At 41.0% G+C, this 72089-nt stretch overlaps 1 long non-coding RNA gene across 2 annotated transcripts; it reads right to left on the bottom strand.

Moving 5' to 3' along the window:
- Positions 1–39701: 39701 nt before the first annotated feature.
- LOC127022658 (uncharacterized) lies at positions 39702–64148 on the bottom strand. 2 transcript variants are annotated; one of them, XR_007767365.1, is made up of 4 exons: positions 64072–64148; positions 42388–42446; positions 41613–41761; positions 39702–41336 (listed from the first exon to the last, which is right to left on the bottom strand). It is a non-coding gene; the product is annotated as an uncharacterized LOC127022658 (long non-coding RNA). The 2 variants fall into 2 exon arrangements; XR_007767366.1 differs by lacking the exon at positions 64072–64148 and adding an exon at positions 52329–52392.
- Positions 64149–72089: the final 7941 nt, after the last annotated feature.

Below are 72089 nucleotides of genomic sequence, written 5' to 3'. Positions count from 1 at the left end.
CCCACAGACTATTGCCACCAGTTGAGAGTACGTGCCAATATTTTTATGAACCATCATTACAAAACATAACTGAAGCAGGCTGGAAGAAAATAGCAACCTAGAAGTGGTGTTTAAGAAAGTCCTGGGAAAGGAAAAGAACAGAAAAGGAGAGCTGCTGAGCTGAATCAGCATGTGGGCTGTAGCTGGAACAAAAGGATTCTTCAGTTCATGCCAAAAATACTCATCAGTGCTGCTGCTTTTTTAAGCTTAACATTCATAGGTGACTTTTCTTGTTTCTGAACAGTCTTGTGGGAAGCCGCATGGGCTCAAGTATGGGTGGCTGTCATAGCCCTCACTTTCTGCTCACTTCAAGGGTTTACTTAGGAAAGGAGCTTGCTCCTTGGTGAGCAGGGCGAGGTGGTGCCCTCTGAGGCTCTGTCCTGCCTCAGGACCACCCTGGGGCTCTTCTCCCAGGGACTCCTTGCTTCTAAATACAGTCCAGCCCTTTTTCTTCCTCTCTCATCTCCCTTCTCAGTGCTGGCAAGTCCTCAAAGACAGCTCAGCAAGAATAGCATCTGCTAAAGATGCCAGCTGCAGAGGTGTCTTCCATCTAGGTGGGGTATGACCACAGTCTTGTGTTTTAGGTCACTCATTATGCAACATTAAATATGACTAAAATGACAAAAAAAATCACAAGTGACCAAAAGAATATTTTTCTTGTCACCTAATTAGGCTGTAGGACTCTATCACAGTGAATCACCGAGCCCAGAAATTTAACAAGCTTCAGAAAGGACTGGGCGTATGTGTCACTAAAAAGGGAAAACTAAAATCATCAGACTGAAGGAATGCAAAGAATGTTCTCAAGTTTCAGGTTTAAATGAACATTTAAGAATTAGGGACTAGAAAGAGGTTTGCCATGGAGGCAAACATGACACCTACCTACCCCAGAAACCTCGGCAGGATGGTTGACTGCAGAGCTGAAGAAATGGGTCTGCTATCCAAACTGTGCTGCTGCCCTTTGCGAGCTTTATGTTTCATCTAGTAGAGAAGTTCCTGGTATCAGTAAACCAAGGAAAAAAAGAACAAAATCCTGGAGTTCTACATGTAAGGCTAATTATTTTCATGGTGTGGATAGGAAAGTGTGCATGGCTAAGTTCTCATAGAAGGAGGATTGCATCCACATTTCCTATGGCCTTGGCTGGTCATTTAGAGAGGAAGCAGCCCCTGCTAATCCTCTTCTCCTGCCACTGTGTGGTAACGACCAGGACAATATTTTTGCGGTTGTCAATGTAATGCACAGTCAAATTTCTTTGTGCCTTCAGTAGGCATCAAGTCATTGACATACATCAAATTCCCAAGCAGAACTAGCTGCTGTCTGTCGGCACTGCTCACTGATTGTAAATGACAGTAGGTTTCCTTGAGAAAATCACTCAGGAGAAATGATCCTCTTCTTAAATACTGTATAGGTGACTCCATGTCACGTTTGTTTGTGTTTTTCTTAGCTGTGGTAAGCAGACCTTAGTTATAAAGCTGAAGCTAAGCACACTTTTTTTTCAGCACTTCAAAGAACATCACCAATAACAATCTTTTAGAACCTGAACATGTTTGATATCTCGCTAATCCTAAAGCAAATAGATCTAAGGAACCAGCAAGCTGAATCATGCAAAAAATACAATATATACACTTGCAAAAATCAAGGTGTCCTTTTATTCTTCAGCTAGAAAACCAGTTTTTGCAGCTGAGCAAAGTAATAATAATAAAACAACAATTTTGGCCTCAAAATGTATTTGCTTTTAAAAAATGAAACCAGCTTTTTAGTTAAGGAACACTGTTCCCTGGGAACAGGTGCAATCTTTGGTGTTAAAATGACATTTACATGAAATGTTTCCTCATTTAGGGACATTTAATTACCTCAGGAGTATGAAATATAAAAATTAATATACCCATACAGAAAAGTGGAGAGAAAATAATGTCCTTTACTCCATGGCTTTGCTGATTATGGATCAGTAGCAAATTAGATTGGGCTCTAATTCTTCCCCAATGTGAAAAGGATTCAATCAGTTACACCATGAGATGATATTATTAATGCAATCATGACTTAAAAGAAACCAGCCCTAAAGGGAGATGCCAAAATGAATTCTTCATGTAGTAACAAAGGAAGCTAGAAGAGTCCTTTACGAGTCATGTCTGCACTAAATACAAGCCTGACATTTCATAAGCTTCTAAATAAATATGCTGTAAATATTACACTTTCTATTTGTATATCTCACACTTGCTAAAGGCTCCAAAGGCATTCAGAGCATCACGAAAGGAATGTATTAGATTTGGTATGACACCAAGTTACAAATATAAACTGGGAAAGTATAAAACAGTAAATTATTCCATAATATATCCACCACTAAGGCATTTAGGTACTTTTCCATCTTAATTAAAAGGCAAAAAATTGTAAAAGGCTTCAAGGAAACATTTAAGTTTTCCTAATCAAAGCATAAAATTAATCTATGGAACACATTACTGCATGGTAAACTAGGGATCTTTTCAGAAGTAAACACTGAAAGTTACTGAAAAAAAATTTTAGGTTTTCTGTCCCTCCCTCTCCCCTCGAAAATGTGGTTTTTTTGAACTCAGTCCCGCTTCCAAAGGTGAAAGAGGGTAGCACATCCCCCAGCAACACCAGCTCTCAGACTGGTACAAATCCTGCCAGAGTCCCCTTTTTCCACTGCGGCACTTTCCAAATCTAATCAATTCACAAAGGCTGTAATGAAGCGATTACAGAAATAATAGGCAGCTGTGGAAAAGAGGCCTGCGAGGGCCATGGAGAGGACGATTGTCCATCCTCCTGTCCCCAGGCAGACCTGGGCTCCCTGGACCCCAGGGAGCCTTGGAAATGACAGGGACACGTGCTTGCATTAGCCCGTGTGAACAATAGTGTATCAGGTTTGGAAACTGCAAGAACATGATTTATAGGTAAGGTGGTTTAGGTCATAGTAGAGGTTTCTGAACTGTATTTGTAGTCATTTATTTTCCTCCTCCTGCTCAGTTCTGTTGAGCTGGACTCAAAGCACAAATGGAGCAGGATTTTTGTCATCAAAAGATATGAAAATTCATACCAATAGAACTGTCTGATCCACATTTACTCTTTAAATATAAGAGGAATAATGCATTATTGCATAATAATAAAGCAATAACAATCATGATGGTGTATAAGCATTTTCCAGGCATTCATTTAGGGTGCTATGCACGAACTATCAGCAGCTGCCTGATAATGTTGTGTTACATGATCTCACGAGCCTAGGAGTCCGGGGCCTCCTGCTCCAAGTCGGTATTTCAGAACAAGGAAGGTATTTACTGGGTATCCATATTTTTATTATGAAATTGCTTATGACTAGATTACAAAAATAATGAATTGGTTATAATCCTGGTCATGGAGCCTTTGAAACCAATGGCAAGGCTTCTGCTGACTTTAAATGACAAAACTCCAGGTTTTGAGACACAGTTATGTGATCTGCAGAGCACAGGCTAAAAATATGTACGAAAGGATTACAAAGTATTTGTGTTTAATTTTAAAATGTGTGGAAAATCACCTTAATGCTAAGAGTCAGCAAAATGTATATGTACCACCTGACTGTTCAAAAATCAAGGTTAACTTACATTTAGAAGATTTTTATAAGCTAAGGCTCCATACAGGCACCAATTTGTCCACTGTGCAAAGGTTATGGTTCCTTTGTCGGTTCCTTTTCTTGTTTATTCAGGATTTAAAACAGATATCCAAGAGCATTTTTTCCCATTTGTGACTCAACTCTTGTTCATACACAAAATATACAGATATGATTTTTTAAAATTTATTTATTAGCTATATTTAATAAACACCAGCTGATCCACATATTTTTGAATGGAGTCTGACCTGTTGTCTCTGAAAGACATGGGAAGCTGTCCCCTTGGCTTCAGTCAATTCTGGACACCTATTATTTTGTGTTCAGTACTAATTCTTCTGTGATAGGATGGGTCCCCGTTTGGGGTAGCTAAATGTGATATATATTTGTTAAATACTTCTTTGAAATAAAATATTATTTCTTTTCCCTCTTAAATTTATAAAAATTTAAAATAGCAAAGTTTCTCTTGCTTTGCCTGCTGAACCACTGAAAGAGATTAGAGCATAAATATATACAACATCCACATTATTACCGAATACATTCATTAACAGCAATGTTATCACAGTGAATACCAAATGAATTAACAGTGACAGGGCAATAAATTGAAGTGTTTATACATTTCTTTCTCACAGCTTACAAACTCAAGATTTATTCCTGACCTTTGGTGTAAAACTTGATGATGACTGGTAAATCAAACATGATACTGTTAGTATTCAGTGCCACAGCTGAGACCTTTTCACCCTGGAGATGTAACAGATAATTTTCTGAGAATTTCTTCGTGGATTAACATTAATTATCATTCATACTTCATGAAGGATTAACGTCAGTAGGAAATAAGCTCATTCCATTCCGGACACTTCCCAGTTTATTCTTGCCTTCTCTGTGAAGATGCATTTACGTGATATAAGTTGTCTGTTTAGAAACTCACCAATTTCCCCTTGTTCTTGGGCAGTCCTAGCAAGGGTCTGCCACCAAACATCTCCTCTGGGCTCTTTGGGTTCTCAGGTGGGTTCCAATGGGCTGAAGACACCTGAAGGAGGGATTTAGAGGTGAAATAGGACCAGTTTCCAGCTTTTATACATTTTGTGTATTTAATCTTGTAGAGGAAAAGAAATTGTGTATACCAGTCAGGTTGCAGGCTTGGTCTTTTTCATTTTGTTAGTTGAACTTACTGTCTCGGTCTGGGTCAGTAAGGAATTATTTTTCCAAAGGAGCAGATCTCAGCCTTTTTCTGATAGAAAATCCTGAAACAGAGGTGCTAACCCCTATTTAACAGTTTTGATATTCTCAAAATAGGCTTGCTTCGCTTCATTAGCTGTCACGTACCTTGAAAGAAGTCCATAGACAGAGCAAAAAGCAGAGCTTTGGCTGATTAAGGTTTCCAATTTTTGGACAAAAACAACAAGCGACAAATCTTGGCTAATGATAACCATGAGACCAACAGTGAAATATGTAGGTGTGGGAGTCATTTCAGGTCAGATGTATGCTAATGAGAGGGGAGAAATCGGGCCATTTCTTCCATGTTGGGCCAATATAATGGTTCCATAACAAACACACAGGTGCAAAACCATCACGACACTGTGGCACTCATTCCTGTATAAGAACACAACCCATCTTCAGAATAATATCCAGCTGCCTAACTAGGAATGAAAAACTGATCCCGAATTATGTATACATGCCTTGCACTCCTATTTGCATATAAGCCTGACACTGCCACCACCTATGTGCAAAGTACTGCAAGAAGCATCAGCAACCCCAGCGGCAGCAGCAGCTGTGGGCTGCTCGAGCACAGGAACACTTGGGAGAGGGAGGACTCAGCTCACCCATCTTAGTCATTCAGCTGTTAGGTCTCTAGTATAAGGTGACTATTTAGGGGAATCACTATTTATTTTCCCCATCTTCTTGTCTTTGAGCTTGTTATGATCAGGCTAAATCATAAATCCTTCTCTCTAATCCCAAACAGCCTGCAAAAGCCCACGCTTCAGTGCACCTGGTCATGGAAGGAAAACCTGATGGTGGTCAGGGACGTTTCTGGTGACATTTATTCTTATATCTTTATTCTAGTATTGTTGAACAGTCACACCTCAAGTGAGTTGTTTCCAGGAGGGGGCACAGGGGAGGGAACGCACAGCAAACCCCAGGAGTTTACGCCTAGCCCACTGCAGAGGTGAGCTCTGCTGCTTGACAAGTGACCAGCCCAAAGACAAGGGCTTTCAGTGCTGCCCTTGAGGTTTGAGCCGAGCAACAAAACGAGGTCGCCCCAAAGCTCATCTCACATGCTGCTTCAAGCGGTGGCAGGCAGAGGGCCTGGGCAGCACGGCTGTGGGAGACCTTCCTCTGCTCTGCACTCCCATGCTTTTGTTCTCATGCCACCCCACCGTGCTGGAGGGGAATCAGACCTCAGCTGTGCCCAGGTAACTCAGTCAAGTGGCGAAACCCCACCGCAGTGTGCAGGCGGTGCATGGGACGGGTAATTTGCCTGCCTCTCCCCGTGCTCTTTTGTCCCTTGCCCCCTTGGCTGTTCAGGCATTTGAACTCTCTCTATAATAGCAGGACTTAAACATCACTGTGATCTGCGTGCCAACACCAGCTCAACGAACAGCTACGGCACACGGCAGCACTCGGAAAACAAACTGCTATTGCGCTGCCTGAAAACGGCAGCAGTCCCTGAGCCCTGTGGCTCAAGCCTCTGCCATTTGTAACTCCTACAAACTGGAGCGTGCACAAGTAGCATGGGGCACTGTGGAAAGGCAGCAAGGGTTTATAGCTACATAATGCCCAGTCCACTGGAGCCCCGGTTTCTCCATAAAAATGAGCTATGAAAGAACCCGTCTATTAAATATGTGAAAACCAGGAATTTTCCTGTTAGTTAGCTGATTTTTGTCTTTCTTTATATAAATGTTTATAACTGCATGGACCCTTCAGACTGTATGTGCTGGGCTGTGAGTCTCTGTGGTGCTACGGGTACATTTCTTGGTCACGACAATGTCCTGGGGAAGCTTCTGGGCAGGACAGCGTTGCCTTTTCAACACACTTTTGGGGTGGAGGGTAAGTACAGACAAAAGGACTTTTGAAGTGAGGACACCTCTCTCCTCAGAGGAGAGAATTTTTCAAGCTCTACAGGATCACTTTGGGTTCAGTTCAAGCTTTGTGTACAGTTTTGGTTCAGTTTTACCTTTTTCCCTAGCTAGCTGACTTGGCCCAAGGAATAAAATGATATGTGTTCAGTGACCTTGGTCATCCAGCCTGTGTTTTAATTCCTGCCCTAGGAGGACTGTAGATATAAGCAGCAGGTGATCTGCAGAAGTCTCCTGTAAATATTTAAAAGTATTTGCCAAGGCCAGCCCAAACTTCCTAGGGTGGTTTTGCTCTAATGCTTTTCTTTATCTCCCTTGGCTTCAGATAAAATGTCAGCTCATGAACTGTAATAATAGCCTTTCCCTTCAGATTTATTCTTTTCCCCCAGTTTTGATCTAAAAAATTCCAGCACTCAATAGGAAATTTCTCACAGGGAAACTTTCTATGATAGCTACAAATTCTTACAATATCTCTCCAGCACAGATGCGTAGCGAGGAACGGCTGCAGCCTTTCAGCAGTTCTTCCAGGACTTGCAGAGCGGCTGCGGTGTCTCTCCGTATTTTGCTTTGCTAAACTGAGCCTGACGATGGCAGAGTTGCTTAGATCCACGCCGGCTTACTGTAAGGCATCGTTTACAGAACTGCTTACAGATGAATTGATAACACTGATGCCATTTGAGCCCCTTCTCCTTTACAGCAGAGACTTTCTAATCCACAACAGTATTAAACACACTGAAAAAGTAGGGGGGGTAAAGAAAAAGGGGGAAAAAAAGGGAGAGAGAAAATTAAAAAGTCCTTCACTCCAATGTCATTTCAGTAGACCGAGGTCACGGTGGGGCCAGATGCTGGTTACAGCTCAGCTCAAGGGAGCAAAGGTCTCTGGAGGGCTGATTGCAACAGTTCAGGCTGCTCTAATCTCCATGGGCTGCTCACAAAAGGCAAAACCACTTCTGGGGACACATCCAGCATCGGGGCAGCCAAACTGCGATTCTTCCTCTGCAGCCTTTATGTTCTCAGCGCAGGGAGCTTACTCCTGCACCGGGTCTACCCCAGGCATTGGGGGAGGATGTTTTTAAAATATGAAAGTATTGAAATAACATAAAATGTAACTAGTAAACAGAAATGTGGGTACAAAAGATGCCACATTTTTGAAAGGGATATAACGGTAAGGAGCTGCAGAGGATCTTCCCTCTGATGGTAAGGGCCTTGATGGTTGGGTCCTGAAGCAGGGACACCGTAAACATCAGTCATTTATACACATTCTGCTCACCAGCACTGGATGTCTGTCTTTTGCTAGACCTCACTGCAATTTTGCCATTTTCTCCAAAAGTGGATTTTTTTGCATAGTTTTGAGTTTCATTGAATTTCCCTATTAAATGGCAACCTTCTGCAGAGCCTAGACAAAGAGGGTCACAGAATTTCTAGTAATGATTTCACAGACTTGCAACCATTTGAACAGAAGAGGCAGGTGTAGACACTGAAATAAATTCCACTGAACTGCCATTGCAGTCCTCAGTCTGCACCAGAGTCTGTTTAGCACTGTACAAGGAGTCTCCAAAAAGCTTTGTGTGGGAACCTCCCAGGAGTTTTTTTACAGCTAACAATCTTGCTTAGTGCTACTGAGAAAGCACGAGATTTGCTGATAACATCTCTCTCTTATCACGTCCATTTTCAAAATACCACAAGTAACTGATTTGGCAGAAACGATACCATAATAATAAGTGATAATCAGAAATTGTAAGAGGATAAGGAAAGTCTTAGAGAGTTCTTGTTATATATACAGACCCAAACAGTGTTCAGAAAAGAAAAAAAACAGAAAGCATAAAATAGAAAAGAACTAAAATACATGAGCAACACCTGCTAGCCACGATGCGTGACTACCCAAGGGGCACAAGTTACACAAGTCTTTTCTCCTGACTTATGAGGGAGCAGATGTGTTGGGGGTTATTTCACTGTGTCAGTGAGAAAGCTCCTGCAAATTTTTAACGTCTCCCCACTCCAGAAAGTGGAAAGGGCCTACTAGGCAAGTCAAAAATACTCTTGTGAGCTCCTGGTCCTGCCATGAGGGAGCACTGCCGGGACAACCCGGATGCAGGTAGCCACACACGTCAGCTGTGACCAGCTCACAGAGCAGAGGTAGCCCACTACCGCAGTCCCCATCCGCAGGCTGGGTTTGCCACGTGTGGCCTCTGTGTACTGCACAGCCCAGGCACGCCGGGTCCCCTCCGGTGCAGGTAGCTGCAAAGCCAGAGGAGGAGACGGAGAGGCTTTTCGAGCCGAGAAAGGAGTTGCTCTGCTTTGTCAGCTCTGCCCTTGACCCTAGTTCTAGTCAGGCAGCTCCCCGTTTAATCCTGTGGTTTCAAGCACTTTCTGGGTGAATCTACATGATGAGCAACGGGAGACAAGGTAGACATTAAAGCTGTTTTAGGAATGGAGATGCTAAGTCTGTCCATGTGGTATCTTAGATCCAGCTTAAGGTGCCTGTGAACAGTTCCCTGTACTTACGGTCCATACAGAAAGCCCTGGCTGTCCCCAGACAGTATGTGGAGCATGAACTGCATTGAAAACTTGCGGAAGCCACTGCTGGTTTCAGGTGACTTCAGGCATTGCCTGATGTCTAAAGAGAAGAGGATGAGGAAGGTGGAAGGACACTACTTTAAGATTAGTGCTGAGCTGCAGTATCATATCTTTGCTGGCAATGGAGCTCACTCTTCTCCCCAAGGCCTGTGCTATCACTCACCCGTTTGTGTGCTACAGCTTGCAGTCTGTTCCCTCCGAAGAGGTGTGCTAATTTTTCTTGAGCAAGAGGCATCTCCTGCAGCATTTGAAAGGTCTCAACTAGGAGCTTGATGCCAAAAGCAGGAAGTGGCTAGAGAAAACCCTGGTTTCTGTGGCTAGAATCGATTAGGATTTGGGGCAGTTAGCATTTCTGGGTCTGCATTGCAAAGCATCCCTTAAAGTCTGGGATCTCTATCCATTGAAAAGAAATAAATATCTAGAGCTGCCTGTGACCCTAGCTTCAATTCTGAGGGAAGCTACTGCCATAGCAATACACTGCTTGCTTGAAATGCAATTGAATCTGCACCCGTGCTCCCTTTACTAGGCCGTGTATTTGGCTTTTCAACTTTCACAGATACTAAAGAGAGTGAATGAGCAGATCTTCTTAAATCTCTCTTTAAACTGACCCCCCCCCCCCCCGCCCACACACACACACACACACACAGACTGGGCTTCAGATTGTGCTCCCAATTACTTATGTTTAGCTTCCAGGTTGGGAACTCTCATGGTATTCCTGACACTGGGTTGCAAATGCTGCAAATAAAATATTTTTTTTTTCTTTTAAAAGGCATTTAACTCCAACAATATACAGCTGCAGCCATGAATGACTGGAACTCATTTTATAGAATATGTTTTCTAGTCAGAAATGAAATTGGCAGTACAACCCCTTCACCCCCCAAAATTACTTGGCTAAAGTAGTAGCCAGCTGAACAAGCAAAAAAAGCAGAAGAGGATTAAACCAAATATGCAGCTCAAACAGAAGAGTCGTTGAACCCTTGAGCGTTTCAATGCACAGCTGATTCAGCAAAACAGATACACATTCAAATGAAGAATGTCACTGAAAGAGAAAACCAGGCAGCTTAATCGATAAAGTGTGCAGCCTGTCCTGGTACAGGAAAAGGAGCAGCTTAACAAGCCAAACAGAAAAATGAACTGGAAAGAAAAAGTCATAGCGAGGAAAAACAGTGAAATCAAAATATGTGGGCTTGAACAGCTTCATCCTGCAGAACCGCAATAGAAATGCTCAGAGACAGCACTGTAAAAATGGCCAATGCAAAATATTCCAGAGCAGCTGTTTCCCAAGGAAAAGCCCTACTGCTTTTGCCGGGACCTTGAAACCCCAGTGAGCTGCATCCAGGAAAGGTAACTCATGGAGATAGGCCACCGCCATGTACCTTCTTGGGACTAATCCTTGCAGTGGGGGACTAGAGGAGCTCAGAAAACAAAAGCATTTTTTTTCCTCAGTCACAGGAAGTGGGATATTATTTAATTCAAGATTGCAAGTTTATTATTTTCAACTAGAAACAAGTTGTTTTATTGTAATACACAGATTTATTATTCTCTGTGAACTATGCAGAAGTGGATTTGATTCACAAAAATATTTTTACTTCACTGAATGCTTTGAAAAATGGTATGCCAACACTGTGCAGCAGAGAAATTGTTGAAGAGATTCACATTCTCATACTCACATCCTCCTCACAAGAGATTCTGTACGCCTCAGCTGCCACAAAGGTTGAGCTGTCCCAGTCGCACAGTATTGTTCCTTGTGCTAGCCTGGATATCGGACACTTTGTAAGGAGAGGAGGGCTTGCTTGGGAGGTGCAATGTTTGTCAGTACCTGTGTCCTTGAGGTTTGAACACAGACAGAAGCTGCTACTCCATCACCTTCCTGCCAACAGAGAAATCTGCTCAGAGAAACCTTCTCACAAGAACAAACCTTCTTCACAGAAAAGTAAACAGGAAAGGCTGGGAGAGCAGCTGATTAAAGGACATGCCAGTGCACATTAAAATATTTGCTAATTGCAAATATATTGTCCCACTGTGCTGCCAGCTCCAGCTCTGACTCACATGAAATGTCAGTTGGCTCCAGATTGAATTTTGCAGTTAATAACCTCATCACTAGCCCACCAAATCTGCCCAGAAGAGAGGAGACTGCAGTAACGCCGAACACTGATTTCTGCTTTCTCATTCTTGTTTTTTCCCTTCTCCATTTCCACGTTACATTGGGGTACTTATGATCCGCATAAAGCAGGCTGTAATGCTGAATATGACCTGAAAACCTAAAGAGTGAACTAATATTTAGATGTCATTTGCAATGTCAGGGAAGAGCCTTGTTGAAGTTGGTTAGACAAAGATCATGTGCAAGATTTTGCCACTTGTTGCAAGTTTTCTAATCAGCTCAACATTGCTATGAATGAAGAGGCTGGACATTGCCCAGCAGCCTGTGAGCAATGGGCAGATAAATCTTTCCAAGCAAAGATAAAGCAAAGTTAATAACTTGAAGAAGAACTGCTTCTGTGAGAAGAATGTTCACTCACATGAGTTAAACGTTCAGGACTGGTTAAAAATCACAGTGTGAAAATAAACAGAATGAACGCTGGCTTCTGATGCTTGGTTTTGGGTTGCAGTGTTTATAAGGACAAAGGAACATAAATTCCCACCTGCTGATTGAAACTCTTTCCCCTACCGTTTTTGGATTACTCCTCATTCAAGTACTGGAGAGATGTTAAAAGAGAAATGTTTATAAAAAGGAGAGAGGAAAAAAATGTTGGAAGCAAACCAACAGAGAAACAAGGCTGCCTTTCCAATAACAAGGAACTTGCAATTATTGTTCAAATCAGGTTCATATTTGGAATTGTAGTTCTAATCCAATGAAGTGTGTAATTTCAGGCACATGAATAATCCCCATTTTCAAGGGGATTTAAATTTCACTGCTTTGATGGGCTGGTGATATTATAACACGAAAATGACTGCTATCATTTAGCAGTATGTATTTATTTGACTTCAGTGTTTAAAAGGCTGTGTTTTTCATAGTACTTATCTAACCTTATTTTTTCTTACACTTATTTTTTCTGTGTTTCTGAATCTAAAGAGGGTGCTTACCTTCAGCAGGACAGGAATGTGGTTTCAAAAGAGCTGATCAATATTAACATTGCACAGTACTACGTATTACCTCTATTTTGCATAAACTACATTGGAGAACCAGCTAATGTGTAATTTATGCTCAAGAACATATCTGCATCCTTTCTGAATATGGGTTTACAAATCTTCCTCTGTTTTTAATCTTCAAATTTTTAAAACTGTTCCTTAAATGTATTGTCTATATGCCTTTTTCAACAGAGTTTTGTCAGTGTGTGTGAATTATGCATAAAGCCCACAGTGAGACAGATGCATAAAACTGCAGTTTAGCTAGGTAGACATAAACATTTAGCTAACTTTGTTTAATTAGTCACTAAATCTGTCTTTATGCTTTTGTTGACTGACTGATGTTTTTAAAGTATTACTGACTCTTAAAATGTCTGCCCTTGTTATTTGTTGTTTTAACAAATATTTGATGCCATAGTCTGGTGCTTAGATATCCACTATTGTAATTCAGTGCTAATGGTAATGCTGAGATGACAGAACTATTAAACTGGATACAGAGTTGTCAAATTTTAAAACAGCAAAATACTCACCTGTGACGCATAGCATATGGCAGAAACCTGAGAAAATCATCAGCGGAGTTAATAATAAATAGAAGCTGTGTTCCCTAAAAAATATAATCTGACATGCAGACATGGATAATCTTGAGATATACTTGACAGTCTGTGATTTGAGTCAACAGATAAAATCAGAGGCATGCAGTACCGCATTTTCAAGTAACAAATTACAGCATAGCTCTTAATGCTGAACTTGGTGTGTAAACAAGCTGCTTTTTCTATATACTATGTAAAGAGTTCATTAAAATACTACAGCTAATTATGCTTCAAGCATTTACACAGTCACATGTATTTATCCAATTTTGATTTTTTGGTGCCCATCTCATACTTAAGCAATTTTGGTGTGCAGTGCTTAAAATGAGTGTTTATTAGACGCTTTACTGAAGTAGTACAGAAACAGTCGCTCTGCCTGTACAAATAAATCACCTGGAGCTGCAGCATATTTTCCAACCCGTGATGTATGCACCTTAGTTATCTACTCCAGTGATCTCTTGGGGTTAGAAAGGCTCCTTAAGGTAACAGGAAACAACTATGCATCTTAAACCATTTCATTCCCCTTATCTTGCATTCAGGTCAGGGATGGGGTCCCAGTACACCACATACAAAACATCAGTGTCATTGTCTGTTTGGCAAAGACCATTACTGTCATCTAACCTGGCTGCTCCTTAAGAAGATGAGGAGCTCTTTCAGCTCTTCATTCAGACACTTTTAAGAAGGCAGGATTTATAGTTTCCTTATCTGACATTTCATTTTACCATTAAATTTCAAGACTCATCATAGCAGTACACATTATCCAAGAGTTACGTAGTTTTATACACAGAATCAAAGCAAAGAAGGATTTGGGAGATTTTCAAAGAAATCTGATTATATAGCTTCTTGCCAAGAAGAAGCACAAGAACAACTTTGGAGCAGCAGCTTGTTCCACCTGAAACTCCCAGTGCTCCAGCGAGAGCCTCTTCCCTGCTCTGCCTTTACTTTCCACTAGCTCTGAGCAGACCCAGACACAGAGCAAATCCTGTTGGCCAACAGTTGACGGATGTCTTCATGTGATTAATGCAGCAAATCTGTTTTGGTACCTTGATTCTGTGCTTTAGATTCAGTCGAATCACATGATATCCCTCCTGCCTTGCAGTGAACGATGCAAGACGGATACAGACTTGCACAACACACCACTCCCGACTTGAGACGAGGGAAGACGTTTCACTATCGTTGGATCCAATACCAATTGGACCCATTCCAATATCAATTAATCTTTTAATTGGAGACTTTCCAGCATGAGAAGGAAATGTTCTGCCTCCCGCCATGCACTTCTTAGCATACACAGATTAGAAATGTGATCTACCTGAGTTAGCCTTCCCGGAGACAATTCTGCACCTCTCTACTTGTGCAAGACGGAAAGCAGTTGACCAAACTAAGCATCCCTCAAATAGCAATTCCCACAGGGGCCAACATCAAGACCGTCACTGGCAGATGGCGGCAAGAAGCTAAATTACTGATGCTTGACATCACGTCGAGCAGTGCCCAGCCTTTGGTACAGGTGTTTGGTCTAAGGCAGGAGGGGAGCAGTGGAGTCGGAAGTGATGCACCCGACGGCAGGGAGGGCTGCAGTGGGGCCAGGAGCCGCCGCGTCTTCCCACTTTCCTTACAACAGTTTGCGTCTGTTAACAGGGAAATCTATTCACACTTACACTAAAGCCTTTACCACTGTTCTGGGAGCACAACAGCATCTTAAAATGAGTGGATATCATTGTTCCACCAATTTAAAACCACTTTTGACTGTCAGAGTGGTATAAAGGAGTTTGAGTGTAAATAAGAGTGTTGCAGTGATCTGATCTTGTATCCGTAGGGGGGCTGATTCTCTTCTCATTTACATCAGTTTTATTTTCATATAACTCCATTAGTTTCAGGATTTATTTTTGCATGAGTGACAGCAGAATTATGCCCAGCATAATCACATATGAAGTGTAAAAATCCAACTTGACTAATTTCTAAGTATTAGCCACAAATGCTAGAAGCCAAAGCAGAATCTCAATGAAGTAGTCTCCCAGTCTGCTCTTATTCTTTTTTTCCACTCCATATCCAAGCTGGACGTGCCTCTGAGTTACAGAAGGAAGTATGAGGAGGGAGCCAAGTAAAAGTAGTTAAGACAACCTGGCTTCTTCTCAAATTTAGTGTTCAAATAAAACTAGATTTGAGGAGACCGCTTGGGAAATTGTATGTTCTCTACAGAGTTCTGCTTTGTTCAAAATGAGAAGGAATAACGTCAGCACAGTCTAAGAGCACCTTGGTAAGGCAGGGAGTTGGAGACAGTTGTTCAACCTTTCAAATGATTAAACACTCACAGGCAACATTTCACCCGTCTCTGGTTGTTATTGGTTGGGCTGAGTTTTTATAGCTCTGTACACAATGAAGAAAGCTAAGGAAAGGGCAAAGTTTTGGAGAACTCCCCTCCAAGCTCTGTTATCATCCATGACAGCAGGTGATGGAGCTAGTGGCTAGGAATAAGGGAGGCGGCCACAGCCACATTTTGGTACTGCTCCTGGGAATAAGAAGGGACCAGGAACCATGGTGTACCACCCAAGGTAGGGCTCTGACCTTCCTCCTCAGACCACAGCTTTGCAAGTGCCAGTCTCAGTCTAAACTAGCACAAGCAGCAATTTCTCATGAGCTATTTATTGACTGTCCCTTTTACCTAAAGTTTTAGGAAGCAGGTAAATCTGGATAAAGTTGACTTGTACCATAGAAATAACCTTGCACTACTGACTCAAGTAATGACATATTGTCTTTAATAAAGTTTTTTTGTTTCTTTCTCCCTTCAGTTTTTAAAGAACAAGCAGTGAGCCCCTCCTGCAGACTACAGTTACTGTGGGCCACAGAGCACAGACCCAGGGCAGAGTTTATGGGCGTTACACTTTCAACAACCTGCTTTTCTCTCTTTTACTTGTGAAATAGCTGTTCCGTCACCATAGTATTCCTGAGGTGGTTCATGTCTGAACTGTGCTGTCTGATGAGGTATCCAGCAGTCTTTATGTCTAACAGGGATCATTGCTTTCAAAAGCCTGCCCTGCTAAATAATAGATAAAAGATGAACCATAGTATGGTTTCAGTTTTGAGTGCTTGATACACTGGAGCATCAAGTGTTACGTTTTCAAGTGTGTCAGAAAGAAGCAGGGAATACAAAACAGGAATGGAGGAAAGCAGCAAGAAAAGGAAAAAAAGAAGACAGGCCTGCCATTCCAAGCAGAAGGCATGGAATGGAAACTTTGGAAAGTATTAAATTGCGTTGGTACACACTGGTGTCCTGCAAAGCAACAGGTATTTCTGTAACGAGTGCAGAATCCCAATGACTCACCTAATGGGAACAACTGAATCCTCATCCCCTCCACCTATCTCAGCACTTCTTTCCAGCTCCCATTTATATTCCTCGTAAGTGCAATCACTGGACATCCTTGAAGTGTTACAAATTACATGGCGCTTCTTAAATCAATCCATTAGGATATTAGCATTTTCCCTGCCAAGGCAGTAACAAGCAGCGCCTAGCTCTCTTGGTGAAATTTGCCTTATAACTGCCTTGTAGCACTTACTAACACAGCTATTTGACAATTTGTCATCATCTTTTTATAACAAAAAAACAGCTATTTCTTTAACATCAGGGTTTTAATTAAACATTAATTTTCTCAATAGCTCAGGTAGGGGGTTGAATGCAGAACATTCTGTTTCATTTTTCATCACTTTCATTTTACATTCACTTTTCCCATTTTAATCATAATAATCAGAACCTGGCAGGATTTCTAAAATCAAACATAATGAAAATTAATTACTAAAACCCATGTTTGATTACAAACTTGAAAAATTCCCATTGCTATGTTATGGATTTTTTTAATAATTCAGAGTGAATCTATTTTTTAAAAGTATGTAAATTGAAATTTAAATTAACAATTAAAGAAATTTTAATGACCTTTTTTCTCTTTCTCTTTCAGACTCACAATCTTTATACACATATATATATGAAGAGATATAGATGGTAGGAAATGTGTATTTATTTCAGAAAGATTAGAAAAGCACGTCTGTGTTTTGTGAATCCTTCAAAAGCCTTGGCTTTTCATTCTTTGCTTTGCTTCTTCTTTCCTGCCAATATCTGCTCTTTTGTTTTTGAGAATAGTAACAAAAATAGAATTACTCTTTAAAAACATCTAGCTATTTTTAATGTTTTATTAATATTTACCAACTCTAGTCCTGTCTTTCTGCCATCTGACGTGTCAAGATTGCTCTGCATGCCTCTGATGGCAGACATTCTTTTCTCCCATGCGCTATTGGGTTGAGTTACCAGCAGAGACAAGCCTTTATGATACCTGTGAAAGATTCAGAATGGTAGATTTCATCAGTCTTTGAAACCAAATATATGCAAAATGCAGCAATAGGCAGGAGAACAAAGACTCATTTCTTGTTCAGATAAGAGGTTTCAATTTTTTCTTTTAGAAAACATTGCATGAAGTAACTAGGTCAGAGCTATGCAAAACCCACACTTCGTTTATCCGATATGTGTGCTGCATAACAGTTCTGTTTAGTAGTTTAGATTTGTCCTGAATTAAATATGAAGCTCAAAAAATATGATAAAACAATAATAAGAGATCTGACTTACCACGGAGCCAAAGCTTCCACGCTAAATATATGACCATCTTCTCCTCGCTGTTCAATTCAACACAGCTCATGGTACTCATGTCCACAGGTGCTGCAGCCGCTGGAGTCCTTTCCTCAGCTGCAGAGACCTGCAGTTGGAAATGGCCGGCTGGGACAAACACGTCATGTTCGTGAACAGGAATAGTGTTTTCCCCTCTCTGGAGTTTCTGCACCATAAAATTTAAATCCAAAAGCATACTGAAAAGAAAGCATCAAGCCTCAATATTAGCTTTATTTCTGTAAAACTCACATCTCTTATTATCTCTTGCAATGCATGAGGAACGTTCATGCAAGGATCTTAATCCATGGGCTAAGAAGCCTGGCAGCAGCCATACAACAGCTAAGAGCTCAGGTGTGGTGATGGCATTGCCATTAGTGCCTCTTTGAAGTCACATATATAAAAAGGAACCACATGGAGACATGCCATCCTATTTGGAGAGCTGGAAGACACTTGGGTTAGCAAATGCAGGCACGTCTTGAGGATGGCCAGCATGCAAGGGGTGTCCAGCCCCCAGGTAGTCACCCATCCCCTCCACTGGGAAGGCGTCCCTGAACTCCATCATTATAATGAGCCATTGTCAGTGCAGTTACCCAGAGCCCGCTCTCCTGTTGAAGAAATAACTTAGACTTGTAATTTCCAAAGGAATCAAAGGGTGCTTGGTGAAGAATTATAGCCCTTTCTTTGGACCAAGATACAAACAGGGACTCACGTGACGTACACAGCTCTTACAGAAAATTCTTGAGGTAGATTCACACCAGAGGTGAAAAGTAAATTACAATTGAAAGTCTCCTAGTGTGGATCATTTCTGAATGTGTATTTGTAGTTACAATACCCAGAAAAGCTGCCAATTCTTTCCTTTCTGCAGTACTATGAGAGGCAGCCAACCCTGAGGCATCAGACAAAAAAAAAAAAACCAACGACAAATCCTTTTCTTTGGAGAGTGATTCGGAAATCTTTAACAGCAAGTGCAAAATGTTTTGCTATACATGGAAGTGGTCTGAAAAAATTGTGTGTAAATAGTTGATCACATTAATTATAATACCTTGTGTACTAGGACATTATATGTTTCCTAGGCTTAGTAGCTGCAATAAAACTTTTCTGTGTCTTGTAGATGGTTCATGGAAATGGTAGATGGTCCATGAACCATCTCCTTACAAGGTGGTTCCTTCCCAGCATCTCTCATTAACCTACTACTCCAGGTCCCAGACTGTAAAAAGCTCTGCAAATAAAACTCAACAGACCTTTTGTAATTAATACCTTTGTGCGAGAGGATAAATGGGGTGGCTTTCAGCTGTCAAACTGGACCTTCCATGCCACCAATTTTTTTTATTTCCTCTGCATTTTAAGGATATTTCAGAGATGTGTAAATCAAGAGTAGGGTGGACGCATGCACTGACTGCTTGCATTAACATATCTCTGCTGTGCAAAAGTAATAGGAGTGAGAGCAGCTTTGCCTGCTTACCAGAAGTGAATTAGCATTGAATAAAAGACCTATGCAAATGGCCTCCACTTTGTTCCAGCCAGGGCACATGAACGAAGTTGGGATTAGAGCCCGCCAGGCTCCTTATGTGCCACCGTTATTTGTCTGCTTGGCTACACTGCCCAAGAACCTTTTGCAAAGGCCTTCAATGAAAAGCAAGGAAATCTACTTGTCGGCAGGCAGGGTTTGCTTCTTCAGTGCACTAACCTTGAAGATCTGAGCACAGGCGCTGTGGACACAAATCTGCTTTATGTAAGAAGAAAACTGCAGCAGTGGCATTTTTACTTTTAATGCATCATCTCCAAAATGAGGAAATAAGTCAAGTAGCTAATGTCCTTTTAAATGATATATGCTTATGTGTTATATAATGCATAAGCATTAAAAAATACTTTTCCATTTTGGGGGGAGGCAGACAGTTTTGCTTGTAATTCAGACAAGTTTACAGTTTCTTCCCTAACACTTAAAGTAGGAATCTGCAGCTGAGAGGAAGGGGAAAAAGTGTTCTTCATATTCTGTTTCTGAATTAATCAATCTCCATTGGGGTTTTGGGGGATTGGTTTGTTGCTTTCTTGCTTACAATTAGCTGAAGGTCTGCCAATTAACTCTCTGAGTCCTAATCTACCAGTCTCCCCAAAGAAGACTAATCAAATACCTGGGAACTGAAATTCAGCATTCTCCCGGACACTAAAACCCATGGAGCCAGCAGAGACAGTGGTTTGGTGGTACAGCTTTCCCACCTACCCTTTCCCAAGAGCTCTCTCCAGGCTTCCCCTTCCTTCTCCCTGGCCTGCAGGGGCTCATTTGCTCATGAGCTTTTGTTGGCATCCCCAGATGCTCCTCTGTGGCTAAGGAGTTAACCTTTTCTCTGCCTAATTTTCTAGGTGATTATCAAAAGTTAAGTTCAACACTTGAGTAATTTGTTCACAGGTTGGGCTAAACTTGAAGTTTATTGTTTTCTTTGCCAGCCCTGCAGAAGTACTTGCATGTTTGAAAGCATGTCCATTTTTTCCAAGCTCTATTAGCTGGTTGCGTAAAAGACATTAGCTGTCTCTTCAAATCTGGCCTTATTGTCTTCTTTTCTCTGACAATTCAGGCTACATTCAGTGTAAGTTTGAGTGTCAGCTTCTGCCCACTGTTCCCTCTTTCTTGCCTTAAGGTGGCTTCCTGCTCACTGACTGTTATTCTGAGACCTTCAGAAGTTTCTCCATTGGTTAATAAAACCTGGACTGAAAGTGGACCTTCTGAATATGGCCTTTGAAACCCACACATAGATTAAAATTTAATTATGATGTATGACTATGAGCAGATTATGATAGTAGTATTCAAGCTTGCTCTGCTGACATATCATGATTTCTTCTTTCCAGTTAGTAGTGACTATTCGAAAGTCAAGCTGGATAAATCGTTGGGATAGTACATGCTGTCAAAGTATTTGCATCTTCACTGAATAAGCACCATCTTAATTAAATCAAATCCCTAAGGACTTACCTCAGCAACTTTCTTAATTAAATAATTACGGGCATCTCCTTTCAGTGACAGGAACCAAGGAGTTGTAAGACTGATGGGCTGTTAGACTTCAAAGACTAACAACCACCAAAGACCCACCCCACCCAAAAAAAAAGAAAAAAGAAAACCTCCCCAGGAATTTGGGTTTTTTCCTGCAAAAAAAGAAAACACCAGGAAACAAGAATTTTTACATAAGTCAACAGGTGATTAACTGTTGGTACAAATGACCAACAGAACAGGAAGATCTAATGTCTGTCTGGAAACCCTAACATAACCAAACACAAGATGATTCACTAAATGCAGGAGTGCTGGATTGAAACAGGTAAGATCATATGATCCTGTGGCTCTTTCTATCTATAAATATAATTCATTTTCTTATATAAGATCTATCTGAGGCATTATCCTAGAAAAATATGTCATTGTCAAATTAGCCAGGTTCAGCACCGGAATTTAATATTCTCGTCCTCAGGATAAGTGTGATTCTCAACATGTGGGAGTACTCCAGAAATTCCTAAATCAGTGCCTGAGTGACAAAAATTATGAACACTTGTTACATATATAGGATTTTTCATCAGGAAATACCAAATGGTATTCATGAAGGAAATGTACATGGTTAACTCCATCTTATAGATGGGGAAAAAAGAGGTCCAGGCAAGCGTAGTGACATTTAATGGCTACCCCCACCCCACCAGAGCTACTGACAGATCCACTCCCCGTCCACTGCTCATTTTAGTCTCAGAAGATCACCCTTTAAGTTCACAAAAAAATAAGAACAGTCATTGCCCAGTGATGACAAAAGACACCAGAGAATCACAATGAAATGAAGATGTGAGAAGACAAACAGCAAGCAAGCGTTAAGGAAAGGTCAGCACAGGCTTTCTCATATGTTTGGCAAGAAAGAAAATCAGCTGTCTACTCCCCCAGTCCTTAAATCTGATACTACTTGTTCCCGATTCAAACTCCTTCCAGGATATTTGATTCAAACACAGTTGGCACACTGCTGCATTTCCTAAAGCACATCCACTTTCCAGCTCCCATTCTTCAGATTCCTTCATTGCAAATGAAATTCATTAACAATGGACATTCCAGTTTATCATTTTTTCTGCTTAATCGTTTTACTCCAAGACAACGGCTGGCACCTTGCACACTTCTCAGATGAAAGCTTTCTGTTGTAGGGGTTCCCAGCTCCGCTCATGTACCATCACCAGGGGACAATGCCCACGTGTCCAAACATTCCCCATTTGGGAACCCCAATTATAATCTATTTCTCTTCTGGGATGTGAGACAATGGGAACCATTTGTGGATCTCTGGGATCTGTGAGTTGTAAGGATGTCTACAGAAAAGACACCCTGCCCTGCCCTGTTACTTTGGTTTCTATCTCTGGAAGAAGCTGAGCTTCCAAGGGTTTCTCTGGCTCACACTGTAAGTCTGACTGTAAGAAAACAGACTTCTGTTGGCCTTGCACCCAATCTTTTCACAAAACCTAAAGCTGGATAGTCAACTGAAGTTAAAACCTAGAACTTTTTCTTCTGGAGAAGCCAGTAGCTCCTTGCCTCTGCTCATATCCTGCTTTGTGCTGTTGTAACTGAAATTATTTCACCAGCACAAGTGAGAGGAGTTTCAAAAGCAGGGAAGAATAGACTAAAATAAAGCAGCACAGGGCCTCCAGCTGGGAAGCCGTGCATGTGAAAGACAGGGAAAGAGATATATGCAATAAAATAGCTATTTATCCACAATAAATATACTTTAAAAACGTCAATTAGAGCTTGTCATTACAGGACTCCTGTATCAGATGCATTTCAGGTGACTATTAATTAAAAACCTGCTTATTGAGTTAAGTTACTTTTCATTAAAATGTTCTCACCTATTGGGCATTTAATTATCACACAATAAATTATCCATTTAAACAGCAGTTACTTTCTTTAGTCAAGTGCATTAGAAGCAGTTATTTATGGACTCTTGAATATAATAGATCCAAGAAACTCACAAAACTACAGTGTGTGCATGCGTGTGTGTATATCATCACTGCTAAAGTAATCGCAATTACAGGAGGCCAGTCAGCAAAATGCTGAAGTTCTCTGAAAGACTAACAGCTACAAGATCTTTCTTGACGTGCACATGGCTGGCCTGGTTTGCTGGAGGAATGAGAATCGAGGGACCAGCCACTGAGGTGCTGGTGAGGGATAAGTCAAATATTCTGGACCATATAAAGATACAGCATAAAGGGCAATGGTTATGGGGACTTGACTGGAAAAACAGGATGAAAGCTGTAGCAAGAGATTTCTAAGTACAATGCCAGTGACTTTTACATAATCTACATCTATCCATGCCTGTGGATTTTTGGAAGAAAAAGCACATACGAACCATCAGCTTCCTGACAGGAGTCTTCCAGAGTGTGCATGTGATACCAGTATCTCTGCTCTTGCGGGATGCGAGTCCTTTGACATTATTAAGTATGTGAGTGGCTGCCATCATCACCTGCTTTTTAAATGAACTCCAAGCGCAGATCCACCCAGCGTTAGCAGGGATGGTTCTGCCGTGAGGAGCTGCCAGACGCACCGTGAGGCCAGCACGGGAGGCGGCACCCTTGCCCCAGAAGCTGGCCTGCTTATTGGGGGCACCCTGCACCCCACCCCAAGTGCCCGAAAGTGCCAGGCAAGGGGCGCGGTGCCGGCTGTCCCCTGCCGTTGCTCAGCCCACCGTGCCAGCCTCTGGCCGAGGTTGGGAAGCCGAGGGAGGCTGTGCCACAGAGAGCTGCTGAGCCAAAAAGTCACTCCTGCTGTCATATTGTCATATGTCATATTGTCATATTGCTGCAGCCCTCTACAAAAAGGAGTCAAGTACTTATTTATTAGTTTATGAGGAAAAGCTGAGGCTATAATTACCTTTATCCGTGCCTCTACTCCAAGCTGAAATATTACAGGGTCCCAGCAGGCGCTCTGTTCAGAAGATGCAGAGCGGGAAGCACTTTGAAGCACAGGAGAGTACCAAATGCGCAAGGAGAAGAGACTCCATGAGCAGAGGCAGGCAGATGGCGTTACGGGCCTGGGAGGCAGCAGACAGATGACTCCGGCAGCCCGGACAGGGCAGGAGCGTCCGAGGACAGCCTCGCCAAAGGTGAGCGAAACACAAGCAGGCCACATGCTTGGAATGACTGCGCTGCTTTTGTGGTCACAGCAGATGCTCTCCCGACAGAGAGATGTGCTCTCCAAGGGGAGGTGGCATGAGAGAGATTTCTTCAGCTGTTTGAACAAAGATGGGCGTGCTAAGGGGTGGGAGGAAACCCCCAGCCCACCGACAGCACGGGGGGCACAGGCAAGCTTAATGGCCCCGTGGCAGCACAGCAGGATGCGCAGGATCCAGCACGGCTGTTTGCAGGCAGCTCTGAGGGACTCCTAACATCTCCATGGGGATGAGCATCATCCTGAGAGGTGGAAAGCTTCAAGTGAGGACTCCTAAAGTTTCATTCCTACAGCACAGTGTCAGGCAGAAAACCTTAACAGCTCATGTAAGAAACAGTTTAACGTACAGCGGAGATGATAACAAAACATCCCTTTAGCTCAGCAGGTCTCATAGGGACTCTTTTTTTTATCCCTTGCCCAAGTTTAAAAAGCTGGTCATGATGCTCAGAAGACAAAATCAGAACATTTAAACCAGCATAACATCCACCTGGTGCTAGTGAAGTTAAACGGGTTTATAACTCTGTACCTTGTCCCCATCTCCATCCTCCACACTTCAAAAGCTAAACTAAGCTCAGTATATACCCTATTTGCACATGCAGGGACAGCATGTGTCTTATCTCTCCTCCTTTAACCTAACACCCACCCAGCCCGTCCTGGGCTATCAGTTACCAATAGCTGATAATACACACGGCTCTACGCTCTCATGCCTGCAGGGAGCAGGGGTGAAAAAGCAGCTGGTACTAGCTATGCCCAGAACATCCTTTTACCTGCAGACAGGAAGACCCTTTTGTCTTAGTTGTCTGCCCATGTTTACTTGATGAAGTTGTAAAATTTGATCAGACTAAAACACCCCCTGGAACAAATGCAAAGTACAGAAGAGCACAATTGCCAAGTGTCGTATAAACAATGAACAAACAGATTCGCATGTAAGCAATGCAGTAAAGAAAAGGATTTGGAGATCTATAAAAATAAACAGGCCCAGAACAAGCCGCAGACATAATTAAATCAGTGAAATGAAATATCAGATGCTGGCAGCCCACAAACACTTCGATGATGATGATAATAATAATAGGGACTCAGTGGGGGAAAAGCAAGAGAGAAAATTGGTCCATTAAAAATAATGGTGAACAAAATGAGGACCGTGTGATGGAGAGAAGGGCACGTTACACAATAATTTTAAAATTCTGTCTTTTTGTGAAAGGGAGAGAGACCTTCTAAGGCAGTCATTTCTTCTGCATCAGTGAAGGGTAAAGTGCCAGCCTTGGAACATTCAACATCTCTAGACAGTAAGCCAGATTCTCAGCCAGGCTTTGAATTTGGCACATCTCCTTCACTCACTTTCAAAGAGGTACACTAATTTGAAACAACTGGGGAGCTGGATCAGTATATAAAAATCCAGAATATGGACCGTGTACTACAATACCCATTTATCCACTGAACAAGAAGTTCATGGGCATTTTCCCAGCTGGGAATAAGTATGGATTGAAGTATAAATTTTATTCCCATTATAAATACCCTGGGAATAAGTATAAATGTGTATAACGTAAATTAGGGATAGGAACAATGTATACTTCCTAGCAGGGCCAATTAAAGAATCTACAAGTCCAAAAATATCAACATTGTATGAAATTCATCCCAGTGAAGCACATAACTAAATGGAAATACTTGTATGAGGAAGTACAGACCTTTGGAAATCAGTGTTTTATTGAAGACTGGTGATGGAGTCAGGCTATCTTGCTTGGCTAACACACATACACGTCCTTGGAATACCCTGGCTATCACTTCCTGGTATTTATAATATTCCTCTTCCCATTCACAAGCTTTTAGCAGCTGCCTGACACACTGCCCTGGGAAGCAGCCTCAGCATCTGCCACAAGAGACCACAAGTGGGGCAGGGTAGGAGGGCTTCACCTCAAGGGGTGCACCTGCTTGCTATAGCTCTGTGCACACATATGCCTCTCTTAAATCAAGTACCATGATAATAAAGAGCATGAAAACATGATGCATGAGCATCTTTCTAAGTTGACAAGCAATATACATCATTTAACCTGATACTTTGTTTTATTCAGCTCATCTACCATTTGGGATTTACTTGGTGTTTCTGATAATACAGAAAATAAATACAGAAGAGATTCTAGTTTCCCTGCTAACATACTCAAAATGCCATGAGATATCATCACCAGTGCACTGGGGCGAATGCTGTTGTTAAGGGGTCAGGATGGAGATGAACAACTCAGATTGCCATTGTCAGCTGCAGTAGAAAGGCAAAAGGCAAGCTCTGACTTCTGCATCCCTGTTCATTTCTGCTTCTCTTGTAACTTTATCCTCCCACTCGCAGCTATTGGTATGTAAATCATGGCATCGTGTCTGACATCTGCAACTGAAATGTCAGCCAGCGTGAACTGCTGTTGTTCCTCTGGGCCCAGTGGAGACACACTGATTGACACTCATTTGGGATCTGGGGTTAGTCTGCGAGAGGCACCCTCCGCTGTGCTAATACCTGTGCAGAGCCTCGTACAATGGAGCACGGAGCTTTGATCCTCGGTTAGAAAGGTACCAACATTTTAAAAATGTGAGTAATGTTAATGTATATGATATGTTATCATGGAATACTTGAAATAATCAGCAAAAAGATGAAACAACTTCTGCTTCATCGAAGAATGAAGGAGCTCTGTGCAAAGCAGCTGTTTAATTATCTAGCACTATGTCATGTAATGATTTATACACCATACTCATAAATCCCAAATCAGCTCAGAGAGAGGAGCTGCTTTTAGGAACTAAGAAATAGAACTAGCACAGACATCTCTTGAATTGTCAACTTTAACATAAATAAATAAATAAATAAATAAATAAATAAATCTAAATAACACCCACTTTTCCTTCCTACCTTCCAAGTAAGATACTCATCCTGAAAACTCCAACATGCAGCATTTTTACTCAAGCTAGTCAAACCAAAGCAACAACATCTTTGGGATACAAACTTGCAGTGAATGTATTTATCACAACTTAATGAAGGCTATAGCATTAAAATACCCTTTTCAAAGTTCATAACAGTAGTTGCACTAGCTCTGGGTACAAACTTCTGAACTGATGACGACAAGACTTGATGAAGCTGGACTCCAGAATGCCCTCATAGGTTTTTAAATAGTCTTTGGTACAAGGAAGAAATTATCATTAATTAATGATCCAAGGAATTTCCAAGAAGAGTTAAGTATTAAGAATCACAATATTTTTATCATTTTTCAAAATATTATCTTAAGTTTCAGTGACAGTAAATGGGAAAATAGGTCCATACAGCAGTCTTTATGTGGCTGATGTAAATGCAAGATGGGTATTTTTCACGTTCTGAAATATTGCATATGTTCAGTTAGGAAAGGTTAGAAATTTACCCGATGAAATAGTTTTGTTGAAAATCGTGGTCAGTGAGTCCAAAATATTTCACATGGAAGATTTCTAGATAGACACACTGTTGTGGGATCCAAACCAGCTAAAAGGGGGTTCTGCATCTCTACGGCAGACTAGCCGAAAGGACCATCCCGGCAATGCAGCAACACAGACAGCTTGAGTCTGGTGCCTGGGAATGTTCCTTGACACCATTTAATTTATTAGTAGGAAAACAGCCTTTGAATCCAAGAACCGTATCGCATAGGACTTTGATTTCCCAGGTTATTCATAAACGCTTAGAGGCTGCCATTCATCCTGTATTTGACCCAAGGTAGTTGAGAATTGGTCTGGGGGATAAATCATGTAGTAATTTGAAATGCAACTGCTTTTGGCTTCTGTGAAGTCATATGAGCTCACTGAAATGAAGTCTTAACCAGGAGGCTGCAAAGCAGTGACCCATCAGAGAGCCTAGTGCGTTTCAGTCTCTCTCCTCGCAGACTTCCCAGCCTGCCTGAACCAAGACATGTCGGATGCAGAACCAGGTTTACAAAGCTAATGCAGGCTGTAGAGTCAAGTCCCTCAGCATCATGTTTACCATATTACCTTTAAAAATACCTGCCTGGTTTTGTCTAGTCATGCAGAATTTTGCAATTTCTACAAATGTATGGACTATTTTTCCCTTCAGTGTGCTGTCTCTGTTGCCCAAATGTATTCCCCCTAGACCTCACAGTTTTCTCATTTCAGCCCCTCTGTACTCTCTTTCCTGTCCTGTCCCCCTCTGCAATTACTCTTATTCCACTTATTGTCATATGTATCCCTCTTATCTAAATCCACGTGAAAATAGCATGGAACTAGTATGTTTACTTGAAAATATTTGCTACAAATATGCCAAAAGGATCATATTCCCTGTTCTGTCTGTTTCCCTGAGGAAATGTACTCATTAATTTGATTTCCAGCTTTCATTTTTTTAAAGGGAACAAATGACAATTATTGTTTACTTTGAAGTGTGATCTTTAGCATGAATAATTCCCCGAAAGAAACATCTGCTTTGCAGATGAGTTGTGACAGCAGACAATATGCTTCCATATTTTGCATTCATACTTCAGTGGCAAGAGCTGGGACTGGGACTGACTGTCCAGCGTCGCATTGCAGTCCAAGAGGCCAAGATCACTTCTCAAGAGTGTTTCTTGGGTTTTGGAGGTATTTTGTAGCATTTTCTGGTGTTTTGAAGTGTGGTTGGCCTTGACACTGCATCTTTGTGCCTCAAGGTCATGTGCACATGCCAGCTACCAAACATTTCTTGGCCTTTTGGGAGGTGCCTAGCCCCAAAATGACCTGCTTGTATGTCCAGGGGCCCTGGACATCAATGTTTTCATGCATTTTGTCTTTAGCTACATCATGCACTTCCTATTCAGCACGTGAAACAGGCTTCTGCCTGTGCCCAGCAATGCTTGGCTGGCAGCCCGTCGATCCAGCTTGTAAAAGCTACTCTCTGCACACCAGAATGGATTTTAGCAACGGCTGGACCTGGGCCAAAACTTATCATCTAAATTCAAGTCCAAACTTCTCCAAACTTTCAGGCCTTTTAGCATCCTTGGCTGATACTTTCTGAGCTGGCTGGTAGATTCAGACTGTTTTCATATCCTTATTGGTATGCATAATGTACTGCAAAATAAAGATCAAACGTAGAAAAAGATCAGATGTGCTAAACTGTGAGCTCTTTATGAAAGGAAGGAAAGAATAATCTTTTTCTTTTGTATGTCAAATAGATTGAGTAGTAGTACACAGAACATTCAAAATACATATCAAGAAAAATGTCTCATGGAAAGGAATATGGAAGAAATAGATTGCCCAGAGGCAGAGTGGTCTCCATCACCGGAGATCTCTGAAGACAGGTTAGACAGACAGCTGTCAGGACTGGTGCAGTTATGTCATTTGAAGGAGAAGGACTGGATGACCTCTCGAGCCTGGAATTTTACAATTTTATCTTTTCTAGCAGCAGCTCACCATGTGCTGGCACTGGACGGAGAGGCTCATACTGGAAACATCCTCCTGCAGGAAACTCTTCATCTTTCCTCCCTTTTACTTTATCATAAATCCACTGCTGACCCTTGGAAGCCGTTGCTATCTCATGACTGAATAGATAAGGAAAATTTGGCATCATCTAGTGCAGAAGTGAGATTTGATCTCTAGCACCTTCAGCAGCCTACCAGCCTCCAAGCCATACAACCTTCCCATCCTACCCTGTCCCCTGAAAGGGGCCTGGCAGGGGACTACAGTTACAAATTTCTATTTAAAAAAGAGCGAGAGAATAGATGGCATCTATCATATGCTTTTTACTTTCCATTCATACTCTTCTTCCAAAAGAAAGCAATGGATATTTTACCTTAAATACTAAGCTGAACTATGTGACTGTGAGTGCACTACCTTAGGCCACCTTTACGCAAAGTGTTGCAGTTGTGGTTAGGAGTTTAGATTCCTTATAAAGCTATTTTCCTTGACATTTCCCAGCACTCCATATACAACTGTCAGCAGCCACAGCACATCTCCAGGACTGTGCAGTGCAGGAGCCACAGAGCCCTACAGGCTTTGCTGAGAACATGTGAGAGCTGGAGAGCCCTCAGCTCCCATGGAATTTGAATGGGAGTTTGCAACACAACCTGCTTCACCAGCAAATACTCAACATTTTTTCTGATTGTTTTAATACTTGTTATTTTTCCCCTCACTGTTACTGAGTAGTAGCTATAGTTATATCCTATTACATATGAAAAATAACAACATTTAAAGGTAGAAAGTAAATAAAATGAGAGGCATACAACATACACGAGCACACTCTTACCCTTTATTAACAAGATGGAAATTGCGCAATAGGAAATACTCCTTATTGCCCGTAACAGGGTGCAAATCTTCCAAATTTTTTTGGCTGCATTTCATTTAATTTTTTTTTGTTTAAGAGACTAGGAAGAAAATCTAAATCCGGGTGATTTGCAAAGTGTTCTACCAACACAGGGAACGGCAATGCTATTTGAAATACACATGAGCAATTAGAAAGCTCCTGAACACACAGATAAGAAAATGTCTCCTTTTTAATGCTCCCCATGATCCACAAAAGCCCATTTTCAATACAAAGCTGCCATTAACTAGGTGTTTCAATATACTTGTAGCATTGTTAGAAGGTGTGTCATGGAGCTGGATGTTCTTTATTAAACTATGAAAATGATCCTATCTCAGAAAACACAAGCAGAACAAGAAAAACACAAGCCATGTTTACAACCTGATAGCAGAGCACTTTATAAGAATCATCTTTATGAGATTTTGAAATTCAAATGGCTGAACTGTTGAGCTGTCTGAATATTTGATGTTACAGGCAGATGCTGCAGGAATAGATCCTCATCTTATGTAGCTGGTGTAACTCTACAGACTCTAACGTACTTATTTACTAGCTGAATTGTTTACTTACATATTAGCTTAAGATCTCAGAACCTGGTATATAAGGTGACTGACACTGTTCACATGAAAACTGAGTGAACCTCCTGTTGATTTCCCTGGGAACTGAATCAGAAACAACTGGCAAACCTCTCTGTCCATATCATCATCTCTCTGTGAATTCACTGTCCTGGTTGTACTTTTCTTGTATTTTGTTAAGCTTATTTTGTATAGGTTTATTTATTTATTTAGTCGTTTAGTGGAAGAAGTACACGTTCAAAATGGAAATGAAACTACATGGAAAATATTTTGTATCTTTAACTACATACAAGGGGTTTACACGTAGTTAAAGCTAGTCTGAATTGTTCACAGATGTGTACCCAACAACAAAGACCTGAACCAAGGCTCAGTGAAATCACTGGAAATCTTTCTAACATCTTTTGCAAGGTTCAGATCTGGCTGTGTAGGAACCGCACTATCCTCTGTGTCTTATCACATTTTGATTACAAGAGAAAGAAAGGGAAAATCTGAGCTGATCAGAACACGTTTGTACAAATATGTACATTTGTATCCATATGTCCTTTTTTAAAACCATATGTTCTTCATTTTTATCTGTAAGAGGAATTCAACTTGGAGTTTGCTATTCATTTTGATAAAATCTAAGCTGGAAGACTGCAGAGAATTAAATGTTCTTCAAGGACATTTGCAGTTGTACAAGAAATAGAGAAACTGCTTTTGCAATGTGACTAAGAGTTTTTGAGACCGTTATAGATACCCTGAGCCAGAATGGCCTCCCAGAACCTAATGGCATCAGAAACATCTATGACAGAATTCCACTGGGTCTTGGAGGGGGGGAAATAGCATTTACAACTCTAATAGAAAGTACTGGGACACTCTGGGCCTTTAAGCAAAGTAATAATTTAAAACCAGAAGAAATCTGCAGTGGGATCAGCAATCACATCTTTACCAGTGATAAATCTAGTAAGGATTAGATCATCTTCCAGGGTGAACTGAACTCAGGGCACTACTGCCAAGTAATTGTGACAAGGGGCTGCACTTTGGTACTTACACACCCACTTTATTGTTTTATCTACCCACTAGGCAAATATAACAAGGCTCTGTCACAGAGTATATTGACTGTGATTAAAGATATGCTCCACAAAAGGGACAGGAAAGCATCAGAGCCAACTGGATAAAGAACTAGTGTGGACCAGTCCCAAGCTTTATAAATGACAGTCCCATGGGAAAACCAGATCTGGAGTAATTCATTTTACCTGTTGTGTTTCAGTTTTCTGATCTGTAAAACTGAAGACAGTGATACTCATCCCTGCATTGCCGCTCCATGGCTCCTGGATGAGAGCTGCCTTGGGACTGGCCAGCTCAGTAAGCCATAGGAGCAAATGTGAAGGTGTGCATCTGCCTACGGACTCTGCAAGGGTAAACAAGACACTTGGTCATATTCCTATCACTGAAATAGCTCAGTCTTTTCAGTATGAGAGTAATAGATACAATAGCAAGCAGCACAGTGATTTTTTTTTCCCCCTACGCTACATAACCATTTAGCTACTTCTTCAGTTATAATATTGAGTTTTGCAGCTCTTTCAGGGTTTATTTGTTCACTCTGTTTCTCTGGAGTGAAGAATATGACCAGTAGCTTTCAGGCATTTCCTGGGGACTGCAACAGTGCCACAATGGACTGTAGACAATCATGAGCTGATTTTAAAACAGCCAGCTCTAGTACCTATTACAGGCTGAAGTGGCACAGAGAGCTCAGCAACTTAATACCGAGTACATTTGATTTTGCCTTTTGAGCAGCTTTTGTCACCCACAATGAACTCCATGTAACCATGGCTTCAATTATCCAACCTAGCTAATTTATAGCACATTGCTGCAACACAGAGATACCCTATGGGAGCTACAGACTAACAATCATTAAAAATCTCTCACTCATGTTTTAAGCAGAAACGACAACTCTTTTCCCTCTCCCAGTCTTCCTAATTGTCTAAGGCTACATTTAAAAAATGTTTAAGTAAAACTGGTCACTTGGTAAATGGGGCATTCTCAAATTTATGAGGCTTGAACCTCAGCTAAAACTGTCCAAGTAGCTTGTTACCGGCTTTGAATTCACTCTCACAAAGTAAGTTGCTCGTGGCAGTGACACATTTGGAAATGCCGTCAGAGCTAACTTATGAAAAGGGTTATAAAAGTCTTTACTAAGGATTATATGCCACAACTGCTTTTGGCTCTTGTTCCCATAGCGTATTTCCAGCAAAATCAAATATAGGCTCCTACAAGCATAAGTTGGAAATCATCCTGCCTCGCCAAGCCTGGACCTCTCTCTCAAGTAGGACAGGACTCTGCTGAGACCTCATGCCTGGAAATGACTGTGGGCAGTACTTTCAAAGAACCTTTGGAGATTTACTTGTACTGTTAGTGTCTCTTAAGAGAGAAGAAGATAATTGCTACAATTACTTTATTTATGAACTTCAGAATTAACTTTAATCTAGGCTTTTAACAAGTGTTCAAGGCATTTTATTTTATGGTTTTCAGGTCTTTAGCCCTAGAGAAAAAGATCTATTTTTAACTCCTGTCACTTCAGTCATGTTACAATCTGAAGTTAATAATACAACTTAAACAGGTAATTGGTGGAAGTAATAGTTAACTGGTCACAGTAAGTCCCAGCAGCACTTACTGAAAAAAAAAAAAGGTGCAACAAGCAAAGACTATGCTAGTCAGGTAAATAAAGATGACTTGAAATTAACTTTGTTGGAAAGACAAAGTGTTTCAGTAGAGTGAAACTGCAGTGCTTTGTAAGACTTAAAGCGCAGTCTATCATAAAAGAGTGAACTGATTTACTGTATTACTGCTGGTGAATAGCAGTACAACTTCATGAGGGACCAAATTCTGTCCTCTAGCATCAAAGCTGTAAAAAAAAATTATAAATGGCTGTTCACTGGAATTTTCACTATTTTTACTATGTTAAAATTGGAAGAGCTAAAAAGATGAAGACCAAAAAAGACTGAAAGAGTGAAATATTTTGCAATTTTGAAATGTTTGATGTGTCGAAGCTTTAGTATCTTTTATTATCCCTGTACTCTGCAAATATCTTCTTTCATTAACAGACTAAAGTAAACAGTCTTTCCAATCAACTCTAATACAAAACATCCATGGCCATTAACATGCAAGTAAAATGCATATGAGAGAAACTGTTTACATCTGTACCACATATCTCTCCAGCGGGGTCTCCTTTTCTGAAATACCATACACTTGTCTTTCGTGCAATGGCTGGGCATGAACCATCCTGAATCAGCTGAAGTTCAGATCCGTACTTGATTTTTGCAGCTGAACTTGCATGCAAAACTCTTAAGCCTCCACTGCCTCTTAAGACAAGACAAGGAGCTCAGCAGGCCCCCAAAATATTGAACCTATCATTTAAGAATTAAATTCTTTGTGAAACCAGCTGTTCTGGAGGTTTTAAACTGTACCATACATTCGAAATAAGTTATGAGAAAGGACAATGAGATGAGTAACAGGAATAAGGACAGACAATTATTTGAGAAAGTGCTAGCAAAGGTGGCAATGGACCACCAAAGAGGCCTTTGGTGCGATGGGGGACAGGGAGTGCTCCAGACAAAGGAAGAAGAGTAGCAGCCCTGTGGTCAGACAAGGCAGAGGGATGGAGGAAGGTGCTGCAGGTCAAGGGAATTTGCCAGTGTCAAGTGGGAACAAGAGCCTGCCTGTGTGTGAGGCAAAACCCTGTAGAGGGGAAGCACTGGGTGGCATTTTTAAGGTGAGAGCAAGGTCTGTGAAACAGATTACAAGATAGGAAGCCATAGAGGACTGAGAATATGTATGTGGAAGATATGATCGGAGCAGCAAGGAAGATAACTTGAGCTGGGGGAGATGAAAAGCACGGAGCTGACAACTGGGTCTCACTTCATTCTGTGCTTAAAGTTAAATACATGCTTAAGTGCTTCAATGAACTGAGCCTTCTGGAAGGATAATCTTCTAAGTGGCCAGTAAGGAACATTGAACTCCCTTTTATTATATATACACACGATCCCAGAAGGATAAAGAAACTAACACTTCTTTCCAAGACTGATTTCATTCTCCTCTTGAACATTTCAGTGAAGTTGTTACAGCTGTCCTGTCTAAGTCACAGAAAAGTGGAAGGCCAACAGAGTGCCAGGGCATTAATGTGGAAAGGGTTCTAGCAGACACAGAAATAAATCCTCACTATCAAAGAAGGGGCTACTTTTGATCATGTCTACTCTCACCTGCAGGTAAGCCTCAGAGGCCAAGAATCATGTAGGAAGATGAGATGCTCTTTCACTGCAACAATCTTTTAAACCTTTTCTCCTTTTCTTTAATATTTTCCAGACATTATCCTTTGTGTTTCAATAGCCTCAAATGTTGTTTTGAGCGTATCACATCCTGTTCATGTCAGAGCAAGAATGAAAAGAAAATCACACATGAAAGTGATGCTGTATAAAAAGTTAAAAGTCATTCCTAGTCAATTAAATGGTATCTAATTAAGATCAGAGATTTGGATTCAAACTCTTGCTCTGCCACAACCTTCCATTGGGCATATCGCTTAAGTAGAAGGAGGAATTTAGCCAAGACAAACATGTACCTCTCAAGCATAGGATGAGAATATATTACAGGTGGCGTAGGACCAGAATCACACAGGGAGACTGCACAGACACCCTGCACAGGGCATACGCTGCACTGGCCATGCCACCCACGCAGACTGGAGGGCTGGTCCTCCTGGGCCAACGAGCCTTGGTCTCAGAGATACTGTAGTGAAATATTGCATTTAGACACTGTTTTTTCACTGGGAATCTTGTGGTACAATCTCTTATAGCATCTCAGGATAGGCTCTTTAGTAGCTGCCAGTAACAGGGAAGAACAATATTTCCATTTGCCTTTGCAGCCACAATGTGAACAAGAAGCACATCTCCTCTGTGGTTAGCCTGCAAGTCAGCTGCCACCGTCTTGCCAATGTGAGTGACCCAATGCCAAACCTATGAACAAGCTGACTGTTGAGGAATTGTCTCCGCTGTGCTTCGTGAGCAGGCAACACTGCTTGGAACGCACCTGTCCCATACACTAACTGCAGTATTTTTGTAATATTTTGAAATACTTCTGTTAATTCTTCCCTTAGAGATATCACTCCAATAACCTACTCTCTGCCTGAGCTCCAGTCTTAAGCAATCCAATGATTTATTCTAGTCCTTTTGCATCCCCACTGAGGGCACTTATAAATTAGCCTGACATTGTGTTTAGAGTACTTTGGTTGATTTATAAAGATGCCTACAAAATAAAAGTCCTTGCAGATGGACAAGTTTTTTTATATATTTTCATATATCAAAGAAATGAATCGTGATGCTTTAGAAAACACAGCAGTGAAACTCCAATGAAAAGAAATAATGGAGAATAAAATAAGAGATCCATTTACCAGACAGCTCAGATGTGCAAAAGATTAATTTTTGTAGATTAAAAGTATAGATGAAACTTTGAGTTCTAGGCTTTCTATCCTGTAAGACCTTGTGATGTTAGCATACACAGGGTATACGTACTACACACAATATACACATTATAAAAAGGTTCTTTTTAAAACCTTTCCAGATCTGAGACTCAATCAGAAAGAGAGAGCTTATTTGTGCATTTAATGGAAGATCTCACTCAAGTTGGGCAGGTTGATTCTCAGAGAGCCACTGCTTTCTGCAAAGATGAAAAAATAAAGAAATGCCAAAGTGAATATGATTTTAGAAACATGACTACCATGACATCACTGAGTTTCTCATGAATGACAGCACTACAGGACTGACATTTCATGTGCTTCTGCAATGTATGCTACATTTCTATTTAGAGCCCTTAGAATTTAGCGATGGAGGAAACGATCCAGAAACTATTCCCACTCCCCCACCATTCTCTTCAGGTTTAATATACCAGAGCACAGAATCAAGTGTTAGAAATGAGCTGAAGTGAATAAGATTGCATGGGCATAATGTCAAAATGTTTTTAATGATTCACTGGCTAACGTTGCATATAGAAGAAGGTTCAAGCTACACCACTCAGATCCACACTCAAATTTCCCCAAAGTCTGAGAATTAGTTTCCATCAACTCCAACTTACAATGTGCACTCTCTTCCCTGCAATAGACTGCAATATATTAATGGGTAAAGAGCACAATCACTGAAAGCCCCTTCCCTCTTGCTGCATATTGCCTTAGGCTCCCAGCCCCCACTTTCTTAATTCACATATATTCATTAGCAATTTCTTTATATACTGAGTGTAGAATCAGCCCCAAACGTAGCTTTTGCATCGTCTGAATGCATTATCTTATCTTGGGGCCATTAATCAGTCTGACACCTGGTGACACACTAGGAGAGGAAGAGATTTTGATGCCTAAAAGTATAAGAAGGACTCAGACCTCTCCTGTTACTTTTCATTGATGCCTTCTATACTAGCAGGCAGAAGAGAAGGGCAAGAAATTCAGAGACAGGGCAGCCCTACCTGGGCTATCCATGGGCCAATCCTATTCTGGACTTTAAAAAAACCGAAGCACACTGATAGCAGTGTGGTTAGTACCCAGCATATTGAAATACATCTGTTCTTGTGCGGCGAATCCATAGTAACCGTTTCCCTCTCTCAGTAGGAGACAGGAGGGTTGAGCATTTTTGGAAGTCAAGCAGCTGCTTTAAGGAATCTGATTTACATTGGGAGGGAGGGGTGAGAGAGGGAGAGAAATTGGCAGAGATAAAAGGAGCCATTGCTTGGGTTTGCCTTTGCAGTAACCCCCTGCAACGTACCTCCATGACCTAGTTTGCAAAGGCTGGCCTTTCTGAAACCAATGTTGTCTGAAAGGAAAGCACCTACTCATGAATCACCTTCCTAAAAAGAGATAAATGCTTACCCTGTATGAAGGAAGATCTCACTGTACACTGGGACACACAAAGAGAGGTACCGTATGTGCGAGGGCTTGGCTAGGGCTCCCTTTTTAGTTAGGTGTTTTATCCGAGACATCAACGGTATTCAAGATACAGGTCCCTGAGCAGTTGCTTTCTGATGCTGTTCCAGCCTCGCTCATTTTCCAGATTTTGCCTTCCAAGACTGCTTTACAGAAAACTTGAGATAGGAGGTTTCTATTAAAAGCAACTCTCTTCAGTTCAGTGTAAAGATCTATTACCATTTATTTTGCTAAGAACTCATGTTCTGAGCAATCAGGAAGTCTGCTGTGGCTTGATTGAAGAAGATACTTTTTAAAACAAAGTCCCTATGACAGATAGGATTAAAACACCAAAATATTCAAATATTTATGTGTTTAAGTAATGAGCAATATAACATGTCTTACATTCTTCTCCGATACCAGCTGAACCAGTGGAAGAGATTAAACAGAAACCAGATAGAGATTAAACCAGCAATGAAATCTTTCATCCAAAAAACATACCAAATAGACATTCATTAGTTTTTTTATATTGGTGGACCACAAATTAATTGACTCGAAACAATGCTTGGTGGATAAAAGCTGTGCTTCCTACTACATCAGTAGTACCTAGCAAAAAGATACAAAATAATTAAACTTCTAGTTAAAGATTGCTGCCTGGATAAGTGCCTTCAACTGGTTACTAATACAAAAATTCAGGCACAGTTATTTCTAAGTGTTGAAAGCTGTCCACAAACAGATTGAGGTTTAAGGAAACACAGGAAGAAGCACCCAGAGGCTCACAGATTTATATTCAGCTTCCAGGGAAGTACTTGCTAACATGGACTCAAGCATAATCTTGTCTCTGTGTCATCTTTCCACAAATTCTACGTTCAGAATTCCCAGATTCCACATTTTACCTTGTCCTGGGGAAGCAGAGACCTTATGCATTCCTTAAGCACACTAAGACACCACTACATGGACCATTATATTCTAACATACAATTGTGGTATGTGATTAGTAGACCTTTTTTTTAACCATATAGCTCTGTCACAGTCCCAAATACTCCATCCATTCACAATACCAAGACGGTGCACATTAGACCAAATGGTGGGTTTAAACATGTATAATGCATCTTGGTCCATGCTTTTAACTTGTAAAAGATACAGTGGGGGCACGTTGGAGAAAACATCGCAGTCCTCAGTAAGAATATACTTGAATGAAGTCCCATTTTGAGAGGGATAAGTAGCAACTCTCCAACACAAAGAGTGTCTTAAAGTATAACCACTACCTGGTACTTAATAACCTGGAAATACCATTCGTTCCTTTATCCTGAATCCACAGATTCGGCAGGATCTGGCAGTTTAATTTAATTGCAAGGTGGGTACCTTGGAAAAATAAAAATCCCTTGCTGACTTGCAAGCTTGCAAAATTTATGTTCAAAATAGCTCTAAAAGCTTGTAAGCTCAGGGCAGATATAATTAATGCAGCGAGTTTAGCTGGAGCATCAGTGTGGCTGCATAGATAAATTGATTGTTTGGGACAAGTGAGCAGCACCGAACGTAGGGTCTGCCACTGGTTTCGCACGGAGGGGCAGCTCCCTCAGCACGCATAGGCTGCTACACCGGAGCATGCAGCTCGTGCAAACTCAACCAGCTAGGGCTCCTGTTGATGTTAAATCATAATATATTTGTGTATTTGGCATAAGATAAATGTTACTGAATATTTATCCTACTCTCACCCCAGGAATATTTAAAAACAGCTATATGGAACCCATTTCCACAGGAAAATGTGGAGAGCCAAAGTAGAAATTGTTCTAAGAGTGATTAAACAGATTTCTTAGGTCTATAACTACTTCTTAAAAGCTGGGAAAGTCTGTAACCCAAAAGACCTGAAAATCTCAATCAATCAACAGAATATCTATATTAAAAACCAGAAGAAAGAATCACACTACAAAAGCCTTGTCTTTTTATACTCATAGCAATCACTTTTGGCCATCATTAGGGGCCATCTAGTACGATGTTGGTCAAACCTCAGTCTGAGCCTATACATTAGACACGGCATCTGGTTCTGCTCACAGCAACAGAAGACTTTTTTAAACAAATGTTCCAACTCAGAGGAAAAAGACCTGAGAGTAAGCAGTAGAAAAATATATATTTAAGACAAACGGAATCTGGGACGAAAAGATCAAGTAGAAGATTAACACCTTCTATAAATATGCCAAACATCTTTCTTTAGAAACCTTCATTACACTTAAAATCCTGGAGGTCTCATTAATGGTACAAATGAGATGCTGGATAGTAAAAAAGGAATTGTGTATCTCTCAGTCCCAAACTAGCCCGTAGAATGAAATCCCTGTCAAGCACGTTTTCCCTGCAAGTCTAAATACATCAATGGAAGTATCTAATTTACCATTCTCAAAGAAATCAAGATTTTTTCCAGCCCAATATCATGTCTCAGCTCATAGCCAGCATGGAGTACTATGAAGAAATCAACTCTAATCTATATAATAAGTGAGCATTATGTGAGGAAAATTGGAGAACTGTTTCTTGGACAAAAAGCTATATTAATTTTCATTCAATTTAATTGTGTTTTCTTTTTCATTTAAATGTTTCTGTTGCCGTCATAGATGAGTTAGAGAAATAAGCATATAGCATTGTTCATTTACTTCCTCATTTTAGCAACTTTCTACAGTTGCTTAATGCAGCCTGCTCCCTCATTTCATAGCTTTTTTTATTGTTCTTTTACTTCTGCTTATTCAGCAGACATAATTAAGTGGTCCACAACAATATGACACCTTTTTCTTAAGGTTTGCAACAATTTTGAACACTCCCTTATGTATAAGCATTTTAAAGCTTTTTCTTCCAATTTGCATTGCTTTGGATTTGCCCACCATGTATTTCATCTAGCATCAAAAAACATGTATTTCCTCTCTATAGCCTGCAATAACCTGCATCCTCCACACTTAAAGTCAGTCCAGCCTCAGTAAGTTTATCTGTTTCAGAGAGACTGAGTTGTTATCTCTATTCAATGAACAGGTATGCATACTATTCCTGTTCCCTACAAAGTATTCATTTTCTAATTTGACCCATTAACAATATTTCTGTAACTTTTACAGCCTTTGTGTTTTCTCTGCAGAGCTGGTCATGGTCCATTATTAAGTTTTTCATTAGAACTGAATTCCTAAACTAATAAAAGCTAGGAATTGTCAAAATACTTCATACTACCATGTTTAAAATATAACACCAAAATGTAATTTCCTTCACACTCTTCTTCCCCCAAATGTCATTTCATGCCAGGATAAGCTTTTACCCATAACACGATCAAAATTTAAAACCAAATATTTTTTAAGTTCAGGAACTTGAATAATTGAATTCACACATTCCATAAATATTGTTGAGTTTACAAAGGCATTCAAGATTTCAATTCTCAGACATTTAAAAAAAATTAAATAAATCAAAGTATGGAAATCCTTTTTCCACTGCTCACTGCCCCTCTGCTTCAAGTTTCTTCAACATCTCCACATGTTTTCAATGTGCTCCTGCATGTTCAGAACAGGTTGTAGTCAGAATTTCACACAGATCTCCTGGATCTTACTTGATGGCAGATGTTTTCAGGCTTTCATATTACGTTAGTGTGCTCAGGTGTAAATCCATCTTTCAGAACAAGGTTTTCAGAGTCTTTTACCCCTCTGGAGACATTCTGCTTGGCATGCAATTCACAGTAAACTGTCAGATTTACATTTTAACAGCCTACGTTAAGATTTATGGGTTTTGATAGACTGTCTGTGAAAAGATGAAGCACAGATTACAGAATCACGGGATGGAAGGGACCTCCAAAAAATGCCTAGGCCTTTCCCAAATCCAAATCAACTCTACCTAACCATTCCCAATAGAAATTTGTCTGGTCTTTCCTCTAGCAAAAGGTCTGTAATATCTTCCACAGTAATATACTCCACTGTTTTGATATCATCACTGTAACAAAGATAGTCTTACTATCCAACCTGAATTTCCAATCTAATTTTTTTTAGGGGTAACACTGAGTAGTACAGATGTACTCACAAGTGTTGGTATTTCATTTCTTCCAAGCATGGCGATACACTGTGTCTTGGTAGAAGTGTCCATGGGAACATGAGCACCAAGGAAGAGGCTGTAGGATGTTCCTCCAAGGGATTTGGTTCAAACACATCCATACCCGCATTAAGGACTCCCTACAATAAATGGAGAACATTTCAAACAAGTAAGAGTGATATGACAGGGATTATCTTCAGCAAAGTCACACTTTGATAATGCTTCTAAGGTTTTTTATCACAGAAAGAACTTCCTCTTCATGGCATTAAAAACCAACCAATCCTTCAACCATGGGATTGTGAGAAAATGAAACATGAGCGAATGACAAGAAGAAGAATGTGAGAAAATGCCTGATCACCAGGAAGCAAGCTGAAGACACAAATAAGCACATCTCGGGGACTCACAGATATTTATGAGGTGATAGCTTCATATAGTTCAATGTATCACCTACAGTTAGGAATTATAACATTAAACAATGCAGACTTGCTACCTAAAAAAAATCTTGCTCCTGAGAAATTTTGGCTAATATCATCCGTTTAAGTTGACATATAGCACGGACAACAACAGCAGACAAAGCAGGATGAAGATCGCAACGGTAGTACAGTATGTGTACATGAAAGATGTGCACCGAAAGTAGTGTGATTTTTTGGTAAATCTGGCTTGTCAGTAAAATCCTGCGACACAGACATGAGAATATCTGGTTGCAAAGTGATCCAAGAGTTAGTAAAGACTCAGACTGCAGGCTTTGACAGCGTTAAGTCCTTACCTGTCTGAGGCTTCCCAAAGCTTAATTTGCTGAGACAACAGGATAAGATGGCATCCACTCTAAGAGCCAAAGAAAAAATTAGAGCATCACTTTCTCAGAAGCGTGTGGGTGCTTCTGTTCTCAGTTAAACAGTCAACGTAAGTGTAAATATCCAGGTACAGCCCTTTCCTTGCTGGTGCTGGAAACAGTGCCTGCCGAGACTCCCCAGGGCTCTGCCCCATGTCAGTTCCTCTGGGCAGCCAGCTCGTGCTCCCACTGCTCAAGGCTCCCAGCCCTACCTCTACCCACACTCTCTTTTCACAGCCCAGCCAAACACACCCGGCCATTCTCTGCTGTACCACTTAAGGCCCCAGCCCTGCCAGTTCAGCCCTCAGATGGTTAAACTTGAGCTCTTCAGCAGTTCTTCTATCACTTTTTCCTGCTCCTAGTTTCACCGCTGCCTAACAGCCCTGGGGTCCATGATCCCGAGCCTCACACACACATGCCTCGGTGTTGTCCCTTCCCATCTTTTCTCTCCCTGCAACAGATTATTCTCATTTTAGCCTGCTGAAAACAGGATGACCCACGCAGTCCTCAGAGCACCAAAGCCCAGACAGCTCAAATGCCCCATGTGCCGCTGCCTGTCCTGATCTCTGGAGCATCCATCAGCTTTCATTTGTCATCTGACAGCTTTTACAGGGGCAGCACAAAGCCAGGCACAAACAGGAGCCTCTGACACCTCAGAATTTCCTACAGAACATGATCAGGGTGCTAGGCATGTCAGTAAGCGTGCCCAACAGAGGAGCCAGTGGGGTCATTGCAGCTTGCAGAGAGCTGGCTGCCAAGGAGCATTGCTCCACAGAGCACAGGAACCTTTGCTACCTTCAAACCACTCAGTTTCTGCTTTGACTTGAACAATTAATTCATTTATATAAGGGCATGACTATGTAAATACTTTGTATCAGGAAACACATAACACAGCACCTTCTCTTCATGCTGTATTGCTTAGCATTTAGAGGAGCCAGAGCTCTTTTGGGGGACAGCAAGTGCAAGCTCACACAGGAGCTTGTGTCAGTAGTGCTATGCAGTCTCCAATAATTTAATTGTCTTGTTATCTGTGATGGTGTTTGAGCTACACAAGGTACCTAATAGTGCACAGAGAATGGGAAAAAGAACTTTCCTTGGTAGCAAGTGAAGTCACTTCACTAACAAAGCACATACTGAGGGAAAAGTACTTCTGAGGCATTCAGATTTTATATTGGCTGGCCCTTGAATGCCAGCCACTACAGGAAAAGCATATGTAATCCCCTCTATAATGCTTATTCTCATACTTGTTGAGGGTGGAGTTGTTGAGTTACTGAAATAAGTAGAAGCACAGAATGTTTAGCTATATGTAATAACCAGGAAATACAAAGCACTGGCTTTCCCAATTATCTTGATAGTATTAGATGTATAATTATACAGCTCATCTGTGATGCTGGAATGAGTGAGGTAAGCTTACAAAATTACAGAAGAGAGTCATTGTTTATGGTTAATACAGTCCAAATAAAAATTAATGGAATGGTAATTTGGTCCTGCAGTCCAAGAGGACTTTGTCTAAACATCTACATGGTAATGGTTTACTCCCAGCCCACCTTCTACCTCTCTTAGGTGGGGAACACCTATGGACAGGCACATGCCCTGCAGTATTCAACACAACATTGTGCAAGTTCTCTCCAAGTGGAGAACTTGAGGGATCTGCTGCAATTGTTTGAATATTTGAATGGCAGAATACTAAAAGGATTGTTTCTTCAGAAATGCCTCGCAGACAATAAACACAATGTTTGGCTGTTTAAAAAGAAGTTTTCCAAACATTTTTCCACGGTTGTTTATATAGGAAGAAGGTTATTTATTCCATATTCTTTGTGCAGTCTGCCAGATAAGCATGATGTCTGACAGCAGAAATAGATCCTTTCAGCAATGATAAATTTATAATGGCATACACGAGTTTTGACTGCTTATGAAGTTCCCTAATTAATTCTTCTATAGAGTACCATTGGCAACAAAATTTATGTTTTGAGATAAAATGAAATTCAGAGGAGGAGTTACTGAACACTCTGTTCCTTTTTGCAGATTTTATGTTTGATATCATGTATCATTAATCTCTTTGCCTACTAAGGGGGGTATTGTTTATCATTCTGGTGACACAGACTGGCTTTTATTATTGGAAGGAAAAACCCTCAGTAAGGCTTAAAGCTGCCAAGTGGCTGCACACATTTTTTAGATATGTCCTGAGGCAGCAACCTAAATGTTGTCATTAACCCCCGCCTGGATCTTATTTCAGGAAAATCACATCTCATGGATTTTCTTTATTCTCCTTTGAAATTGGCCTGGAAAATATTGTGGCCTTGATTTCGCAGCAGATAGAGGTCTAGCACAGACTGAGTTGTGTGTAATTCCTGATATTACTCTATAAATCAAGACAATGAACATTTGGTCTATAATATTTATAGGATGTAAGTGACTGAATTGCACTCTGTAAATAAAAGATCTAACACTGCCCTTCGACAAGGCTTGCTGCAATGACTCCAGTAATGCCTGTACTACACTCTGAAAATGCAAATCACCAGGATTCCAGTTTAAAATCTTAAAAGTTTCTTAAATAGGTATTTTAAGCATTTAATCTGATCTATAGAAATTGTGCCTTTCCTAACTTTCTCCTGTAAGCCATGAAAATTGCACAGAAAAATGGTGTCCCAATCACTTTGCTCAAGGAAATTCTAGCTAAAATTGACATACAAAAAAGATATTAATATCACGCACATTTAGTGGGGATTGTATCCTGCAGTGATCAAAGCTATTTTTGGTGCAAAGAGATTAAGAGCTTGACAAGTTTTTAGTGTTCTGTTGTAAGACAGGAAAAAAGTATCCATGGCTGCTAATTCATGAGAGGATACCAAATGCAAAGACTTAAGTATGCGATGGCAAACATATCAAAGGAGGTTGATGTTGAAAAGGAAATGATCAGACTAACATGTGCCTGCTGAAGGGCTACAATTCTTCTTTAAGCTTTTAGCAATTTGAGCAGTTTCAACCCCAGCTCTACCAAATTAAAACTTGGAAAACAAATTCTGAACCCATCAGCAATGCCATGCTTCAGTAAGCATTTTTTCTATGGACTACTCCATCTTATTTTTCAAAACCCAATCTCCTTCCAGCAAAGCAAGTATTTGATTCAAAATATGTAAGCAAACAAAGTCTGCAAATTTAAAGTGACTGGACACTATGGCCTGATCCAAACTACACTGAAATCAGAGACTTCCCATCGACTTTAATGGAGGCACTATCAGACCAGATTGCCCCTCTCCTCTGGCTCCCAGAAACAGCTCTGGTATTTGGGAGCCAGCCTGAAGAATGAGAAATACCTCCAAACACAGAGCAGGGGGAGGCAGAAAGGTTTCGGGGAGAAAGCTAGCAATTTCTTGATCAGTTTGGAGTTTTCCCTTTTATTTTTGATGGGTGGATTTAAACGTGATCTGGAAGAGTTTCATCAGAAACTGGTACAGATAAAACTGCTAGCGGCCAGTGCCAGCAACCAACACTGATGGCCCAGGAAAGAGTACAGCAGAGAAAACACGTGGTAATACAACTCCTGGATACCCATCCAGAGTCCAGCAGTCTGCAGCTAAGCCTCCTTGAACCAGAATCGATGTGTTTAAAGGAAGAAAAAATAGCAGGGAGCTGTCTAATCCATTTTGAAACCCATGTAAAATTTTAGCATCCACAAAGTGTAGGGCAAGAAGTGTAAACTCAGAAAGTTTAAGAGCAGAAAAGTAAATAGCTGAAGTCTCAGAAATATTGTTAAATGACCTCTAATGCTAAATTTAAATGTCCACATTCTCCCTAAAAGGTTTTTTTAAAAATGCAGCAATTTGATGACTGAAGCAATGAACAAAGATGAAATCCAACAGAAAGCCAAGTTTCCTATAAGATGATGGTGCAAATATCAAGATAACATCCTTTTTATACTATTTTATCCTCATTGCCTATGCTATTCAGCCTGCTTGACCCAACCTACAAAATCTGCCCAAAATATCTGTATACATTTACATATAAAAAGTTAAGGAAGAGCTAATACAAGAAAATCAAAATGACCTGCAGGCGGTACAGCTAATTCTCAAACTGCAGCCTGGGGTTTTTTGGTTTGTTTTTTGGTAGGGTTTTTCTTTTCTTCTATCAAAAACATTGAGGTCAGTTCTAAACTTTTTCTGCTGCTGTGTGAAAGAACAGCAGAGCTAACAAACTTACATTTCTTGTAGATTTTGCCCTCTATCAATTTATTTTGCCATTTTTGCACCACAGTTATGCCAGTTCCTTCTGATTACGATGTCCTCTAATATTTCTAGTTGTCTTATGTTCTTCCCCTAGCAACAATACTGCCATCTGCTTAGCACATCCCCTAAGTACCAGCCAGGCAAATGCTGCATTTCCTATAGATCATTCCAAGCTACATATGTACACTGACCAGCTGGATGTACCTGTTTGCTTACTAACAAGATGGAGAGTGCTCCAAGCCATTTAAATATTGCAAGGTATTAAAAAAAAAAAAAAAAGTAAAAAAAAAAACGAACTTTCCCCAAGAAGTCATAATCTTCAGATAGAAAATAGAGATAGAGGAGGTAGAGAAAGGTGCCTTCAAGTGAGGGAGGTAGTGGAGAGAATCATCTGGTGCCTGATATTGTCATGGGTGGCATTTATCCCTATCTTTTCCTTAGACAAAGGACTAAAGTCCACCACTTTCTTTCACATCCTCCATCAAACTTCTCACTAAAATAAACAGAAGCAAGTGAGGTGTTCAGCAGGGAAAAATCTTAGACCCAGCAAAGCCAACTTCAGGTGTCAGATTCATCTCCCCCCTTCTAGCAATTTGCCTAAAACTGAACTTAAGGGAGTGTGTGTGTCCATCCACGTGTGTCGCCTGCTGAAGCACTGAGATTTCAATAGGTGTGCAGACCAGCAAACTGCTCCTTGCATCTGCTGTACCCTCAAAAACTATTTTGATAGGGAACACCAGGGTACAGTTGTTGTTGTTATGTTCCTATACTACACTGTATAAAATGTGAAAGCTCTCATCAGAGCCTTCATGGGATTTGTCATCAGTAATCTTCCTTGGATAATTAATCTAGAAATCTATTTCTACAAGAGAAATAATAAAACTCCAAACAATGGGAACTCTCATGGAACTGACCATACTTGATGCAGTCAGTCCTGAGAGCAGGCAGTGAACAAGCAGAGTTTCTGCAAATGGGCCAAAACAGGTATTTAAGTCACACTGGGTTTTGTAGGTCTGCCACTGCTCCCATTCTTACGAGTTTAAATCAGGTCTTCTGAGCAGCACATGTTAGATCTGCTCAGACCATGCCTGCACAGGGAAGGAGATACTACCTGGACTGCAGTGGTATTTAGGCAGGAGGGATGCACCTCTCTCTCCCAGGCCAGGCACTGTTCCTAAGCACATCTCACATTTCCAGCCTGAGAAAGAAGTCCAGTTTCACATAACACTGGAGAATAAGCTTTCCATGGGGCTTTCTTTGATACCTACACTCTGCTGAAGTCTCTCATTGTACCTCGTGTGCACAGTGAGGCCAATAACACCTCCTTACTGCAAAGGGGACACAATATTTCATAAATCTGTTCAAGAGTGATTCACCAGAGGTGGTTAAGATGGAAGATGCCCAACAAAAAAAATCTGACACCTAGCCACCGAACTCTTCCACTGATGGCAGCATGTCCTTGGGAAGTTACCTCAGGCTTGTCCTTCACTTTCCTTGTGCTGCAGAAGTAGAACATTACTCATTTCTTTGCAAGGTACATTGAGATCTCTAGACGGAAAACATTTTACAGGTAAGAACTATATTATGCAGACACACGCTTTTACCTGCCATCGTTCATTTATAAACTGAAATGCATTTGCTGTTAACCAGCTTTCTTTAAATTGAGATTGTCCCATTAGCTTTCCTGCCTGCTCAAGACTCATCGGCAGTGTTTATAATATAAGTGCAATTTGAAGGATTTGTCTCATCTTGTTAAGTTGCTTGGAAAATGGGAGCAGAGGAGATGAGACTAATTGAATGGTTATAATGGGAGGAATGGGGTTTGCTTTTCAATGCAGGAGACGGAACAGGCATTTGTTGCAACGAAAAAAACAACAGACAAAAATTGTATAACTTTCAAATTCTGCTTTCCCTAACAAAGCAGTTACAACACCAAATTGTAAAATATAAGCTCACATTAGTCCTTCTTACAACTCCTAATACTTTTCTATGACAAGAATGTCAAAAATATAGCCCATGAGCCACACTGATCCTCCCAAACACTTTAATCTGGCCTGCAAAATCCATAGAGCATTGTAATCTGGATCTGGCCTGCCAGTCAGCTCCAAGGTCTCCATACTTGTACAACTTCACCGAGAGTAACACAAGCAAGTGGGAGTGGGAGTAGGATCAGGGTGTATTTGAAATGGGTGAGTACCTGTGAAAGCAGCACACAGAGCACCATGACATCATCTCTGTGCAGCTCCAGGACCCTGGGTCTGCGGGAGGGTCTCCCAAAGGGCTTCCTGAAGGAGCCCTGCTGCCCAACAGCCCTGATTCCCTGGGAAGGAGTGGGGGGCAGCTTTCCTGTGCTAGATAGCAGCCCAGCCTCCTTCTCCACGCAGCTTTACTGTGGAACAACTGACAAGAAAACCATTTAAAAAAAAAAAAAAAAAGGAACTCCAGTGCTTTAACAAAACTCCTCACTTGATACAGGTTTCACAGCTCCTGATTAAGTCCAGTGCTGCATGAACAAACATATATCAGCAGAAGCTGCACTATGCAATAACATAATCACTGCAGGAATAAACATTTCTGCCCTTGAACAGGTGTCACTACACAATATTAATTGCCACTCTAGATTAGCAGACTATTAATAGATTGCTGCTGAAGATAGTTGCACTGGAAAAGCTTTGAAAGGAATCCTTGTGCCTATTTAGAGAGTCAGCATTCCCACTTCAGACACCTAAACTCACAATTTCTCATGTGGTCTCAGCAGATCTAAGACGACGGTGCTGCTGAATGGGCAGGCCTGCCCTCCCTCTGCCGCACAGGAGGAACCTGCAGAGCATCACCTCTTCCCCTGCATGGGGCTGAGTGACCACTGAAAACAAACCCAAAGCACAGGTTTATTTTCAGCCAGATCGTTGAGCTGCCCTGACCCACTTCAGAATACTCCGGTCACTAAAGCAACATGAATGATGGGATAGGACTAACGGCCAGCACAGAGCTGTACCAGACTGTCCCCTTCCACAACAGAGTGTATTTAGACTGGCTTAAGCTAACTGGCAAGTCCTACTCCAAGTTAGAAGCTGACGTGGGACCATGCGCCTATCCCTCCCTAAGGTAACACAGTGTTGATGGAAGCAGAACTCAAAACCGTCACTCTCATTGGAGGTCGAGGTTCAGCATACACATGTGAAACACAGCAGAAAGTTTCTGGATCTAGCAACGCGATATTTCGACTTCCCCATGTACTTAAGCAACATTATTCAACCTTTCCTCCCCCCTCTCATTTAGAGGATGTAAAGCTAGGATTGAAAAGTAAGGCAGAAGTAAGTGCAGTCATCTGACTTTATCAGCCCTTGGTTTCATAAAACATGTCAGAGAGAGAGTGGGTTAACTAACAATAGGTCTTTTTTTTTTTTTTTTTCCCCAAGAGGTCTCAGGAGACATCATTTGGAGGTTGTTAAAAGAAATAAAATAGGTTGTCTCTCCACGGGCAAAGTAGGAAAAGTAGGTTTTCATGTGGGGGTGCTGCAAAAAGAACAAAGGCAGAATATCTGCTGAATCACCACAGTCTATCCACTACACTCAAACAGCTCTAATTCTCCTGAATTTGCAGTACCCAGCAATCAGCAATAGTGCTGCTGAGAGGAATTTTTACCAACACTATAGCAATCAAACAAAAGCAACTCCAGTGCAAACTAGCTCTTCCAGATGACATCTACTGCTGTCATTTAGCCTCAGATAAATTTGTTGGCATGCAATAATACTGATGACATGCATCTACTGAAAGTCAACACAGGGGTCTTTCTGCTGATGGAGTCAAATGATTAATTCCATGATAATCACTGTGGGGAGTCACTTGAGATATATATCAATCAAGAGAAAGCTCCTTGGTCAGCATTTTTGAGAAGATAAAAAATGAATACAAATAACGAGTGTGGTCAGGAAAACAACTGTGATGGGGAAAGAAGAAAACGAAGGGACTAAAGGGAGAGATTTGCCATTACTTACAAGTAGGTAATGCTTTAGATATCAGCCATGCAATGCTCTCTGCAAAGCAGCAAGGGATCTCACAAGTTTCCATCCAGCCTGACAAACTGAGTTACTCTTTCTACAGACTTTACAATCGGTAAAAAACCAAGACAAAAACATCCAGTTTATTTGGTTAACCTTCAGGATTAGGAGGAGTTCTTGCAGTACAATATTTAAAGACATATTTTACCTCCCTCTGGCTATAGAATGACATGTATCAAGGATTTTTGTGATTTTTTTTTTTTAAAGAGTATGATATTGGTAATTAATTACCTCCTCCTTTTTGAGAGGAGGAGAAAGTCTTGCATGCACTGTGAGCAAGCACCCACATAGCAGGTTTATCATTTTTGGAAATAATCATTGCTAATTCCTTGCACCTCATAAAGGTCTTGGTCTTGCAAGGTGCCAGCTGACTTTAATTTCCATTGACTTCAAGGAGTACAGGTTTACGTTTAGCACCCACAAAAGTTTAAAATTTTAATTACCAAACAGAAATAACACATATGTAGTAGACTGCTTAAAGTAATCATGTGAGAGAATCTCATTCTTGGGAATTACCAGATTTACCTATGCAAGGGTGTCAGATTTTTGCCTCCCTGCCCCAGCTTCAACAGAAGACACGCCTATTCTCAACTTTGCACTCTTTCATGGCTGTCACCGCTACCAGTGTCCAGCCACATCCACATGGACGGGCAGTAGTTAGTGCTTGCATTTTCCATGCTGGAATCAAACCTGACATGCAGGCACACTAAGGCTGACTTTAACTAAGTTGGATAACGATGGCAAGACGTTCAGCCTAGCCTGTATAAGGATGTTCAGGACTTAAATGCAGATTCATTCTTCAAGCTTGAAACATCTGAGCAGAATACCTAATTTAGGAGAATAATCATTTTGTACTCCTTCAATAGTAAATGCAGATAGGCAGACACCTCCAGAAAATTAGCAGATTGGAGACTGAGTCATACTCCGGGGGTGTTTGTCTCTCCAGCAACATCAAGGAAACCAAGGGTTTTACTCCTAACTGGCGTGGCAGCAACTACCTGAGCAGCACCTCCAGTAAGGCAGGACAGGCGTAGGCTGCGATGTAGAGGGTCAAGATGAACTCACCCCGCAGCCGGGAGGGGCTGAACTCTGTTCCTGGGATTTAACTGCTGTTGGTAGCTGAGATATTGGCATAAGCCTGTTCTGGATGGGTCTGTCCTGACTGGGGGATGCTTTCTCAAAGACACAAACAGCATAAAAAGCAACATTTTCATTAAATCCTTGCGATTGAGTTTCAGAGACAACAATTAAGCAGACTGTGAAACAGGGAAATTACTTTGTGAGAAATTCTTAATTGTTTTTATTTCCTACCTTTAACACCACTTACATTTGTTTTCTTAGTATTTTAGTTGCCTGTTTATAGGGTTTTGCAAAAATTATTGTACATGGGAAATGAGGTAGCTGTGAGCAGCGATAAGGAAATACAGCTTTATCTTAAGGTACCAATCCCAACATGGTAGAAACTGGTTTTTACTGTTCTGTTGTGTTTGTGAAGAAAAAGTTGAATTCTGCTTTTCAGTTCTCCACCGGGAGGTTTCCACCAGAGCTGGCCAGGACCCAACCAAAACCTCAAAAACATCTACTCACATTTGCAGTCAGACACACTGCTGAGGGATCCTTTTGTCGTGGTTTCTGTGGGTTTTGACAATGGTAAAGTGGCAGTATTCACTTGTCCCGTTTCCTTTTTTTTTTTTTTGCTGTTGCTGTTTAACACAGAAAACATCGTTTTATGTTACTACAGCAGGGTCATTCCCAACTCATTCATCCGATCACACACAGATACCACACACAAGGGGAATTTTTAGTGACTAGAAGTTGCGTTGGTGATATGCTACCGATTCTAATGGAGTCAAAAGGTCCCTGCAGAATGCTACACCTTACAAAATGGCACCAAAAAAACCTGAGGTAACCACCAGACTGCCAAGGTAAGCACACTATTCCTACTATACCCCCCTATCCCAGCTCTACCAGGACTTATTTTTTATACTTTCACAGACCCTAGCTCAAAAGAATAACAAACCCCCTAGGAGAATAAAATTGGTTCTCTTCCTAACTATCTTTGTTCAGTACCAAAGGCAATATTTTCTTTTCTAGAAGGCAAAAATCAGATAATACTGAGTTTGGTGTCTCTCTTGCACATTTCCCACCTTCTCCCTAGTCACTGTCCAGACATGTGTCAGCATGTCTGGTAGCCTGCGCCTGCCAGGTATGGACATGCACATGACAGTGTTTTCATAACAGTTTGAATAAAAATCCTCTTATACTACACAGCTGGCAACTTGCCACAGAAGAAGAAAAGCCATTTTTTACAGAAGCTCCTGCTTCTTGTTTAAATGAGCTACCACTACAGAGTCATGGAAGTGGTGCAAGTATAGATCACATATAATTAATAATACATCACAAATAACTGATAATGCAGCAAAACAGTAGCAGAAGTCCAGGGGGATCTGAAGTACTGCTAACAAAGCAATATACTTTGTGATTCAGCAAGAAGGAATTAATGACTTCAACCCTGAAATAGAAAGGTGGTCAGCTGGCTTTAAGAAAAGTTTGATCCTCCTTTTTGTATAATGGCAAATGCTCTATAAACACACAAAAACTTCAGTAGTATAAAACTTTGCTATGTGACTCAGTAGAGAAACCAAAGTTTAAACCTTTTGTGAATTTTACTGAAAATTTTACACATTATTTTGCAAATAGTTTCCTAGGTAGTGCCAGGCTTCCATTCACAGAAGCAGTTTAGTCTAACTCAAGACATTTGTAAGACACCATGACTGTAAAGCCAATGGAAACCAGAGACAATTATTTGCCCTGTATATTGGAAAATGGCCCCTTTGTTGAGGCTTTTACATACTACGATGATACAAATAGTAAATAATAATAATAGACCCAGCTTGATTTAAGTAAACTCTATTTTCCTAGATTTTATTCTTCAATAACTAACTGAAGTGTTACAATGACAACCTTAATCTTTGCATTTCCAGTTTTGGAAAATTCATAACTATATTACTATATTAAACACTATTTTCCATTTGGTATTTCCAGAAGATGTATAATAGGTTTGTAGCATCATTTAGTAAATAAATTCATTATGCTTTTCATTAAATTGTACTAAGGGGAAGAGGGAACCTTTCTCTATTATTGATTCTCGTGGGCAGTCTAGCATGAAATTTTTGATGTAGTTTTTTAGAGGATTAAAAAGTTGAGCATAAAAATGTATTATTGATTGCACACTGCAAAGGACAGTATACTGCTCATCAGACTCATATATTATAGATTAAAACACTCAACAGTTCTAACCTTTCACTCAGTCGCTCCAAGGTAATTTTTTTCATGAGGATGTCAGGGTACTGCGCTTACAGATTGTACTTCCCAGAGAGTTTGAAAAACTCATGGAGCAGCTACCGGAGTTGTTTAAAAATGCTTTGTTGGTAATCTTAGAGTCCACATATTCAAAGAAGGGACTAGTTGGGGCAGAAAGACACCTTGCATCTCACTTGCATGTTATGTGGAAGACATAGCTGATGGAGCACCCAATCTATATTAGCCAACAGAAACTTTGTAATTGGTTAGGCACACAGGTGTCAAACATGGGTGTGCAAATACCAGTCTGCATGCTAAATACAAAAGCAAAAGTTGCCTGACTTTGCCACTGCTATGCCTGGAACGAGCATAGAATGAAAAGGGGATTTATGACTCAGGAAGTATCTCTGGGATCGGCACCTCGATGGCTTTTCCCAAACTCTGGAGCACGTTATGCACCAGCAACTTGTCAGAGCTGAAACTGAAAGTATGATCGGCACAAATGGGGTCAGCTCCTGTGGTTGTCTCCACGTTGCTGGATTCTTACACCTCACAGATTTGTCTTCTGAGCCATGGTTAGATTTTGCATACTGCATTTATCTTCTTTACAGAAGTATTTAAAATAAAGTATATATATTTATCACATTTGGTACAAGGAGATAAAATACTGAATGATGAAATTTAAAACATAGTTACTACAGAGAATCCCTTCCTGAATTGGTCTGAGGCTTAGAAGAGGAAGTGGACAGGAACGTCACCTTTCTGTCCTGTGATCTGTAAGCAGAAAAAGCATCTTCTATCCATAGAAGATCAGTGGAGATATATTTAACAAAAACTCCCTTCTGCAATGATTAACACCTTACAGAAATCCTATTGGAGTGTTCTAGTCTGCTGTCATAATAAAAATCTAGCTCTACATAAGGACAGAAGCGACAAAAATAGCATCACCAGGGTGATGGCTATTTGACGGATTTCACAGAATGATTAATCCAATGAAAAAACCTGAACATTGCAGAATTGATGAAGAAGTCTCTTTCTTGAGTGTATCAATTCACAAATGTCTCTAAATAACACAGGCTAGCAGCCCACTCACAAAAAGACTGTAGAATATTTGTCATCATATATTTCATGAATGATGTGATCATTTTAAAATAAACAGAAAAATATTCTCTTCAATTCATTGGCCTGAGTAAGAATTCAAAGATAGGTCTATCACAAAAACCAAGTTGAAAATCCTTAAAATGCAACTTTAAAAATGTTTTTTGTCTACATTTGGCATCATGACTTTTATGTTGGTGGAACAATGCCAAGATGAAAAACTAGAAGAAAAAAACAATTTCCCAAGTACCAGGCCAGCACCACAAATCATCTCATCACAGACTTGTCAGCAGGGCTTGACTTGCATTCGGCAAATGAATTTCACCATTCAGAAAACATTACTCAGATGTAGGGCCAGATAGCAAACTGCTCTGCAGATATAGTATAATTAGAAAATTCATTGAAGTTAATCTGCTCCATGGCCTGGCTACAGAACTATCACAACCAATCACGTATCTGGTAATGATTTTGGAGTGCTCTGGCTATTCAGTCATCCTTCCTCTCTGCTTAGCACTGGTGAGGCACATCTGGAGTGCTGGGCCCATTTCTGGGTTTCCCAGTACAAGAGAGACATGGACGCACTGGAGTGAGTCCAGCCAAGGGCCACTAAGGAAGTGCAGCATCTCTCGTATGAGGAAAGTCTGAGAGAGCTGAGACCGCTCAGCCTGGAGAAGAGAAGGGTGGGGAGGGTCTCACTAGTGTGCATAAATAGCTGTTGTGAGAGTGTAAAGATGACTGAACCAGACCCTGCTTGGTGCCCAGTGAGAGGACAAGAAGCAACGGGCACAAACTGAAACATAGGAGGTTCTGTTCAAACATGTGAAAAAACCTTTTCACTGTGAAGGTTATCAAACACTGGAAAGGGTTGCCCGGAGAGGTTCTAGAGTCTCCATCCTTGGAGATACTCAAAACCTGCCTGGACCTTGCCCTGAGCAGCCTGCCCTAGCCATCCCTAGACAATCTCCCAAGATCCCTTCCAGCCTCAAAGATTTTGTTATCTTGTGATTTCACAGTTCGAGCAAGCAGCACTGAAGATGCTGAGGCAGGCAGAATGGAAGGAGAGGGGCAAAAGGAGCATCAGACAATAAAAATAAAACATTTAAGAGTCCATTTCTTCCTTTACACTGATATAAAATGGGGCAATCCCAACAAGCGCAGGGCAGCTGTACTGCTGCAGCAAGCAGAGCAGATGCAAGCTCTAAAAGATTAACCAGCTCCTGGAGCCGCACATTAGTATCTATATTGACTGATCTGCAATTCCTGCTTGCTTCAAGGACCAGGTACCCAAAGACCCACGTTCCTTTGGACTCCATGTTTCTAGACATGCCTGGAGAGGCAGTGGAGGCACCTGAACAGAGAACACAGTGATCCAAGGTGTGGGCAACCCTCCTGCCTACTGCATGTGTAGCTCAGCTATGAGAGGCTGCATTAAGCGCTGAGTGCAGAGGCACCAAGGATGTTACTGTCTCACCCAGCCAATTATAACTTTTCTTTTTCCACCTCTCAGGTTTTCATTTCTTTTTGCCCAAAATTATGCTTAAAGAACCTCTCTGTGTCCCTCTTGGAAGCACGCCCTTGCACTGTAACAAGGGACATACGTCATTGCTGCTGCTGGGCTTTGACCAAGTACCTATTTTAAAGTCAGGAGGGAATTTTGCCAACGAGCGATCAGAACTGGCTTTTCACCGCTCCGCTTTTTGCGTGTCAGAGAGGCACTGCTATGTTAGCAGCAGTGGGATAGCGCTGGTTGCCATAAGACAGGTAAGAAAAGCACTGCTCACAGCTTGCAGCCTGATGTAGTGGAAACCTGAACAGGACAACTGCCAGAGACAGGCAATAGCAGGGCAGCTCTGGCAGCTCTAGGAAGGGGGAGACCCGAGACATTTCCGCAAGGAGATTTATGTACTCTGGTTACTTTGGCCTCCCAAGCCCCTTACACACACAGTGAGGCAGCAGGGGAAGGGCAAAGAGGATCCGTCTCACACAACGTGCTGAAATCAGCTTTGAACCTCATTGGAACTAACGGAATCGCTGGGCTCGGCATATGCATATAAGTAAAAATAAAGATGATGTAACTAGAATGGCAGGACATGCGTACGCGCCATCTGCCAGGTGGCTGTTCCCCCTGCTCAGTTCCAGTTGAGCTACAGGGAATGGGAGCTGCGTGCAACTGGATAAACTGGGACTGGGTAGCCATACAATGGCACTGTGTCTCCAAACCAACCAGGAAAATTTCAGTGAAACATGGATTGAGACAACAAGCAAAACTACCTACAGGATTATTTCCTGTAGTGAGCTCAGACCATCCTCCCACTCCCTTTCATCTCAGCCTTAATAAAGAGATATCAGATTTACAGGATCATCTCTTCTGCCTCTGCATCAGTGAAACTGTACTAGATTTTGCAAGTGAATCTCCCAGATAAGAAATGCAAATCAATTTGTCTCTTTTTCTTCATTGTGCCAGTACCCAAAATATGTTCTCTGGGATTAAGCAAAGGATTGGCAGGCTGCACGAAGGCTGCGGGGGAGGAAGGAGGGGGCAGAAAGGGTGAAATACGGGGTAAAGAGAGGAATCTGCAAACCCAAAGCAGTTTGTGGGCATGAACAGTGCTTCATTTCTTCACAAAATCTTCGAATGGAGGTGAAAAAGCAACTGCTGGATGAGCACTGACAGCAACATAAAGCAGCAGCCACCACCTGAAATAGCCAGGTGGCATTTGCACTGCTCTTAGTTTACTTTTTAATAGTAAAATCTCCTCTTTGTGATTCATTACTGTTCTTTGAAGTTTGAAGAAGTATTTTCACTCTAACAGTCACCGAGGAAATCTTCCACAAGAAGAAAGAGAACAGGATCCAAAGGAGAAGCAGAGCAAGGAGATTCACATATACTTCCAGACTATTTTTTTCTAAACATATATGTAAAAAAAAAAAAACCAAAACCCCAAACAACTTATCTCCTCTGAAACAGTTTCTGCTTCCTGTTCATTTGTCTTGCAAGACAGCAGGACATCTTTCTCTTACTGAAGGTGTTTAGTGGCCCCAGACATCTCAAAAATCAAATGTGATGCACCAGCCCAGAGCGCTGCTTTGCTTGTTGTGTAATCTGGTATGGCCAAAGAAATGACATCACCTAACACAAACTAAGAACTCAGCTAAACAAGGTTAGAGTGATACTTAAGTTGAACGACAAAAGGCACCCACACTCTTCTCCTCACCATCCCTTTCTTCTGGAACAAACCAGAACCAGCAGAGATCCTAAAAGCCTGATTTATTGTCAGTTATTCACTGCTATTGTACTGTGGCATCGAGAATTACCAGTCCAGGGGGTTATTTCATTACAACCTTGTATAAGTATATAACAAGAGAAACAATATAGCTCAAATCCAATAACAACAAGATATTGGAACAGTTTTGATCATAATGAAATGTAATAGGCAAAGGTTTTGTCTGAGAAGAGGCTGGTAGAAGAGGAAGGCAGGCAATGGGGTAGTTTTCAGTTTGCAGTGTATAACATTCCCATACATAACTTATCTTTTCCCTTCTTTTACTTGCTGTGAGAATAACTATAGCCTCTCCCTCTTCTGGAAACCTGTGCTGTGAGGACATGACAAAACCCCCAAGTAAAACCTGAAGCACACACAAGCAGCATAGCAATTATTGCTAGAAAAATACAGGTATAAAACAGTTTTTAGCATCCTTTGTTTCTTTAAGCAAAATGAAATCCACAGATTTCTCATTGGCATGAGCCTGCATGGTATGCAGCAGAAACGGTGATTTTTATCCACTCATGAAACCATATTTGTATCTGCAATCACAACAGAAGCTTGTCATATTAAAGCTGTCACTTCTTCCTTCTCCCTACCCTTCCCAAATATCTGCTTTAGGGAACAGGTCAGACTCCTGGTCAGCTTGAATGCCTTAGTCTGCATTTCTAACCGGCTTCCCATCATATCTAAATGCTTGGTGCTCATAACTTGCATGACAACTGGGGGGGAAGGGGAAGAAAAAACCCAAAACAACCAACCAGAACTACCTAGAGCAGCATTAGCATCCCAACTGCCTTAATGATGTGATACAAAACACTGGGGTTAAGAGAAGGTATACACATCAGCCAGAGGCACAGCTACAGTGATAAGTTGGCTTGCTTCTATCCCATGCTGTAACTTTGGGGAAAGTCTGAACACCAGGGGAATAGGAAAATTCTCCTTTTATTTCCCAGCATAAAATATCTGTGTGAAGTTTTACTGGCTGCTGACAACTGCCCCAGGGGTTTGGAAGGGCCAGGAGCACTGCAGACGGTGGCAGCCTGGGTGTTAGCTGGGCAGGGCAAAGACAGCAAAGATAACGGACTGATCTGGCTAGATCTTCCTTCAGCTGCCAGCACCCACAGCTATGAGCAACACAATACTCTGAAAGACTATGAGCATTAAATACGATCTACCCTTGCACTTACTGGCAAATTCATTATATGATTTCTCCAGCCCAATTAAACAGCAGCTGCTGACTAATTTGCATGCACCACCACTCAGTCCGTGATTACTGCTGACATGACATGAGCTGTATAAAGGGCTCTTTCAGGAAAGGATTGTGTAAGCTGAATAAAGGCAGTTGGCTTTTATTCTAAAGAAAATGCTGTGCATCAAGACTATTAGATTTGCATTGCACAAGAATTACTCCAAATAATGGCTGAATCTTTAATGCTGCTACTGAAAAAAAAATATTTTTTTACCAAACAGGAAGGTAAGGCCAAGTGAGAGGGTAATGGAGATTTATTTTTATTAATCAGGATTCAGAGGGCAAACCACAGGTTTTACTAAAATGCTGCTTATTAAAATAATTTTCCAATCAAACAGTTCATTGTATTTACCCAGCATTGCAAAGGTGCCTGCTAGGTCAGCTCAGCCTGGAAAAGAGGCCCTTTTAAATCTGCTAACTAGTCCAGGCTGTCAAAAAAAGCTTTGCAACTAATCTAACATCTTTTGAAATAAAAGGGTACAATCCTGAGCCCACTGAAGTGGATAGCAAAACTATTAGCCATGCTGGGCCAGGATTTTCATCTGTTTAAAAACACTATGGTAAGCAAATATTCCTGTTGGATACAGAGTACTCCAGAGAAGCAGTAAGAATGAGCACAGCTCGCTGCCAGCTCCACAGTGCAACATGCGGCAGAAACAGCCCCAACCCCTAAGCAAGGAAAAAGTGAACCATGATACAAAATGGTTAGCTTTTAAGCAGTCAAATTAAATAATGCAGATTTAGGGCTAATTTGGCAACATCCCTAGACTGTAAAAGCCCATATGGGAGTTTTGAATTTGGAAGGGTTCTTGATACAGTTTATAGGCAAGAGAGACATATAAAAATCTTAATGGCTTAAAATGACCTTTTGGATGGGCAACACCACTAAACAACTAAGCAAAGGAAAATTCTCACAGTTATATTAAATGCTACTGTGGAATTAACAGTGATTTTTCTGCAGATACCTAAGTTAAAACAAAGTGTACCCCGAAAGGGTGGACACAGATACTTGCTGTGTGCTTGCTGAGATGTTCTCTTAAATATGAGGTGAGACTGTAGGTGAGGGAATAAGAGAGAAGCCACTGCAGTCAATTCACTTCTGACAAAAGCCAAGTGGGAAGCAAAAGAAGAGACACCCTGTTCAGAAGTGCCCGAATAAGCCTCCTACAACAGAGACAACTTGCAAAATATTAGTCTGATTTTTGGCTGCAGGTTTTGCTGTAGTCTCCACTCAGAAACCCATGAGAGCATGGGCATTCAGGATGAAATGGAGGAAAAAAGGATAGAGTCAGTATTTTAACATGGTATTTTAATTTCAAGCCAGTGCTCCAAACAGACACAAATCTCAACCAACTCTAAATGCTTAAAAATCAGCATACATTTAGCCTAAACAAACCAATCACTGTCAAGGACTAATGGGGATGAATTGCCTTCAGGAAATGCTTGTCTGACTCCACTGACTGGAGAAATACTCTATAATAAATCCCTATGTTTTAAACAAATTGTGTTCAGAGTTATACTGGCACAAGCTGTTGGGGAAGGAAACCAGCAGCCACTGTCAGCACTGCCATCAGGACAAGCATCAGCAGATCTGTGGCCTCAGATAAGCCACTATCAAGAGTACCAAGAGGAAACAGCTTCTGATATTATAGCTCCTCAAGGCCATTCATGGCAAGATTTGATACAGAACTATCAGCCAGTTTTATCAACAGGGGAAATGAGGTGTGGACTACAGGAAGGCTGATATTGTGCTGGTAGAGAAGTGAGCCTCCTGACTACCAGTCCACTGTCTTAGTTGTCCTTTTTATAGGATAGCTTAAGAAACAAAAAATAAACCAAACCCAACCCAAAGATACGCAAATCTTAAAATTATCATCAAATCAGTAGTGGCATTTAAAATAAAAACCACAGAATTTCCTGTGTTCCCCTCTCCCCAGTCTTTTAATTATTCATACCCAACATCAGAGAATAGGGAGAACTAAACGTTCAGAAGCTGAAAAGGTCAACAGGGACAGTAGCCTGCAGGAAAATTAAAGGGGTTTCTTGCTCTCCTTCAGCTGGAAATACAGACGCTGGGACTCCATCCAACAGGAAGGACATCTGGACTAAAGAGAATAGGCATATGGATTGATCTATGCCAGAATGGGCACTGCCAGCAATGAAAAACAGCTGAAGAGAAGGCAGAAGAGCATGAACCGGTTTGTTACTGTCTAGAGAGATATATCGCAGGAAACTCTTGGGTTTTTGCAGTTGTCTCTCTCCCACCCAACACAGTAAGTATGGGAACACAGGTACTTTTTTGCAGGTTGGCACACATGGGAGGCTTGTGGTTCAGAGGGTCTTGATACCTTCAGCACCAGTGAGCTCAGAAAACCTGAGGAAAGCAAAGTGAGGACATGCAGCATAGTGGGCTCCAGCTTGACTGCCCTTCCAGAGTTCAACTAAATTAAACAGAAGCAGAATTAAGACAGCATTCCTAGCAGTTCAATCTTTTCATTCTTCCCCTTTGGCCTATTTTTCCTTTTCTAAAAGTAAAAATTCTTAACTTACTTAGAAAAAATGAAGTCCTTGTTCAATGCTCAACACACTGCTACCCACTCTGCTAACGCATGCCACCTCCTGCACCCTTCTGAGAATCTGTTTCACAGTTCAGACAAGTGTCTGCTGGCAATCCCGGCACTCACAAAATCATGAGTCAGGCATTAAAATCTATCAGATTTTTAATACCATATATTAATGGATTTTTATTTGCCATTTAGATATGGATTTGTTTTATTTCAGCTGTTAAGCTCCTTAGAAAACATACCTTTGAGTTCATCGCCTTAAATAGGAGATGGAAAACAGACCCACCATTTGATATCAAGGTCAGGGAGACTAGGAAAGGACCCATAAGACTCAACAAAAGTCATAGCAGTGGGCCGTGATGGTTGCTCAGTGTAAGGGGTGCTCAGTCCCTGCTAGCAACTAGGCAGCTTCAGGCCTAACTTAGAACCTTTTTGAGGTTGTAATGTACCCGTGCCTTTTGCCAAAGGACTTTCCTGCCTATCTCAACATTAAGATAATGAAAAATTATATGTAGCCCATCAATTACTTATGCATTCTCTATTAATATTTCAAGGTTTATGTGCATAAATAAACCAAATTAATTAGAAACTTGCAATCTTTTTTTCCCTCAATATTTTCTTTTGACACCAGTCCTACTTAGAGATCCTCACATATAGATCTTTATTTGTCTGCCATAAATCACATCACAATGTGATGTTTCAGCAAATAGAATAGCTTTCTCCTTACATCCAGTAGTATCAAATACACGCGTTGAGAAATCAGCCATAGACATTTAGCTTGGCAGAGCTGCCAGTGCAGTACCTGGGCTTTGGCGGGAAAATTCATTACTCAGTCACCAGCACCCAAAACAAAGCCCAAGAGTCATTCTAGTTATACTAGATACCACAATGGGAAGCAGATGCAAAGGTGTGGCTATAGGATACTGGCACCTCTTTGGTAATTATGTACTTCTATCTGGCATCTAGCATCTTTCAGATATACACAGCTCACCACTATTTGATTCACAAAGACATAATTAAAGCATAATCTATTGGCAAAGAAAGAGCCAAATGAGTCACACAAGTGAAGGCATTTATGTTACTACCTTCTCTCTGCACTAACTATATGTCTGCCTGTTTCTTTTTTTATTCTCAAATAAAATTGTTTTTATTCTCTTACTTTATTTCTCTGCTCCCTCATGCTCAATTTTTTCTTCTAATCTTCTCCTTTTTCTCTTTTTACATCTTGAATCTGTAATTATCTGTGCTTGATACCTTCATACAGATCAGCATCTAGCCATGCATAGCACACTCACTGTGCTCTAAGTCAAGTTGATAGGATTTGTTCGGACTCAGTACCTACTCCATAATTCTCCTTCACCCCAGGACTTGTATTTTGTCCCCCATAAGCCTACTGGAAATTACTTTAGTGCTCTTCTCTAGGCTTTACACACATCATGCTCTGGTCTGTTCCCATACAGTCTTTTGCAAGGCAGAAATACAGTTACTATTGTTTCATCATGAACTTCCAGTCCTCTTTCTATCTCCATTTTGATAAGCCTTAGCCACTGAGGGTGCTGTCCCAGTCCTTACAAAGCTCCTCCCTTGGGCTGTCAGTTGCTGCTTCTGCTCATTTTCTTTTTCCCCAGCAGCTGAATATCTCTAGCTCTTTCCATTTCCTTTTAGCATCTTTGGTTATCCTACCCATTCAGGTAGGAACTAGACTCTTTTCCTTCTCATTTCCATTTACTTATACCCTTCAAGCCACCCTAGAAGACCTCTTTTCTGGCAGATCACCTTTGTTGGGCAGCAGCAGGAGTGGGGCTACCCCAGGGATGACCCCATACCGCCAGGCACAGTCCCTGCAGTACCTGAGTGGAGTTGACACAGCAGGGCCAGCAACACTCCCATCCTCAGCAGACACAGCAAGGGAATGAGCCAGATCTCAGGTCAATCCAGGAAACCCAAAGAGGAACTCAGGAGACCAGACTGGAGACAGGAACCCCACAACAAAGCACTGACCAAGCCCCAAGCTCAACTGGAGCACCTGGGCCATGAGCAGGGAGCAGGGATCCAGGTGAGGCTGCTTAGGTCCATTAAAGCCCATTAGTGCCCTCAGGGCCCTGAGAGTCTCCTCCCCTTTTACAAAGCAACCAAAGTTTTTTTGAAGTTGTTTCTGACAACATTAGATGTGATCAAGTACCATACCCACTGCACAGTGACAGTATGGATGGCAGCAACACCTCTGAGTTATGCAGCTTGGGAAGAATTCATTTCTAAATTACAACCATTGATCACCAGCTGTAATGTTTGCTATTGAAAATTTAATCAATAAAAGGGGGAAGTACAAAGTTTGATTACATCGGGTCAATAAAGGCAAACATCAAGAGTTTCATTAAACTCTCTGCAAAAAGTGACATTTTTGAGAATATTATCTTTTCAGAAGGTTTGCCAAACAATTATTCTTTTTGACAACACATTTCAAAAGGTGCATTACAAAAATGACAGTGCTTTATTATACCGCTCTTTGAAGAGAATATAAGTAGTCCCCTCTGGTGAGCCTTCTGACTGAGAGTATATAAATTGCAAAGTATATAGACTATCTTCATGAGCGTTCAGCCTACAGAAATACCTGTTCATGCTTATTTTTTTTTCTTGCATAGGCTTCCATTGGGGCAACTGATTGAAGAGAGCCAGAGATGCCAGCCTCTCTAGCTAGAACGCTGGGTAGAGCACTTCTTGCATCTCTAAGACCTTGGTGTCAGTGTGTTAGTCTCTATAACTCTGGACAGTTGCTATTAAATTAGATGAACTATCTAGTCTATCATCCTTTTTGGAAATTTATTAAATAATATCTCCAGTTTTAGAACTTAAAAGTTAACATTACAATTAACTTTTCATCAAAAAGTAACTGTGAATCCACTACAAAGGGAAAAAATATGCCTAAGTATTTCTCAAGCCTTACTCCTTGTTGCTATTCATCTTCTTTTCTGCTTGCAGACTTATTCATTGACATCTAGAGGAGAGTTCTCCCTTTTTCCTATTTGTCCCCCTGAAATACCAATAACTGTTTCTTTTTCCTTCTTTGTAAATTAACTCAGTCCAGTGCTGCTCAATAACTCCATGCTCCTTATCTTTTAGCTTCTTCCCACCAGATGCAAACTTACCTCCCATGATTTTCCCCTTCTTTCCCCAAAGTGATTCGGGGATTTCCTAACCAATCTTCCGCAAAGCTCCCCTCCCTCCCCTGCCTTCCCTCTCACTTTGCTTTCTCTCACACATGTACTCTTCCCTACTGCACCCCTGGAGAAACATCAGCTCCCTCTGACATCTTTCCCAGGAGGAAATCTATGGCAGTATGCATGCAGAATGGTTGTTAACCATATTTTTCTCCATTAGAAAGACTAAAAATAAAGGCTAAAATCTTGTGAAGATGGAGCATATAGCTTTGTTTATCAGTAGAAATTATTTTTATCCCAAGAGGTTTGGTCATTCTCTGCAGAAAAATGCCTGCAGTTCTCACATTCAGGATATGTCAGTGTTTAATAACACTGCACAGGAATGAATCTGAGATTAAGTTTTAATGGTTCTCTGCAGATTTTAGCAGTTTCCAGCTAGAATAATTGCATAAGTGGAGTTACGAAAGGGAAATGCAGAGTTTATGACTCTGCAGGAGAAAGAAATTTTTTAACTTGTAAACATTCATCCTAAGGCCCTCCACTTTCATTTGCTTCATTTTCATTCCAAGTAATTTACATCCACATAGTTTTATATTCTGCCTTCAAAATATTTCATTGGTATTATGTCGATTTTGTCTGAGTACAAATAAGGGAAGTGTGATGCACAATTATAACTCTGCCCTTTGCCTGAGCTAGAGGACTGAAATGTAAGGATCAAAAATCAGTGTAGAAAGACATTGGATGTAACTACACTGGGTAATTATTTTAAATTATTGTTCCCTTTTTCAGGCACTTCATGGGCAAATTTATAAGAAAAATAGGGTGTAAGGATGTTTCTCTTATGGTGCTGAGTGTGCAGGCATCCATGGGATTCACAATCAGTTGCATATCTTTGAATTCCCTGTTTTCCTCTCGCAATCACAGCTGCATCCCGCCTGAGACTGCAGCTTGTCCAAGACAGTGCATTAAGCAAGAGGGTATAAACAGAACTCAGCAGAAGAGTTTCTTCTAACCTGTATCTCTGCAAGATTCCTGATTTGTTAAATCAAAAGGAAAAAACAGAGCCACCAACACATCAAAATATTTCTTAAAACATATGCCCCCTCGAGATTTAGATTATTTGGCCATGAACGTCAGTCTCAAGTGGGAAAGTAAATATTTTCAAAACAGAATTGGAGAGAATCTAAGTAAAAGAGGTCTGCCAGTTAAATACAGAGTATAGTTGACTAAGTATCATTAATGTCTTTATAGCCTCCTGTTTAAACATCGATAGCCAGGGTTGACTTTGCCCACAAGTAAAAAACTGAGAAAGTTGCATAGATATTCTAATGTAAATTTTCAGAGTTCATTAAATATGAATGAGAAAGGAAATGGCTGAAAAAAAACTTCTCAAGCATTATAGAAATTAATTTACTAGGATTTACAGTGCCAGAGCAGTAAAACATTGAAATTAACTACCGCATGGATTATCCCAGTGTAACTTCTTAAATGCTAATTCAGTTAGGGCAACCTCAACTATCAGAAAATGCAAATTCTCGTGGGGTTCATTTTTTTAGCTACTTTCTCTGACTACTAGTAGACCTGTTATGCATGCTAACAACATCTGGTCCCTTGTAGGGAGCAAGGCTCTTGTATGCAGTGTGCAGGATTATGTGATATAACTCAAATGAAGGATCTCAAAGCTACTGAAGTTCCCCAATGTCTTTCAAAGCCAACACCCACACCCTTTAGCTTCTGAGGTGGTTCCAGTTTAATCCTCTGCACTCTTCCAGAGGGAAAAAATTGCAAATTCAAAGCAGGCCATTTTCAGTGCATGGCCTAACTGACTGTGGTTTGTTAAGAATCATTAATTCCTGCTGCTGAAGGAGAGTGAATCCCTGTGTTGTGGTGAATGCTTTCCCAAAGAGCTTGTGTGCGGTAAGGCACCGGCTCCCTGCGTGCCGACACGCTGTCCCACGCAGCTGATAACCAGGACCCCGGTCACAGACGTTTCTGTCAATGGCAGCGCTATCGCAAGCTGCTTCTGTCGTCTCTGCCGCCTCTAGCCTCTGATTCCTGTCCAAGCCCACGCAAGTACGATTCAGTGAGCCAGATCAGGCTTATTTTTATCCTGGATCCATTCCTCAGCTTCATTCACCATGTGGCCCTGCAAATGGCTGTCCTGGCAGAGCACAGCAGCTAGAGCAGGGGTCAGGTGTGGGGCCAGGTTGGTGCCCGTGCCGGCACCACCGCCAGCTTGGCACTGGCTCCACTGCACTGCAGCCGGCTGCCCAGAGCTGACGGGAGGCACGGTGGGAAGGCTGATCCCCTTGAGATGTTCCTTGAGTTTCCTGCTGTAGCTCCCTCTGCCCCAGAGATGTTGCTGGCCACTAGAGAGAAGGTAGCTTAGGACTAGGGTAAGCGCTCAATGTTGCAGATACCTGATGCTGGCAGCATCAGGCCCCATTTAGGACCTTTCCTCCCATGGAAATGGGGTGGGAAGAGGCCAGAAGCAGAGACAGGAGCTGGTGCTTGTGACTCCTGGCACTGTCAGGCTTGAACCTGGTTTTCTGGGCTCTTATACAGGCAGTGCAGGCAGCAGCCCGTCCATACCCCTCTGCCCCAGCAGTCACGGCTTGGATGACCTGCCTGCACGTAGAGCTGGTGCCACTGGCCTCAGTCTGCACCAAGACCCGTCCCCATCCTGCTCGGAAAGACGCTCTGTCTGTCTGTGCTGTGCTTGCCTACTGGAGAGAAAATAGACAGGCAAGGGACAGAGGAAGAGAATCATCCAGAGGAGAAAGAGCAGGGATTTTGGACTTCAGTTAGACATCCAGCAATGTATTAAAATATAGAAAAATGGCATTTACAGCCTTGTTAATTGTATTGTGTAATTTGAGTAGCATGAAGTGAATCAATAATAATATGGCTGGTTTATTCCATTTTCTTTTTTTGTTCTTACTGACTGAAACTTTTCAGTATTAAAAAGAATTTTAGCACTGAATATTCTTGTCTTTATTAGGTACTTTTTAAAATAAATTAATAAATGCATTAGAACTACCAGAGTCTAAAATTCAAATCCACAAAGTTTGTGCAACATGGTACTTCAAACATTGCTGTTTTACAATTCTGTGAACCAATAACATCAGAGACAAGCACAGTGAAGCCCATCAGCCCTTTGAGCATATGGTACCTGTTTATAGCCAAAAATGAGGAGATGTCAGCTGAATAGAAGAAACAGAAATAATGAACAATAACCCTTAGCAGATTTAAAAGGAAAGCCTGTTGAGCAGTTCACAAATAGCTGTTATTCAACATTCATACACTCCTATTTATCAGAATATATTTGAAATAGATACTTTGAATTCTTAGTTGCTTTTATTATGTCATTAATTAAACACAAGTTGCATACGAATGCCTGCAAGCATTCAATTGCAGTGTTCTACATTAAGTGGCATCTATTTACAGTTACCAGCAAGCCAAGGGGGTTTTGACTGGCTCAGCTAGATTTTATTTTTGTAGCAAAATGCCAGCTCAAGCTGGAAACATTACAAATAAAAACTAAAAGGGCCTGGCTCACCACTGTACTATTTTCAAAATATACCAAGATAACAGTATGAGCTAGATCCCTGCCTTAGCTGCACATCCACAGCATGTATATTTATTCTGGCACTCCTACAAGGTAAAATGGCTCTTGATGAGATTCAAAACATGCGATTCTCTAGATGGAGGGGTCCTAAGGTGATGACTCCATATCTGAATATCAGACATCTTAATAAAACAGTCCCACCTTATTCCCACGTTATCACCTTTCCTCAGGTCCATCATGCATCATTAACATGGAAGTGGAAAGCAGCTGTTGGTGAAAAGCTATTTTTACCTTCTGCTTCCCTGTGGGAGACTACCAGCATAGAGAGCATCCTCAGGTACCCGTGGCAGATGGCTTCAAGTCATCTGAACAACTGATTATCACTACAGCTCCCGTGAGAGCCGAGCTAATACATGATGCAACATGGTTTCTCTTCCCCGACTTTAGAAGAGGCACATTAATTTTAGCATGTATCTCTTCTGATGTAGAGGGATCCGAGATGTTTGATGAATATAGGTGATTCACAGGTCTCGGAAAAGTTTATATCCCACAGAAGAAAGAGTCAATGCAAGTGAAGCACTACACAGTACTTGCGCATCTCAGAAAACTGTTCCTAAGCACATTTTAACAAGTGTTACAGAGATAAAGCCAGCATGCAGCTTGAGGACAATATTGTGAATACTCCTTCTTCGACTGCTCTTCACTAGAACTGAAACAAATAGTGAAAATAAGAAAAATCACAAATACTTTGTTGGAAAGGCATCAGGGAGTGTATGACTATTTGGTTGTTATTTAACAATCTCTGTTATTACGTAAGTTTGGCCCGTTGGCATTCTTCATCTCAATATTCAGGTATAATATTTCATTGACAGCAGTCTTTGCAGAAAGGAAATGCAGCTGTTGTATCAGTGGAAAATTACGTAGACTAGATTTCACATTTCCAAATGCAATATTTTTCCCTAAAAGTGCTATTACACCCAATAAAGAAATGAAAACGACTGCCCTATTTTTAAACCATAACAGCCGTTTAGTTTTAAACTTGAACTTCAGAATAACTCTTTTTCTAATCAATGGCAACCCTTTTAAAATCAGACAAAACAGTTTGAATTTTTACTATTTCCACACAAAAATTTATGCTGGAACAATATTACTTGAATACATTTTATTAAAAAACCTAATTTTCTTGAAACTATGACATGCTCATGCCTATTCAGCCAGCAGAAAAAAAGGATCAAAATCCATCAGAAAAAGAATTTAATGCACATCTCAAACCTAAAAGTTTAAGAGGGTTTTTTTAGAATTCCCATGAATAGAAGCTGTTAAATGCAAACTACTTCCCATGGAGTTCCCAGACAGATTCATCACTTAAACATACAGTTTCTTTCCTAAATTTTCCTTTTGCTAGCAAAATATGCTCAAGCCTTACAAAATCCACATGGAAAAGTGATGTGCATTTGTATGTCTTTGAACCTTTTACACTTTCCAAATGAGAAGATGTGTATTTAATTTATGTTCTTGATTTTCAGAGATAATTTTTTAAGGGCCTAAAATAGCAATGGCCGTGATTGACTTCTGCCTGCCAAATCTGTGAATCACTCTCATTTTCAATGATAAAAATAGAAAACACAAGAGATCAAAAAATATCTCAGGAAATTCCAACTAGTCTCCAACATGCTACCACAAGTAAAGGTGTAGGAAAAGAGTCCTTTTCAGAGGTAGCAGCTTAGCACTACTAATGCATTACATTCACTGTGTCAATCAGTTCCTTTGCTCTAAAACCTGCTCCATAGCTCAAAAAATAAAATAACGTAACATAAAAGTGAATACAGCATAACCAGCTCTAGCCCTAAGTCCAGTTTTCAGTTAGATGCTACCCATTCATTTTTGGCATCTCTACTGTATTACTGCAATGATCGCTGTCTCCTCCTACAACTCGCCGCTCCTGGAAGCAGAGCCAGGCACATCCCATGCATCCATACCGCTGGCTGTGGGAGATTTGTAGCTGATGTCCCACAGCCCGTTCACACTGGGAGATGGGCTTCACCACACTCTGCCCTGCAATGTCAACATCCTGCCTAGTTTTTGCAGTCATTGGAGAAAAATCTGTGCTTCTGGTGAATAATTCTATGTCCACTTTAGGCACATACCTTTAGGTGAGATGCATGATTGTGCAGAAGAAGAGCAAATTTCTTTCTGGCAACTGGAAAATTTGTTGTTCCTAAACTGATTGTCTTGTGGTGACATTATCCATCCACCATTAGACACCACTGCAAGGACGAGTGGCATCTATGTGCCCATTCACACATAGTGCCCAGTGTAAGGTAGGTGTTTCCAATCTACCAGACTGACTTTTCTGAACACTGGTACTGTTTTGCTGGAGTTTTAGTGCCTTTCTGCTCCCTCTTTTTGTTCCAACAGCTACAGACAGTTTGAAGGGGTGTAGATGATTTTTCCAGTGTCTTCTTTTTGAAATCTCTTTTACCTTTAGACTACTCCAAGCAAATAACAGCATGGAAATAATATTTTTCTTTGGAGGACTTTTTCTGCATTTGTAACTTGTAGGCAACAGATAGTTTATACAAAACCTTTTTAGATTTCCTCCCTCAGGTACTTCAGATATATAAAATCCGTAGCCCAGAGCTCTGATTGCAGTGGAGTACAACTGACAGCAGAACCCACCTGGCAACCCTCAAATGTTTTAAAAACATCTCTCTGTACCTCTTCTCTCTTCACCATATATTAGGTCCAGATTCAAAACCAGTGCTTCTTCTCTTGAAAGCTTATACATGATCCAAGAAAGGTATTTGACATCTGGCCGGAAAAGTAGATAGTTCTATTTCCCTTATGAACTTGCAGCTGGCATTTACCACCACTCATCTCCTAATGCATGCAACAAACAACTTGCAGTTTCTGCTGGGCATTATATTGATAAAATCTGCTTGTCCACATCAAGATGTTCCAACCAGTTACTGTCTAGTTATTTTTTTAACAAAAATCCAAATGTGCATAGGAGAGACCTGAATTATAGCCTTAGCCTCAGATGTCGTCAGCAGCTGAGCACAGAGCCCCAGTGAGCCCCAGGGCTGAACTCCCAAAGGGTCAAACTGAAGGCTTCAGGCTGAATCATGGCCCTTGGGGAGCC

This window comes from Gymnogyps californianus, chromosome 15 (assembly GCF_018139145.2).
Source record: "Gymnogyps californianus isolate 813 chromosome 15, ASM1813914v2, whole genome shotgun sequence".
Taxonomy (NCBI): Eukaryota; Metazoa; Chordata; class Aves; order Accipitriformes; family Cathartidae; genus Gymnogyps; species Gymnogyps californianus.
This window is presented reverse-complemented; position numbering and strand designations above follow the sequence as displayed.